This window comes from Lutra lutra, chromosome 4 (genome assembly GCF_902655055.1).
Source record: "Lutra lutra chromosome 4, mLutLut1.2, whole genome shotgun sequence".
NCBI classification, from domain to species: Eukaryota; Metazoa; Chordata; class Mammalia; order Carnivora; family Mustelidae; genus Lutra; species Lutra lutra.
This window is the reverse complement of record NC_062281.1, coordinates 14813546-14885634: the sequence shown is the minus strand read 5'-3', so window position 1 is coordinate 14885634 and position 72089 is coordinate 14813546. Positions and strand designations below refer to the sequence as shown.

General features: G+C 42.0%; 1 long non-coding RNA gene across 1 annotated transcript; it reads right to left on the bottom strand.

Moving 5' to 3' along the window:
- Window positions 1–26393: 26393 nt before the first annotated feature.
- LOC125096733 (uncharacterized) lies at window positions 26394–64666 on the bottom strand. The gene is made up of 4 exons (XR_007126369.1): window positions 64391–64666; window positions 60812–60873; window positions 40543–40680; window positions 26394–28368 (listed from the first exon to the last, which is right to left on the bottom strand). It is a non-coding gene; the product is annotated as an uncharacterized LOC125096733 (long non-coding RNA).
- Between the last annotated feature and the right edge of the window lie 7423 nt (window positions 64667–72089).

Sequence of the window (72089 nt, the reverse complement as noted above, 5' to 3'; positions counted from 1 at the left end):
CTGATAGAAATGCAAAGACAGTCATGGTTAATAAATACATAAGTAGGTCTGAGCCTCAACAGCAAGGCACAAAAAGAATCAGGGAGCATGAGATAAAGCTGCTTAGGATTCTGCTGACTGGTCTGAAGTAGAAATGGTGCTGGTGGATTGTACACTCTTTCTGTCAGAGTCTGAGAGGCTCAAAGGGATTGTTCTGGAAAATCCCAAAGCAGTTATAAATTTATGGTTGCAAGTATTCTGTTAATGTGCAATTCTAGCTGGGGTTTTAGAATTGAGTATTTCAATTCAATTTGAAAAAAAGACTATGAAACCCAAGAAGCACATCAATCCTTTATAGTATAACTACATACTCTTCTGTGGCTTTGTTCTAGGACTCTAAAGGGGATACATATACATGTATTTGTTCTGTGAATTTATATATTTATGTAAGCGTATCACACAATGTCATTTGCTAGAGGTTTCTTCCTCATAAATTGTCCTATGTAAAGTGTGCCTCTTTAAATATCAAAACTTCTTAAATATCAAAGGTTTTATATTTTAAAACTTTCTAAGCGGATTTTTTGAATTATTAAAAGAAGCTTCTGAAGAAAAAAATTAACCTTTTCTTAATTTTATCATGAACATAGATGGCTCTGGGATGAACTTGGGTTATTGAAGTATTTAGAGATAGTTGCCCTTACTTGTAATGGCCTGTCCATGCTTATAATTTCTTTGTTGCCATCAGCTATTTGACGTTTTAAAGATAAAATTTACACACAGTGAAATACACAGACCTTAGTGCTTAATTAAGTTCTGATAAGTATTACACCTGTGTTAGAGCCCAATCAAGACATAGGACATTTTTATCTGTATGGAGTCCCCTCGTGTCCACTTCCAGTTAAGCCCCACTCTCTCTGTAGGCAACCACTGTGCTGATTTTCATTCCACAAATTAACTTTGCCTGTTCTTGAATTTCATAAAAATAGAATCAACAGTATGTAGCCCTTTATGTCTGGCTTCTTTCACTCAACGTAACATTTTTGAGATTCATCCATGCTGTTGCATATATCTGTGGTTATTTTCTGTATTGCTGATTAGTATGCCATTGGTAGAATAATTGCAGTATGTTCTTCCATTTCTCTTATTGATGGATAGTTGCGTTATTTCCTTTTTCCTTATTATGAATAAGGCTATACTAGACGTTTTTATAAAAGTCTGGAATTCACATATGGGAAAAACACTTGGGCCCTAAATCACATGCAAAAATCAGTGTATCAATTATAAAATTAAATGTAGCAGCTAAAACCATAGGGCTTCTAGGGGAAAAAAGAAATATAGAATATCTTCATGACCTTGGAGCAGGCAAAGATTTCTTAGATACAACCTAAAAAGCACTCAACATCAAATAAAATTTGATAAATTATACCTTGTGAAAGGTATTTGTTGTGAAAATAAAAGCTCATCAAAACACACAGTTTACAAATTGAGAAGTTATCATCAATGTGTTAGAGGCACTGAAATGCACTGGCAATTCATTTGTCAAAGGAATTGTATCCTGAATAAATAAAGAGTTCTGCATATCAACAATAAGAAGACACACTAGTCAAAAGTTGACCGAAGATTAGAAAAAAAACACTTGAAAATAGAAGATATGTGAATGGTCAACAAATACACAAAAAAGGCTAGCGTCATTAGTTGCAAGGGAAAGACAAATCAAATAACAATGATGTATCATTTTATACCATGTGAATGCTAAAATTAAAAAGACTGGCAATACTAAATGCTGGTGAGAATGTGGAGAGGATGGAGGCATGAAATGATATCATCTCTTCAAAAGAATTCTTGGAGAAATTCCATCCCTAGTATTTACACAAGAAAAAGGAAAACCCATGAGCTACTGTTGTTTTTTAGATGACTTTATACAGGATGATTCAAAGAGCTCCCCTTTAAGGTGGAAGACAAACAGCAGAGTCAAGGGAACCCAACATTATCTGAACACTTGTTACATGACAGCCAATGTCAAGGCAAGTTATGCATTTTTTTCCTAAAGATTTTATTTATTTATTTGAGAGAGAGATAGAGAGAATAAATGAGAGATAGAGCATGAGAGGGTGGAGGCTTAGAGGGAGAAGCAGACTCCCTGCTGAGCAGGGAGTCCGATGAGGGACTCCATCTTGGGATTCCAGGATCATGACCTGAGCCGAAGGCAGTCACTTAACCAATTGAACCACCCAGGTGCCCAAGTTATGCATGTTATTACAGGACATATATGACTTTCCAAAGGTAGACAGATAAATAAATAACAGATTAGGCTTTTACAAATTATTTTATGCATTCATCAAATATTTAGTAAGTTTTTATTGGTGTTGGCCATCATTCTAGTGCTGAACATTTTGCATGAAAAAAAAAGTTAAAGTATTAGATTTGTGTCCTAATGGTACTTCAGTTTTAGTGGGGATTGAGGAACCATAAAATATCAAATCAGCATGTATTAACATATAAATAAAAGGAAGTTCTTGATAGTAAGAACTACTCTGAGGACACCGAAATAAGGTAATAGAACAGAGAGTGACAGCAGGGTGGAGGTACAATGGACAGGGTAACCGTGGAAATTGAGTCTGAGGAGATGATGTGTGTGGGATGATACTCTGATAACAAGAAAGCATCAGGCACATGAAGGTCTGGGAAGGAGTAATCCATATGGAAGGAACAATAAGAGCAAAGGTCCTGAGGTGAGAACTAGCTTGATGGGTTCAAGGAGTAAATAGAGCCATGTGACTGAAGAAGGAGGATGCTCAGGAAATGAGGGTGGAAAGGTAGGAAGGGGCCAGATTGTCCAGTGCCTTAGATGCTATGGTAAAAAGTTCAGATTTTATTTTAAACTCAATGGGATTCCATTAGGAGTTTTTAAGATCCACGCCAGGAATATTGTTAAGACTCACTTGATGGTTGGTAACTATAATTAGTACATTAGACTTGAGGGTTGATTATATTGCTTCTTTAATAAAGTCAATTATACATTTATTTATTAATTTATCTGCTCAAAAAAATATCACTTGAGCACTACTGTCAGCTGGATACTCTTCTCAACACAAACAATGCAATCACAAATTGCACAAGCAAAACTCCTTTGTTGCCCTTACAGAGTGTATTATCTATTTCTGTGTTTCTCTAACCTGGTTGCATAATGAGAGTCACCTGCAGGAAAACAAGCAAGAAGGAAACTAACAAAGCCTACTAATTTTTCACCTCTCTGGATTATTTTAATGTGAGCACACCACTCTTTTCTTAGACACATGGGGGCAGCATGAAGTAGATGTATAGGTTCCTAAAAAAAATTTTTTAGCCTTGTTTGCAAATAAAGACTATGAAGAAACTGAAGCCCAGATAAACTTTAAAGTGCAGCCCCTGTATTGGCCAGGAAGTAGCAGAGCTGAGATTTGAATCCATATCTTTCTGACTGCATAGAAATATTTCCTCCACATAGCAGCTACAGAGTGTTTTCTAAAAAAATAAAGAGTAATTCTTAAAATTACTAAATAGAAATTTTTTAATATCCCAATTCTTCAAGCTCTTACAAAAAGTTACAAGAAAAGATAATGTGTAATTATGAGTAGAATTTTATTCTTCTATTTCAACTCTGGCATTTATTATAGCAATGTCATGATTTGAAGAAACAGATGATGAAACCCAGAATAATATTCATGTCTGCGTAGAGTCTGGACATTAAGTTTGTTCAAGATTTGGCCCCTCCTTTATTCATCATAATAGGAGAATTAACGTAGGACGTTGCTTTTGTGGAGAGAACTGTTCCTGACACGCTCTGTAAGTCTGTGGGGGATAGCTCCATTTGGAAGAGAACATTGGCCTTATTTGAAACAAAAACAGAATTTAAAGTGAAGAGATTTTCATGATCTCCAAATCCACCTTTTTGCCTGACACCGATTTGCATAACACAGGTAACATGTCTAACTTGCTTTCAGAAACAAATAGAAAAAATCAAATTTTTCTTTCAACTCCAATAGCAATTTTATATTTTGCCAAACATCAGCTAATGTGAAACTTTAAGGAATAAGGAACAGCTGGAATTTAACCAGAGACTCCAGTGACTATTAAAATTCAATGTTAATATAAAATGTGGCCTCTAGAAAGACCTACTTTGTCAGTGCATATAATTAACTCACTTGTATTGGCACAAGTGTTTTTTTTTTTTTTAAAGATTTTATTTATTTATTTGACAGACAGTGATCACAAGTAGGCAGAAAGGCAGGCAGAGAGAGAGGGGGAAGCAGGCTCCCTGCTGAGCAGAGAGCCCGATGTGGGGCTCGATCCCAGGACCCTGGGATCATGACCTGAGCCGAAGGCAGAGGCTTAACCCACTGAGCCACCCAGGCGCCCCACAAGTGTTTTGCATGTGTATGAAGAGGTTGATAAACCTTCATTAACAATGAACAGCCCTTATGTCAGAAGATTCACAATGTTACTATAAGTTAGATCAACATAAGGGCTGTCAATAGTTGTGTTCTTGAATGAACATTCATTTTGCTGAATGAAACAGGTCTGAAGAATATCCAGTTCAGATCATGGTGTCTCTGGATGTTATTGCCACCCACTCCAGTCACGTGGGCAGCTCCTCATCTTGGCTCAAGTGCACTTTTCACTACGACTCAATACTTTTTCATTGCATATGTGTACCACACCCCCTTTCACCCAACTTGAGAACTATTAATAGGTGATATTTACATCATATACCATCTGAAAAATTAGTACTAATTAAAAGAATATCTGGTTCTTCCCTCACAGTGGCCCTCTCTGGTGACTAGCTGTCTTAGCACCCTTCTTTCCTTTCCCTTCTTCATTGCAGGAAGGATGCCATTGTTCTTAGCACTCATGCCCTTGCTCTGAGCTTCTAGAACTAGTGTAAATTAGACAAGGTACCACCTCTAGAGGACATAGATCCTGATCCAGCAGGAAAGCAGCTGGGCTAAAATGGACTTGCCCCCAGACAAGGCACCCCAGTGGCTCTGAGCATATCTCCTGGGATTAAGTAAACCTATCCTCCTTAGGATGAGGTTTAGTAACCTATTGTTAGTGAGCATGTTTTTTAAGGTCTCTCTCTCTCTACTCTAAATTTCTGATAAAAGAAGTCACAAAACAAGGGCAAGAAGGGAGGCAACAAGGACAACAACAATATTTTCTCCACATCCTAACTGTTAAAATAAGCCCCAATCCCAGGAAGACCCACATAGGAAGGAAGGGTTGCTTCCCACCCGGTGGTCACCTGAGTAGACAGAAGAAGGTTTTATTTAACCTTAAAGGTGAGACGATGAGTTTAGTGCTGAAAGTGGAAGAGAAGATACCAGCTGTCACACTTTTTGGCTTTTTTCCTAAGTCTTTGAAACATAATCCTGAGCTTACTTGTCTAGTTTCTTTCTAAATCAATTTTATTCTTAAAGAAACAACAAACCAGTAGTTATTACGAATAACTTTGACTACACCCCTAAAGATATTACTTTTTTTAAAAGATTTTCTTTATTTATTGGAGAGAAAGAGAGAGAGAGAGAGCCCAAGGGGAGGGGAGGGGCAGAGGGAAAGGAAGAAGCAGACTCCCCCCTGAGCAAAGAGCCTGATGCAGGGCTCAACCCCAGGACTTTGGGATCATGACCCGAACCAAAGGCAGATGCTTAACCAACTGAGCCACCCAGGCACCCTTGTAAACAGTATTATTAAAAGCTATATAGAGTAACAAAGGTATGTGTGGACTAGCCAAAGGATACTACCATTTCTATAAAAAAGCATCTCAAATTTGGATATATTGTGTATGTAGTAGTAAGGAAAGAAGTGAGAGAAGAATGATGGATGGAATCATCATTTCTTTTTTTTTTTTAAGATTTTATTTATTTATTTGACAGAGAGAGAGATCACAAGTAGACAGAGAGAGAGAGAGAGGGAAGCAGGCTCCCTGCCGAGCAGAGAGCCCGATGTGGGACTCGATCCCAGGACCCTGAGATCATGACCTGAGCCGAAGGCAGTGGCTTAACCCACTGAGCCACCGAGGTGCCCGGAATCATCATTTCTTGAATCCTAGAAGAGTTACTTTACCTCTATTCTCTCTAGGTTGCTGAAGTAAATATTCCCATGGGCTCACTTGGCTCTGCCCGGTTTGGGCCAGAAGAATTTGTCTCTGCCTTCAAGTGGGCAAGGGTATTTGGAAGTGGAAATCAGACAGCATGGCCAGTGATTCCTTACCTATTAACATGCCTAAAGTCTTTTTCTTTAGTGTTGACCAAATCCACTAATTTAACCAAGATGGACAGTTCTCTTGGAGAATGGGAAGAATTGGAAAGAATGTGTGGTTGCTCTGCGAGGTGTCTAATTGCAGATGTCCCTTCTAATCCCAACAGATGATAGGAACCAAGACCTTTGGCTCACCAGTAATTTTTTTTTTCCAGTAGAAACCGTTAGACATTGAAATGTCTAATTATATGTGTCCATAACATGAAGTAAAACCAGGTATGTATAGGTCCCTATTTGTTTCTGGCTAAAACCAAAGGGTAGACCTAGCTTACAACCCACCCAAAAGTCACAAGAAGTCCATGTGTTAGTCAGGGTTCTCCAGAGAAACAGAACCGATGGGAGATATTTGTGTTTCTAAATCTGTATTTGTATCTGTATCTATCTATCTATCTATCTATCTATCTATCTATCTATATCAATTTATTACGAGGAACTGGCTATGCCATTATGAGAAGTCCCACAGTCTACCATCTGTAGACTGGAGAGCCAGGAAAGCCAGAAGTGTAATTCAGTCTGAGTCTGAAGGCCTAAGAACCAGGAGAGCCGATGGTGTAAATCTCAATCTGAGGGCACAAGAAAATGAAATGATAAGAGATGATGTGCCCCAGCTCATACAGTGAGGCAGAGAAAAAAGGCAAATGCCTCCTGTCTCTGCCTTTTGCTATTCAGGCCCTCAACAGATTGAATAATGACCTGATGACCACCCACATTGGGGGGGGGGTCATCTACTTTACTAAGTCCACTGATTCAAAGGCTAATATCATCCAGAAACACCCTCATAGTCACACCCAGAAATAATGTTTAATCTGGACACCCCATAGTCCATTCATGTCCACAGATAAAATTAAGCATTGCATTCTGCCTTGGGTGTCAAAGGAGGCCAAGTGTAGAATTTGGACTTCTACCCCCAGTGGCAGTCACAGGATAGTACCCCTGCCTTTCCTTTGCCAGAATGGTATCCGAGGGAGTACATGAACCAGATGGTTGGAATAAGGTCCAGAGTCTCACAGCATAATATAAAAAATGTTCAGGTTTCAATTGCAAATCCCACATCATCCCAAGAACTAGGAAAATCTCCAATGGAATGAAAAAGATGATTAACAGATACCAATACCAAGATGACAGAAATATTGGAATAACCTGACAAAAGATTTTAAGGCAGTCCTCATAGAGAGGCTGCAGAGAGAACCACAAACTTGAGACAAATGGAGAAACAGAGTCTCAACAACAAAACAGAAAGTCTCCACAAATAAGCAGAAGCTAGAAATAAGAACCAAATGGGAATTTTAAAACTGAAAAAACACAATAGCTAGAATTTAAAAACCTCATTGGATGGGTTCAACAGGGAAGTGCAGGGCGGGGAGACAAAGACCCAGTGGATTTGAAGATAGAAAAATAGAAATCACTGAATCTGAACAGAGAGAAAACAAAACAAAACAAAAAAGGAACAGAACCTCAGGGACCTATGGGACCATCACAAAAGACCTCACATTTCTGTCATCAGCATCACACACAGAAAAGGTGTGTCTGAAAAACTTCCCAAACTTCCCCCAAAGACAGAAGCCTACAGATTTAAGGAGCTGAACGAACTCTTTACTAAATAGCCTGGCCCATCCCAAATCCACAAGAGACAGTATATCGGCCGAAAGCTAAAGACACAGAAAAGATCTTGAAAGCAATGAGAGAGAAAGAACGAAATGGCATTTTATCTCTAGGCAAATAGCCAGTTCAAATGATGCCAGGATTCTCATCATGAACTGTAGGGTCAAAGGAAGTGCGCAATTGAGCGCCCCCTACAGTAGATGCAAAATAAACATGTGAATGCTCTGAAAGGTGGGAGGGAAGAAGGCAGGCTGGCTAGAAACTACAAAACTGACCGAAAAGGAAATAGAGGAAATCTTCAGGATCAAGAGCCAGATAAAGAAAAGGAAAATTGGATGGGGTGCCTGGGTGGCTCAGTGTGTTAAAGCCTCTGCCTTTGGCTCAGGTCATGATCTCAGGGTTTTGGGATCGAGCCCCACATCGGGTTCTCTGCTCAGCAGGGAGCCTGCTTCTTCCTCTCTCTCTGCCTGCCTCTCTGCCTACTTGTGATCTCTCTCTCTGTCAAATAAATAAATAAAATCTTTAAAAAAAGGAAAATTGGTAAATAAAAAGAAAATTGGTAAATAAAATTTCATCAAACTTAGAATTTTTTTCTCTGTGATCAAACTTAGAATTTTTTTCTCTGTGAAGGACCACACACCTATCAGAATGTCTAAAATAAAATATGTGACCACACCAAATTGGACAGGATGCAGCCAAACTAAATCATTAATATACTTCTGGTAAATATGTAAAATGGTACAATCCCTTTGGAAAACAGTCAGGAACTTTCTTTAGAAACCAAACACACAACTACCATACAATCCAACAATTACATTTTGGGGCATTTATCCCAGAGAATGATGACTGCTGTTCATGCATAAACCTGCACACGCACATATAGCAGCTTTATTTGTAATAGCCCAAACCTAGAAATGACCCAGATGTCCATGAACAGCTGAATGGTTGAACAAGCTGTGGTACATCCATATTGTGGAATCCTATTCTGCAATAAGAACGAACCCACTCTTGATACAAATAAGAATCTGGATCTATCTCCAGAGAAATATGTGAGAAAAAACAATACCATAAGGTTGCATGCTGTGTATGCTGTGTAATCCCATGTGTATATTATTGAAGTGATATATTATTAGGTAAAGAAAGCAAATGGAGAAAAGCATGTGTGGTATATCACCATTTCTCTTAGAAAGGAGGAGGAGGGGATGCGCATATAATAGATTTCTTTCTTTTTTTTTTAAGATTTTATTTATTTATTTGACAGAGAGAGAGAGAGCGAGCATAAGTAGGGAGAGTGGCAGGCAGAGGGAGAGGGAGAAGCAGGCTCTGCGCTGAGCAGGGAGCCTGATGTTGACCCTGGGATCGTGACCTGAGCTGAAGGCAGATGCTTAACTGACTGAGTCACCCAGGCACCCCTCTTTCATTTTTTTTTTTAAGAAAAAAATTGTTTCTTAAATTCCACATATGAGTGAGATCATACGATAATTGTCTTTCTCTGATTGAGTTATTTTGCAAAACAGAGGACATAGGGGAAGAGAGGGGAAAACTAAAACAAGACAAAATCAGAGAGGGAGATAAAACCTTAAGAGACTCTTAATCATAGGAAACAAACTGAGAGGGTGGGGGAATGGGATACCTGGGCGATGGGCAGTAAGGAGGGCACTTATGTAATGAGCACTGGGTGTTATTTAAGACTCATGAATCACTGAACTCTGCCTCTGAAACTAATAATACATTATATGTTAATTAATTGAATTTAAATTAAAAAATGAAAAAAAAAAAGAAAAAGAAAAGTAAAGCAAAAGCTGAGCCACCCAGGAGCCCCTTAAAAAATTTTTAAGATAATAAAATTTGGGGGCACCTGAGTGGCTCAGTGGGCTAAACCTCTGCCTTCAGCTCAGGTCATGATCTCAGGGTCCTGGGATCAAGCCCCACTTCGGGTTCTCTGCTCAGCGGGGAGCCTGCTTCCCCGCTCTCTCTGCCTGCCTCTCTGCTTACTCGTGATCTCTCTGTCTCTCTCCATTAAATAAACCAATAAAATATTTTTTTTAAAAAAAGATAATAAAAATTGAACATCAGCTTGTTTTTTAATATAAAGAAAATTCCTTTGGTTTTAGTCTATATATAATAACGATACAGGATTTTATTTTTTATTTTTTTTAAAGATTTTATTTTTCTATTTGACAGAGAGAGAGATCACAAGTAGACAGAGAGGCGGCAGAGAGAGAGGGAGAAGCAGGCTCCTCGCTGCACAGAGAGCCCAATGCGGGGCTCGATCCCAGAACCCCAAGATCATGACCCAAGCCGAAGGCAGAGGCTTAACCAAGGAGCCACCCAGGCACCACAGAATTTTATTTTTAAAAAGAATCTTTTACCTTAAAGGAAAATATCTTAAAAATTATGAATAAAATAATATAATTGGGGTTTGTCTGAAAATAATTGGGGAGAGGACTGCATGAGGATACAGGTATCATAGGTTTAGTTGTAAATGGATATCTGGTAGAGTTGGGTGCTGGGTGTAAGGGAGTTTATTAAACTGGTCTCCCGAATTTGTATATGCTTGAAAATTTTCATAATAAAAGAATTTGTAGGGGCCCTTGGATGACTCAGTTGGTTAAGCATTTACCTTTGGCTCAGGTCATGATCTCAGGGTCCTGGGATCAAGCCCCGGATCAGGCTTCCTGTTCAGTGGGGTGTCTGCTTCTCCCTCTGCCTTCTCCCTTCCCCCAAGTTGCTGTGCACTCTATCTCAAATGAATAAATAAAAAATCTTAAATAAATAAATAAAATAAAAGTTTGTGCAGAGTCATTCAGGATGAGGATAGTGCCTGCTGTGTGTTTGAAGACTAAGGGACAAGCAACCCAAGATCACTGGAGTCAAAGGAGGAGGGCAGATTTTCAAGACAGTAGAAAAGCAATGGTCATTCTAAATAGTAATAAAATGAGTAACAATGAATGAAAAATAAAAATGAAGAAATAAAGTAAATAAAATAAAATAAAATAAAATAAAATAAAATAAACTTCAGAAACAGGTAATAACGTGAATGACCCTCACAGAGTAGTGAGTCAGACACCAAACAATACATACAATATGATTTCATTTAGGTAGAGCTCAAAAGAGGACCAATTAATCTATATCTTTTAGAATGTATATAAAAGTGGTAAAATTATTTAAAAAAAAAAAAAAAAAGCAAGGGATAGTATCATACCAAATGTCAGAACACTGGGCTCTGTCCATAGAGGAAGATGAGGGTCCATGACCGATAAGGGGTGCAGAGGTCTTCTTGGGTTCTGGCAACCATGTCATTCTTGGCCTGTGTGGTATGTCCTATGTGTTCACTATATAGTAATTATTTAAACTGTACATATATTTTCTGCACCTTTTAAACTATACAACATACCTTGCAATTTTAAAAAGAGGTTTAAAAGAAAAAAGCACAATGATCTGTGAGCAGCATCTGGGAGGGAGGAAGGCTCAGCTTTCCATGGGGTTAGACTCAAGCTAATCCTCAGATATTGCGTAGAGGTGAAGGAGGGGGGCTGCTTCTCTTACAGAGGGTCACAGAGTGACTGAGTGAGCAGCGTCCCACAGAAGAGCAGGTGGGGACATTCTGTGAAATATGGCAATGTGGAGAAGTATGTGCCTTTACAGTGATGAATCCAGAGGAAGTGACCTTAGTCCAGGAGGATGGACTGGGTTTTTGTCTGGGATATCAGCAAGGATTGGACAGAGGGAGTTGAGTCTAAGCAACACACCTCAAAATTCTGAATGGAACTCAGAAATAGTTATTCAGTGTCCAAAGTGGCACAGGACTCAGGTTCTGCTGGGTCGCGTTTCTACCAGCAGCTCCATCCTGCTCAGGTGGTGAGCTACCGGCTGAGGCCACGGTGTCTGTGCGGCCTGATGGGCACCAGTATACTCCCATCAGTTTTCATCTTTTTCCTCTATTTGCTATAAGACTGTGTCTGCTGGGAGCACTGTTATCTCCAGAGCCCAGCACAGTGCCTGGGAGACTGTGAAGCTCAACCCTTGCTGAATGAACGAAAGAATGAATGAAGTATTTGTAGAAGCTAACCCTAGAAGAGCTACAGAAAGGACCTGGAGCCCGCAATGGGAGAGATTGCTTAATAAGCAACATTCAATACTCAAAACAGTTTTCTGTGACCAGCTGGATCTTTCATTCCACGAGATCCTCTGCATTTTTGCAGAACCCAGATTTGGCCAGCCAGGGTTAAGACAGTGCGGGGAAGGGAGTGAAAAGCAGGCTCTCTTTCCTTTAGTAAGTGCTCATGCTACATTTTTTTTCCCTCCAGGTACAGCACTGTTTTGAGGTAATTCCTAAGTAAGAGCTCTGTGGGGAAGAAGAGCGAATGGTTGTTTAAGGCAGTTGCAGAGCTGCTGAGAGGGTGTGAAGGAAAAGCCACAGATTGAACTAGGTTGGAAAGCAGCAGAAACAGATCAATGAAGGAGCCTGGGCTGCCTCATATCTCAGACACCTGGAGTGGCACAGAAAGACAGAGCAGGCTTCCAGACAGCGAACACTGGAAAGGGAGAGGGAAGGGAGGCATGTGAGGGACAGCCAGCATGGTGATAGCTCGTTCTCATGACTAGCAGTGAGCACCCAAACCGGCTGCCACCTCCTCCCAACTGGTGTGCTTGCCTCTGGTTTCTCCCTGATCCCGCCAGTAAGCCCCGCCCTGCTGCCGGTTAGCATCAAAGTCAGGAGGCCTGTGTCCCCTCCAAGCTTTAGAGGAATGCTGTCCAGTGGAAACACGATGCAAGCCACATATGTTATTTTATATTTTATAATAGCCACACAAACATAGCAAAACAGAAACAGGTGATACTGGTTTTGATGATACATTTGCTTTAACCAAATGTATCCAAAATATTTTCATTTCCACATGTAGTCAATATAAAAGGTATCAATGAGATATTTATGTTCATACCGAGTCAATGAAATCCTCTGTGGATTTACATCGGCAGCACACTGCCAGCAGACGGGCCCCATGTCAAGTGCTTCATGGGCGCGAGAAGTGAGTGGTGACCGCATAAGACAAGGCAGGGCTACTGTGTGACCCTGAGCAAGTCACTTTACCTCTCGAGCCTCGGTTAGTTTCCTCTGTGAAGTGGGGGTTAGGTTAGAGGATTTTTTAAAAAGATTTTGTCTATCTATCTATTTAAGAGAGAGAGAGAAAGAGAGAGAGAGAGAGCACACGCACACAAGTGGGGGGGGATGGGGAGGAAGAGCAGAGGGAGAAGGACAAGCAGACTCCGCACTGAGGCGGAGCCCGATGTGGGTCTGCATCTCAAGCCCCTGAGCTCATGACCTGAGCCAAAATCAAGAGTCAGATGCTTGGGGCGCCTGGGTGGCTCAGTGGGTTAAGCCGCTGCCTTCGGCAGGTCATGGTCTCGGAGTCCTGGGATCGAGCCCCGCATCGGGCTCTTTGCTCTCTCGGGGAGCCTGCTTCCTCCTCTCTCTCTGCCTGCCTCTCTGCCTGCTTGTGATCTCTCTGTCAAATTAAAAAAAAAAAAAAAAAAGAGTCAGATGCTTAACTGACTGAGCCACTCAGGTGCCCCCAGGCACCTCCAGGCTTAGAGGATTTCTAAGCTATCTTTAATACATTAAGGATACATGTTCTGGCAAAGTAAAGCTCTATTTCATAGCAAGAGATCCGCCTCCCACTCTGGCCAGCTGGTTTGAAGATGGGCAGCGGAGGCCGAGAATCCCAAAGAGCCACACAGATCTATTTGGATGACAAGGCAGTAGGCACAGGGGACAGCCCCTGCAACATAGTCATTGTCTCACTATTGACCAGCACGCATAAATGCGAATCTGGTGCTAGACATGTCAAGTTTGTGACCGCACATCCCTAAGGGTTCTTTTGTGGTGTCCTCTATCTGCAGAGTTGAGGAAAGGGACATTAACTTACACAGACCACTCAACTGCCAGAAACAATGAGGACATCAAAGGCAGAACTTTTATAAGCAGGAAGACTAAAGACCTCAAGGTGTCAATTGCTTGAAGAAATTTCTTAAGGGAATTTAACTAGTACTATCTTTTGGAATGTATACTGCTAGAGGTCACACATCGGCTGCCCAAGTGACAAAGGAGAGAGTTCTGCCTTCTAGTGAAACTGTTCCCCAGAAGATTTTCTCCACTGCCAAATTCTGCAAAGATAAATGCATGTTATAGTCATGTAGCCAGGTTATTATGGAATTCTCTGGAAGCTGTCCAAGTTGGAGAGAATCCTGCCTCATCTATACTCTGACTCTAGCTAACCTCCCTGAGTACATCACCCCCTAGCCTCTTACCTGCCTGACTTGGAACCTGTTCCCTGCACACAGCCACCACACACAAGGGCAGCACTGAATTGAATGCTCCCCTGTCGTTCCCCACATGGCAGAACCATCTCAATACTCAGCTCACAGACCACATAGTATTTTCTCCTTGAAGTGTGTTCTCAGTCTACCAGGCAGAGTAAGCATGCTTCCACAGCTATTTGCAGGACGTCGGTGATGCACCAAATTCTCCCAGGTATGGAAATGAACAGACCTGAGTTCAGATCCTGCCTCTGCCATTTACAAGCTTTGTTCCCTTGAGCCAGTTACTTTCCTTTTTGTAGATTCCTTATAAATAAGATGGGAAGCGAGGTAGCTACCTAAGAACACTGTCAGGTTCTTTTAGTTCATCATCACAGGATGCCACTAGATAGTGTTTATTAAAACTAACAACACTGGAAGCACCAGATGTTTATGCATTAGCCCATTCAAAAGACATTTCCTGGGCATCCCTTAAGCGCAGGCACTATTCTGGATTCAGAGGAGAAAGTCAGGTAAACAAATGACTCAGTCCCTGCCCAGAACAGCTTATTATCTCAATAAACAAAGCCTGAGTCTTTGATGCTGCAAGATAAGGTCTGTTCCCCTTGTTCTACTCTGGAAGGCGAGCTGGCTGCCACCAGTGACTGCCTTTGTTAACTGGATACCTGCTGTCTGGCTGAAAACAGGAGACTGTTGGGAAGTAAACAAGTCAGAGCTATTTTCAGTACAACAGGCCTCCATGGGAGTCCACCCAGGACCAACAAAAGTTTAACACCATCTAAAAGATGCCCTGCCCCACCTTCCTTAGAGGCACTGCCCATTTCAGAGAAGGCTTTGGCCCATCTAGTGACTGGGAGCAGGGCCAGCAGCTGGGTGAAGGATGATCGTGACAGAACCCAGCTCTCCCATAGGTCCGGTCGTCTGTTAACAGAGGGAGAGAGGGTGCAGGGTTCATTCTGACTTGGCCATGTCTCTCTCAGGAAGACTTAGATTTGGGAAGACAAAACTAATTTGTTTCTTCTCCAAGAAAGGTGGTGTCATGGAGAGCAGAGTGGCTATCCCTCTGGTGTGCAAGGTGTCTGGGGACACCCAGAGGGCTGAGGAGGGGTTGGCAAGGGCTGAGCCAGGGGTTGGGTCTGGGGGCAAAGAGGTGACAGCGAGGTGGATATAGGCCAGGCCAGTGGCTCCAGGATCAGCAAATTCCTCCGTGACCTCAGGCTCAGGTCAGCAAAAGTCCTCCAGAACCCCCTTACTGTAGAGAGGGGACTGCTTCTGCAGTGCCAAGTGAGAAGCGGCTCAGGAAGTCATGACACCTGCAGAGGACAAGACCGGAAGGCATAGATAGTGCTGAGAGCAGGTGGCTAATATAGCAAAGCAAATCCAAGGCCGCAAAACAGAGTCCTGGGTTGTGGTGTGGCGGGGCTGCTCTCAAACTCCTGCCCAGAGCTTGGGAATCCCCTGGGGCCTTCTCCTCTTGGGGGACTCCATCTGCCTGGGGAGCGGGGTATGTGCGTGGGGGTGACAGCTACTCTCTAGTGCTTAAGTAAGCGGCTGATCTGGTCACAGTGCAAGAGGAGAGGAGTGCTTCCTAAGCAAGTTACAGATTGGGATTGGGAGAGCTCAGTGATCCTTGCTACCTTCATTATTGCTAAGACGTTTTCTCTTGTTGGGAAAGATACCTAGGTGCATACATGGGCATTGAAGAAAGAGAAGATGAGAGAGGGAGAGTCAGAGAGAAGAAATATCTGGAAGCTCTAATTCGAAACAAAATAAAACAAGTCATTTACACAAGGACACAAGCCTCCATTAGCTGCGCAACTGCCCTAAACAGAATAACATGGGGTGACAGGTAGTGGCATTTATGCAGATGAATGGGAGACAGAAGTACCCACCAGCATTCTGAGGAACACGTCATTTAAAAACATAGGGAGAAAATGCAGCTGCTTCTGCACAAACCCAGTGAAAATCCAAAACAGGGAATGAGCAGTGGAATGGGTGAGTAGGAGTGGCCCACAGCCCTTGCAGTTTCCTCTGTCAAGGTCACCCTGAGAACTCAGGGAGCTGCCACTCCACCACACCTCTGGGGAGACAGGAAAGAAACTGGACTATGAATTAGAAGCTCAGTGGGCAGATCTCAGACCTGCCCGCAGGGGTGGTCTCAGGAGGTCTTTAACACCTTGTTTGCCAGAACGTGAAGTGTTCTTTCTCTTCTGAGCCTGGATAGTCTGGCTCTACTTTTGCATTCTGCTTTTCATCTGTGATTCTCTCTTCCAAACCCTGAGATCCTCCTCAGGTAAGAGCTTTGTTTTATTCAGCTCAATTTCTTCCTCCCAGAGCCTGCTTGGTACAGAATAAATGGGAGGAAGGATGGGGCGAGTGAGGGAAGAGGAAGTCTGCTGAGAGAGGCAGCAGGGGATACTGGAAACAACTCTTTCTTTAAATTAAATTAGGGATCAGGTGCCCTGAGCTCTCAATTTAGACTGCACAGTGGTAATTCCTGGCCAGACTAGCTGTGTGGCCTTTAGCAAGTTTCTCGTCTTCTGTGTGCCTCAGTTTCCTTGTGAATAAATAAGGGATTGTAATTGCATCCATTTGCTAGGGCTGTCACAAGCTCTAAATGACACTATGCACATAAATAGCTAATTGCAGTGCCTGGCACTTACAGCTACACACCAAATATTAGCAATGATTGCTATGTATAAAGAAGTCATTAAAATAAAGCTGGTGTGGTTAAATCAAGCTGGGAGACACACAGCCCCATATGCTCTACCTTCCTCCCTTGTCACATGATGCTAGAGAGAGCCCCTGTGCTCCCTTTGGCTATTAGAGATCTGTGGAAAGCAGTGAGTGTCACCACAGAAAGGACTCAAGCATGGACATCAGACCCAGGTTCTAAGCCCAGATTCCTGATTTGGAAGAAAGGAAAGTTACTGCATTTCTCTGGGTTGCAGTCCTCAGCTGTAGTTTAGGGATGAGATCTGCCTACCTGACAGCCGTGAGGAAGAAATGAGAGAAAGAATGCGGAGCATTTAGAGCAGTTCTGGACTTGTAAGGGCTCCAGGAATTCACCTCCCTCCCCGCTAAACACTCCCTCTACGGGTGTGCGGTAGTTCATAATTATTTTCCAAGTGAGCAAAGAAAGCCCCTTACTTACACAGCCACAGAGGAATTTGACAACATCCTGCACCATTTGGACATATGAAGTGGTCCTTTCCCGTGTTTGATGGACAGTAGTAAGTACCCGGGATCTCCTGTAGCCAGACCTGTCAGCCCACTGCCAACACTGGGGACAGATTACAGCCTGACCAAACTGCCCCTTCCAGAGGACACATCTTCAGCAGACAGCAAGAAAAGGAAAATAAAAGAAAAAAATGCAAATCAGGAAATAGATGGCTTTTGAAATGACTTTATCAGTTGTCAGACTAGGGTCTCCCAGACAGCTGGTAACTCTGAGCAAATATGAACAAAGGAAAAACCCACAAATTCCCCCCACAAGTTCCATAAGTGACTCAACAATGACAGCTATCTCATTTCAAGTAAGATAGCAACCTGTTGCATAAAGAAAGAAAATTTCCAAACATATGTGGCAGTGCAATTTTTGGCTCCAAGAGGGAAGGAAGAAAAGAGCATTCCTTACACAGGAAACCAAAGATTCCTGACTACTCTGTCCTCCCACTTTCCTCCTTCCTTCCAAAATCAGAGCTTGAAGCTAGATTTTAAAAAGGAAATACAGAAATAGAGGAATTAAGGGAATGGAGAATATTATCTTTAATTCGCTGATTCCTTCAACAGACTGTTTTCCTCCTTTTTGCTAATTAACTTTGTAACATGGAAAATTTCTAACATGTATAAAAATAAAATAGCCCAATGAATTTATCAACCACTTTCAACAATTATCCAATCTTATTCTAGTTCTTCTTCCATTCACTTCCCTGTCTCCTATATTATTTTTAAGAAAAATCTCAGACATCATATCATTAAATCCATAATATTTCAATCCAGCTATATAGTGAGCACCTTCTAGGTATGCTTACCCTGGCCGGGCAAAGACAGATAAGGAAGACTCCTTGCCCTCACAAAGCTAGAAGGCGGGGACGCGGGTCTTCGGAAACATGCGAAGTTGAGGCATTTATTTGTATAACAAGTGTTGTAGAGTATGACAAATGCCAGCATAGTTCTCAATGCTTTATGGTATTAATTTATTTAAATGTAGTCCTCCAAACTCCCCAGCGAGGTAGGTGATATCATCTTTCTCATTGTACCAGTGAGAAAGCTGAGGCACAGAGTGGTTAAGTATTTCTGTCCGAGGTCAAACAGCTAGTAAATGGTGGAGCTGAGGAGCACAAATTGCTCAGAAAGCATAGTGAAGGTGACACAGCATTCTCTCTGGGGCCACTGAGGAGTGAGCAGAAGCTCCCCATGCACACATGCGAAGGGCAGAGCATGAGCAAAGGTGCAGAAGGGCTCCACACCCAGGAAACAAGGAGTTTTGGAATGGCTGGAAGTGGACCTAGAACGGCACGTGAGGACCTAGAATGGCACGGGAGGGATTGTGGGCACCATGCTGAGCGGTGTGGACAAGCAGTGGGCTCCAGACAGCCAGCAAAGAATACGTGGGTGAAGGATGAGATCAAATCATATTAGAAAGATAACTCTGGGGGCACCTGGGTGGCTCAGTGGGTTAAAGCCTCTGCCTTCAGCTCAGGTCATGATCCCAGGGTCCTGGGATCGAGGCCCACATTGGGCTCTCTGCTCCACGGGGAGCCTGCTTTCTCCTCTCTCTCTGCCTGACTCTCTGCCTACTTGTGATCTCTGTCAAATAAATAAATAAAATATTAAAAAAGAAAGAAAGAAAGATAACTCTGGAAATGGCACAGAGGACTGAATGTAAGGGGGAGAAATGGAACCCTAGACATGTCCAGGTAAGCCGGGAGGTGATCAAGCCTGAACCAGAGCCGTGCAAGTGGGAATGGAATGGAGAATACAGAAATAGGAGACAAGGAATATGATGATAACTGGGACTTCCATTTCTCAGAATGTTGGCAGAAGCCCAAAGGCCAGAACAATAAGAGCAAAGACCACAAATGCTAAAATTGGTGCTGGGCACATCAACAGAGAAGCTGAGAAGGGGCCAGATACCTTCCTGAGCCTTTTAGCCTTTCCCTAGCTCTACTCTCTGGATAAGAGCAGCCTAAAGATTCCTCCAGGAGAGATTTCTTTGCAGAACACTGTTGCCAGTGTAGGGGAGGAGGGGTCTCTCCTCTCAGGCCAAGAGAGGGAACTCGGCAGTCCTCAGGATCAACGAGGGACCAGAGTAGTGGACAAATTCTTGGGAGGACATGACAATCCTCCCAAGAGTTGGGCGGGACAGAATAAGGTGCCTGGCTCACTCCGGTTGGGGGGTGTTGTGGGAGCTGCCCGCAGAGTCAGATGCTGCAGCAGGAAAGGCCTGGAACTTCTGAGTTCATAGGCAAAGGTGTCATATGTGTGTCCATGGGTAAGAGACAGGCTGCCTGGGCTGCTACTTCCCAGCAGGAAGAGGCTGGTCTCCTGCGGCTGGCAGCTGCTTGAAAGGTAGAGCTGTAGCATATCCTGAGAGGTGGTGAGAGAGGGGCCACAGCTTGAAAGCACCTGGGAAGGGATGAGGAATGGGCACAGCAGACCCAACCATCCTCTGATGAAAGTGCGGCTTGTGAAGTTGGCCCTGTCTGGCATTGGCTGGTGTCTGGGAACGCAGAGCATCGCCCCATTCCCGGGAGTGATGACAGTCTGGCTCTCCAGGCCTACACTGATTGTGTAAACAGCATGGTTGATGCCAAACACTTGCTTTCCTTCTGGGAGTCTGGAATTTTGCTATGTACCAGGGAGAGGGACCTACGGATCAGCCCCCAGTACATACTCTGGGCACATGGTGTCCAGTGAGCTCGTTGTCGCAACTCCTTGTTGGAGAATTAAGCATGTCCTGTGTGACTCCACCGGCAAGGACCTTTGGAAACTCACCCCCAGTTTGCCTGTCTTAGCTCCATGTGCCTTTTCCCTTTGCCGATCTTGTTCTGTATACTTCCGCTATAATAAATTATCGCTAAGAGTACTACTATATGCTGAGTCTGTTGAGTCTTCCTAGTGATTCCTCCGACCTAGCCGTGCTGCCAAAGAACCCACCATCACTCCCAAGAGAAGCAATGCCAGCATTTGGGTGTCTGCCAGACAAGAGGGCGCAGATGTCAGATAGGATAACACGGATCATGTAAACCATTTTTAGATTCTAATTTCTCATTTTTCTCCTTGAGCACATCCTGGGGAGAGCAGAAGCAGTGAGGGGTGTGTGGGAGGAGGGGAGAAAGAGCAAATGACAAAAAGAGAAGCAAATGAGCAAGTAGGATGAAAAGAGCACACCCCCTCCCACTTTGCAGAGTCTGACCTGAGGGGAGTAGGGAGGAGAGCTGACAGCAGGACGGGGGCTTGGAAGTGATGGAGTAGGAAAAGGTACTGAACAGAGCTAGAGATTAAATTGTGATTTTTTTTAATATCAAGCATAACTACAAGTAACTAGGAAGAGGTTAGAATGGCCATGTGATCTCCCTGAAATGTTGCCAAGGATGGGAATGAAGATCCAGAGTATGTGTCTGAGGACAGTGTGGGAGCAGAATCAATCTATTTCTGGATTGGATTTTATCAAGTCCAGACCTCTCAATAATACTGAAACCCACTTTCTAAACACAAGCAAAACCATAAAACAATACAAGGCATACAGGTAAGCGTGTTCATCTACAGTTAAAAGAACACTGGCTTTAAATTCTAGCTCTGTTTTTTTTTTAATATTTTATTTATTTATTTGACACAGAGAGAGACAGCGAGAGAGGGAACACAAACAGGGCAGTGGGAGAGGGGGAAGCAGGCTCCCTCTGAGCAAGGAGCCCGATGTGGGGCTTGATCCCAGGACCCTGAGATCATGACCTGAGCTGAAGGCAGATGTTTAACTGACTGAGCTACCCAGGTGCCTCAAGCCCTGCTCTTTCTACCTATGTGGTTCTGGGGGAAGTTCCTAATCTCTCTGATTCTCGATTTTTATCAACCTTACACGTGGGTCACTAGGAGAAGAAATGAGAGAAGACATACCGAGCGCCTGGTAGCTTGGGGACACACAACAATAGGACGTTACTCCTACGGGCCAGCCACCCTCTTCCACCTTCTTTGGAGTATCATGAAATGTTTGGAAGAAGAGTGACTTTGTGGGGTTGGGTTTTTATGATCTTTATTTGCAGAAGTGAGCATCTGCCCAAGTCTGCCTCATGTGTAGTTGGTGAAGCTGGGATGTGGACCCGGAAGGCCTGATTCCTCTACTACCTCTCACAAGTGGGCCCGACACCGCCCTGGGCTGCTGTTTACACCCCCACTATGAATGTCACTCACTGTCTCTGCCATCACATATCACTGGCCCATCACATTGTTCAAAGGGGATTTGGCTGTATTTCCTTCCCTACTAACATCACTCTGATGATGGGTTGAATTTTATTTTCTCCATAAGAATAGTCATCTCCACATCTTTCCAAAATGCAGCCTGATCCGTGCCCTGGACAGTACAGATATGTCTGACGTTCAAAGCCTGGAAAATACTGGAGTTAAATAAAGCAAGTAGATGAAGTTTTTCCTCAAGTGAAGGTAGCAATGCAACCAGCCACTATAGCTAGAGGATGCCTCTGGGAACCAGAGGACCCACAGGCCATCTATTCAGCTGTGAACTCAAGAGAGCCTGCTTCCGCTAGAAACTGCTAGCTGGTCCTTCTGCCAATGATGGCTTAAAACCGTCCCAGTGCACAGTTTTTGGGTTTCCCGCTTACCTTTCCCTGCATATTTAGTCTTGATGGGAGAGAGAATGTGGAAGGGGTAGAAATATGCATATTTTGCAAATACGTTTTAAAGCAAACCTTATGCCTCTCTGACTTTCATTTTCCTTTTCTGAGGATGAGGAAGACAGACGAGATGGGTGGTTCTCAACCTCACCACAACTGGGATCATCTGGGAACTTCTTAAAAATACAGATGCCCAGGGGCACCTGCATGACTCAGGGGGTTAAGCCTCTGCCTTTGGCTCAGGTCATGATCTCAGGGTCCTGGGATTGAGCCCCACATGGGGCTCTCTGCTCAGTGGGGAGCCTGCTTCTCCCTCTCCCTCTGCCTGCCTCTCTGCCTACTTAATATGATCTCTCTCTCTTTGTCAAATAAATAAATAAAATCTTTAAAAAAAATACAGATGTCCAGGCTGTCTCCTCACCAATTAAATCAGAATGTCTGGAGGTGGGGCCGGGGTATGGGTGTTCTCCAGACGCTCCCCAGGTAATTAGGATCGGAAGCTCCCACTGGGCTACATGACGCTTGTTTTTCCCACCTCTAGTATTCCTTTGATGATCCCTTAATTAAATAAAGTGTGGCCATAAAGCAGTGGGATGGCTTCCCAAACCTCTCATGAAAAGCCATCTGAATGCCAATCTTTCTCTTTGTGTAGTTGATGGAATCCAGGGCAGCTGTGGACAGACCAATTTGCAGCATGGTTTTAGAATCTTCCAGTGCTACACATCTGGGAGATAATGATGAAATCTTAGACCAAAGGAGTGTTGAAGTCAAATTCTTATGCGGCCAGGCAAGGAATGTAAATGTGTGACTGGTGCCTGGGAGGCTCAGTGGGTTAGAGCCTCTGCCTTCGGCTCAGGTCATGATCCCAGGGTCCTGGGAATGAGTCCCCCTATCTCCGGCTCTCTGCTCAGCAGGGAGCCTGCTTCCTCCTCTCTCTCTGCCTGCCTCTCTGTCTACTTGTGATCTCTGTCTGTCAAATAAATAAATAAAATCTAAATAAATAAATAAATAAATGTGTGACTGAGGCCAGGTATAACAATAGGGAGGGGCGGGGTTTGTGGAACTAAATGCATGTGTCCTGCCTACAGGCATTCAAACAATCTTCTTCTCTCTCTTCCTTCCTTCCTTCCTTTCTTTCTACACTCCTCCCTCCCTTCCTTTCCTCTCCCTTCCCTTCCTCCCTTCTTTTCCACTTTCCTCCCTTCCTTCGTTTCTTGAATATCATCTTGGCAGAATGCACGTTAACTTGTGTGCTTGCTTCACCTGTGCATCGCCCGTTTGAGACCCTACTCAAGACATTATGATACATTAGAAAAATAAATAATGAAAATATCATAAAAACTACTGCCTCCTTACTAGGGCTCCCAAAAGATATGTCTCCTACATTCCACATTGCACTAGACAATGACACTGAGAGAGAAACAAGAGGACCTACTGCCAAACGCTGCTCAGACCTACCCAACCTCCCTTTCTTCACACATCTCCATGGTTCTACAAATTTGGTTCCTTAATCTTAAATCAAATATATGCTTCCTGTTCTTTGGGTTCTGTGCACCACTCTGATTTCCCTCTTGGGCTTACTGTACCATCTTCCCACATGGAATTCTGAGCAGAAGCTCCTCTCAAGAAAACATACTCTACAGCATCAGGGAGGAGAGCCTCTTCAATCCCCCCAACCCTGGAGGGCCTCCCAACCAGCCATCTCCTAACTCAGGATTTCTCGGTCTCAGTATTTTTGACATTTTGGGCCAGATAATTCCTTTGTGGGGCACTAGCCTATACCTTGTAAATGGTTAGCAGCATCTCTGACTCCTACCCACTAGATGCCAGCAGCAACCCCTTCCACAGTAATGACAATCAAAAATGTCTCCAGACATTTCCCAGTGTCCCCTGAGGAGTGGAGACCCCCTGCTCTTAGTGCACACAGTGTTCTGGTGCCTGCGAGGAAAATGGTACAGTAAGCTCCATCAGTTTGGGACATTGCCAACATAATATCTAAGCTTCCAAAAGAAAGGCCCCAGCTGAAAAGGGAACAAGCTTCAGTATGATCAGCTGTGTCAGTTCTATTTAATTGTAAATTTGGACAGGCTCTGCTGACTGAAGTACAGAATGTTTTTCGCCTTGGGCACTGATATTATATTAGAATAAAAGCAACCTGAGAGGCATTTGTTTTTGTGGAAAGTGCGTGCATGGGCAAATCTCTGCTCATCAGATTGTTTTGAATTAATGTGGAAGCTATAAATAAAGTGCTCTCTCTTTTGGGGGCTGGCTTTGATCTATTGTTATCGCCTCCTTTTTAGAATCCTTTAAAGGCAATTTTCATTCAGATTCTTCGTCAGCGAAGCAAGCTGACTTCAATAATTCCACTCAAAAGCCTCTGTCGCTTTCTGCACACAAACCCCATGTCAATCAGCCAGGCAGCCCTCTCCCTTAGATGACTGTCCCCCTAATACCCTAGAGAATGGAGGGTGGATAGGCTAGGTTGAGATAACTCAGACAGGCGTGTAATGTGAAGAGAACACGTTTGACTGACATTTTCCTCTTATGTTAAGTTTATTGAATAACCATGGGAGAATTACTGCAGTCACAATTCCTTTTTTTTTTAAGATTTTATTTATTTATTTGATAGAGAGAGATCACAAGTAGACAGAGAGGCAGGCAGAGAGAGAGAGAGGGAAGCAGGCTCCCTGCCGAGCAGAGAGCCCGATGCGGCACTCGATCCCAGGACCCTGAGATCATGACCCGAGCCGAAGGCAGCGGCTTAACTCACTGAGCCACCCAGGCGCCCCCTGCAGTCATAATTCTTATGTACCCTGGAGGAAGGGGCAAAAAAGAGATGATTGGGGTTATGGGCATGATTCAGAATTCTTATGCCTGGTTGAGTCATTAATAAGTAAATTTCTAAAGCAGCCAGCATTTCTGTAATTGCTGAAATCCACATGTGAAAGATGACATGAGCTTCCATTGTCGCAAGGCAGAAGTGAGTCCAGAGTAATCTAGCATTAGTGTTCCAGATGGGTCTGGGAGGAGTGTGGTAGGAAGAAGAGAACGACCCCTCCTCTGAAAGAGTCCCAGGCCTGCCTCATACTTGTCTTGTAGTGTGAATTCCTCTGAGACTCCAGTTCCCTTGTATTTAAAATAAGGGCAATCCTATTTTCTTCATAAGGCCATTAGAAGTTCTAGAAATCTACTACGGCAAGTGCCTGGCATAATGCGTGGTCCATGGAATGTGGTCCTCATCATCATTGCCATCACCATCATCATTCTCTTCCTCTTCATTGTCATCATCACTGTCATCACTGTCATCATCATAACTGACACCATCATTTCTTCTTAGAGAGGTGAATGGGTCAGTGGGTATGTGTTATAGTCTCCTTTTTGTCAATGAAGATGGGTTATTCTTTCCCTGGGCAGGTGGGAGAGAACTTTTTCAGTCTCTTATTTCTACAGAAAAGTGGAAAACTCCCCAGAAGTCTGGTCATTGTAGACATTCCATAACCAAGTGGATAATAGGAATATTCACAAAGACTTAGTTCAAAATTCCAGATGGCTACAGAAGGGCTTGTGCAAATTGAATGTATGCTTTCCTGCCTTTCTTTCCCTTGAAGAGTGTGGGCTGTGACTTCATAGAAAGTGAAGACCCACTTGTCAGCAAATATCCTCTCCACTCCAACTTGCATGCCAGGGTTGGTTAGTGAAACAGTGTGGATTAATGGGTAGGCCTTGGATAAAGAAGTCAAGTGCATAGGGGACTTTAACACTCCCCTCACTGAAATGGACAGATCATCCAAGCAAAAGATCAACAAGGAAATAAAGGCCTTAAATGACACACTGGACCAGATGGACATCACAGATATATTCAGAACATTTCATCCCAAAGCAACAGAATACACATTCTTCCCTAGTGCACATGGAACATTCTCCAGAATAGACCACATCCTGGGTAATAAATCAGGTCTCAACCAGTATCAAAAGATTGGTATCATTCCCTGCATATTTTCAGACCACAATGCTCTGAAGCTAGAACTCAAGCACAAGAGGAAATTTGGAAAGAACCCAAATACATGGAGATTGGGAGGGAGACAAACCATAAGTGACTCTTAATCTCACAAAACAAACTGAGGGTTGATGGGGGGAGGGGGTTTGGGGGGGTGGGGTTATGGACATTGGGGAGGGTATGTGCTATGGTGAGTGCTGTGAAGTGTGTAAACCTGGCGATTCACAGACCTGTACCCCTGGGGATAAAAATATATTATAGGTTTATAAAAAAATTAAAAAAATTAATAATAATAATAAATAAATAAAGAAAGAAGTCAAGTGCACATGGAATCAAATACCAATTCTTCCATGTAATGGTTGTGGGACCCTTACTCTCTCTAGGCTTCAATGTCTTATCCTGAAAAGATGGGTAAAATAATTACCTTACAGAGGATTATTCTGGTGCAGTTTCTGCTAGGATGTGAGATGAACTAGAGGGGAGGATTGTGTTCAGTGACAGAAGCGCATCAAACAAAAATGCTCTGAAAACTAAGGGCTGTAAGATGCTGAGGCCAAGGCAACTGTTTTGTCCTAAGTCAGAGTTGAATACCAATAAGAGAGGAGAATTTCCTTCTCCTCCACCCAAGGTACTGGCCACACTGTGTAAGGCTGGAGGAAGAGTAGAGGGGAGGCTCTTTTACATCTGTGATCTAAGATGCAGCTGGTCTCAGACACAAAGGATCAGAGAGCCACAGGCAAAATATCAGGAGCATCGGAAATGTTTCCTTAAGAGGAGAGTCAAAGTCATCTGTGGGCTCACAAAAGACAATCCAAGAGATCTGTGGGCCAGAAAGGGAAGATTAGGAAGGAGCTGAGTCTCATAAATTATGTTGTTTAGGATGAAGTCGGAAACTGTTGCTTGTTTATTGTGACCCTGGTGTGTCTTGGGAAGCAATGGTGACATGTGGATTTACAAACTGCTCATCCTTGCAGCAAACAACAAATGCAATGTTAGGTTTTTTTGGAAAGGCAGAATTCTGTCCCAAAGTGCCTTACTAGTAATTAGGATGCCAGTTCCTAGACCCAGCTCTGCCCTCCCTGTGCTGCTGTGGATCATAAACTAGATTTTGCTGATTTGACAGTCATCTATAAAATCAATTGTTGAATTTGCTGGAGAATCTTCATCTGGAAGGTCAAGTTATTGAATTTGGTAGTAATTCTGTGGTTGTTCTATCTGAACCTTCAGGAACCTACGTCCAAGGTTCTCAGGATGTGTTTCAGTGAACAAAGAAAGACTTCAATCTTCAGTCCTCCTAGAACAGAGGACAATCTCTCTACACCAAACCTAGCTATTAGTCCCAAACACTCAAGGAATCAATTTTATTCTGTTAGACAATTTAGAACTCTGTCCTTTCAGCAAAACGTGGCTAGCACATAGGTCTTCCCTAAGGAAAGAAAAAATACCCTGGAGAGAAATCCCATTTTAACCAAAATATGACATGTGCACCTCAGAATGGCATCATCCCCCTACAACAAGATGTCTCACCTGTCCTATTATACAGACCTGAATTGCTCACCAAAGGCTCTCAGTAGCCCATGGGGAAATAAAAGCAAAAACAACTTTGCTTTTCAGAGACTTTAGAGACTTTTCCTTATTTGGAGTGTGTGAGGAAATGAATTTTAAGCACAAATCTGTGCTTACTGAGCTTGAAGCAAATTGGAATCTTGACCACAAGGAATGAAGGTGGCTAATCTAATTTGAAGAGTGCATGCAAGCAAATGAGTGCCTGTGAGCTTCCTGGGACCTATGGCCTTCTATTGCCAAATACTCGAGAGAGAGAGAGTGAGAGGAATAATGCATTCATCTTCTAGGCAGGATAGGTCCTCAAGAAATGCTGAGAGCTTGCTTCCAGCTTTAAAACAGTTTGACTGCATGGGTCTGACCTTCTGATCCTTAAAAATTACCTGATGAACATAGAAATACACAATAGGTTCACAAATACTAGTAATGGAAGTTATCCAAGCTACTTTTAGCAAACACCTACCATATGCCAAGAAATATTAAACAAATCTCTCTTTCTCTCTCTTTCTCTCTATATTCTCCCTTCATAGACAGATATAAATACAGTTTCTCACCAAGAACCCTAGGATTAGCACTACTATAGCTATTTTAAGATGAAGAGATTGAAGTTCAAAGAGGTTACAGAACTTGACACTGATAACCAGCTAGAAGATGGAAGAGTCCACCCTTAAACTCTGATCAGTCTGACTCTATGTCAGACTCTAAAGTATCTTCTACCATTTCATCCTTCACAGCCATGTATTGGATATAGCATATCTACAGAAACATAAAGTAAAAAACAGTCCTAGTCATAGTGGTTTAATCAGTATAGTTTGGTTTAACTATATATAACTAATATATACATTAGCTAGAAATATCCCCTAAAGAAAAGAAAATGGATGGCAGTTTCCTGTGATGATTCAAAATAATAGGACAGGATTTTACACTAAAGTATGAGGTGTCACATTTGGAGGGCATTTCCTCCCATGAGTCATTTAGGGTCTTGCTACACAAAATATGGCCCATGGACTAATGGCATTGACAGTCACCTGAGAGCTTGTAAGAATCTCAAGCTTAGTTCTATCGCTACCAGATCAGAATCTGCCTCTTAACTCCAGGAGTGATCCTTATTGGCATTAAAAGTTTGGGAAGTATTGATTTATGGACACCAAAGAATAATATGGATTGTTCATAAAACCATGGATACCCACAGATCTAGGCTTCTGGAGGGATGTGAATTATGAAGATTTTAAAATCTTTTACAGGGGCACCTGAGTGGCTCAGTGGGTTAAGCCTCTCTGCCTTTGGCTCAGGTCATGATCTCAGGGTCCTGGGATCAAGTCCCGCATTGGGCTCTCTGCTCAGCAGGGAGCCTGCTTCCCCCACCTCTCTCTGCCTGCCTCTCTGCCTACTTGTGATCTCTGTCAAATAAATAAATAAAATCTTTAAAAAAAATAAAAATAAATTTAAAAAAAGAGAACAGTATATGATAAAATGACAACATATATTGAACACTAACTCTATCTCAGGCACAGTATTAAGCACTTTGCATTTATTGTTTTATTTAATTCTTATAATAGCTCAAAAAAGTGGCCAATCAGAGGCATCTGGGTAGCTCAATTGGTTAAGCATCTGACTCTTGATTTCACTATAGGTCATGATCTCAAAGTTGTGAGATCAAGCCCCGAGCACTCAATGGAGAGTCTGCTTGTCCCTCTCCCTCTCCTTGCTTGTGCTTTCATTCTCTCTCTCTCTCTCTCTCTCTCTCTCTCTCAAAAATTAAAGATGGCCAGTCATTATCCTCATTTTGTAGAGTAGGCACTGAAGTTTATAGATATCAATGAACATGTTCAAAGTCACTGAGCTAGTAAGAGGTGGTTCTGGGATTTGAACCCAGACAGTGTGATATTAGGGCTTCCACTTTGAGTTGATTAGTGTACTATGCTGCCTCTCCAGCCCAAATAAGGGAACATTCATGTGAGTCAGATGGAGCACTGTGCTTCATGGAGGTTAGCTAGCATTTCAGTTTTCAACAAGAGCTTCACTACACCTGGGTACAACCTCCCCATCAGTTGCCAGTTCTACAGAAGGAAATTTATTAGCAATTAAATGTATTAAATTAAATTTATTACTAATTAATTAAATGGAGATTAATTAAAAAGTAAATTAAGCACAGTGATCAAGCAGTATCAATAATAATGGTGAGAATGGACATGATCTGCCTCCTGGTATGACACACTGACATAAGCCCAACCTCACCATATACCTGCTTGCCAAAAGATATTTAACCTGGGCGCACCTGGGTGGCTCAGTGGGTTAAGCCTCTGCCTCGGCTCAGGTCATTATCTCAGGGTCCTGGGATTGACTCCTGCATCAGGCTCTCTGCTTGGCAAGGAGCCTGCTTCCTCCTCTCTCTCTCTGCCTGCCTCTCTGCTTACTTGTGATCTCTCTCTGTCAAATAAATAAATAAAATCTTAAAAAAAAAAGGGGGGGGGCGCCTGGGTGGCTCAGTGGGTTAAGCCGCTGCCTTCGGCTCGGGTCATGATCTCAGGGTCCTGGGATCGAGCCCCACGTCGGGCTCTCAGCTCAGCAGGGAGCCTGCTTCCTCCTCTCTCTCTGCCTGCCTCTCTGCCTACTTGTGATTTCTCTCTGTCAGATAAATAAATAAAATCTTAAAAAAAAAAAAAAAGATGTTTAACCTGGATCAGATCAGAAGGGTGACAAACCCAGAGCGCTGTTATAGATTACAGAAGACTGAATAGACAAGCCAACCCAATGCTCTGGGTAACTCCTGTCTGAATCCTGAAAGGGGTGATGGTGGCAGAGATACCTATAAGTGGTTATGGACACAGTTCAGGATATATGATTAGGAACAGTCTGTATCTTAAGTAATAGAATTTTAATGGTGTTGAATTAATTGAGTGTGACCATTGTATTCTAATTGTGCAGAATGAGTCCTTGTTCTTGGGCTATAGATGGTGAAGGATTTTGGGTTTGAGAATGATTTATATATGTTTCTTCTTACATGATTCAAAAATAGAGGAGCAAGATAAATCAGATGTGGCAAAATGTTAATCTGTGACTCCAGATGAAATAAATATGGATGTTCGTTATACTATCTTTTGACTTTTCTATAGGTTTAAAAACCTCAAATTTAATATTTGGGAAAAAGTGAATTTGGGATGATTCAGTGTTATTTCAGTAAAATAACGTCACTGGAGTAAGAAAAAGGATAGTGTGTGGTGGGGAAGAGATGTAAGGATGAGGAGCTAGGGAGAGAGTCATGCTTTGGAAGACCATATATAACTACCCGCAACTTCATTGAGACAAAGGTAGGTCGCCTGCCACTGAATGTCATCTGTATGTATTTGGAAGTATAAAATTATAACCTACAGAGAGATCATTGATGACTTTGGTGTGGTTTGTCAGCCCTGCTCTGCTATCATTGGTGGGTAGTTAACACTAGAGTCCCAGGATTCCCCAAACACCGTTCATTTTGAACCAATATCCCCAAGCATCTTTTGCTTCAACCCAGAAATGTTTGAGGAAGTTCCTCATGACCCCCAACCCACTTTTTTTTTTTGAAGAGTTTGTCCTGGGCAGTCACATTTGTCCCACTTTACACTCACCCATAGCCACAGGGACTATATGATTAGACACCTAAACTGAGCTGGATCAGTCAGATTTCTCTCCCAGGAATCTGAAACACAGAGAAATGAATCTGTTCTGGAGAATCTGAGCTGAAAAGTAAGCCATGTAGGACTAGAGCAAATTATGGCCAAGAGTCGAGGAGTCAAGATGGCAGAGAAGTAGCAGGCTGAGACTACTTCAGGTAGCGGGAGATCAGCTAAATAGCTTCTCTAAAGATTGCAAACACCTACAAATCCAACGGGAGATTGAAAAGAAGAAGAACAGCAATTCTAGAAACAGAAAATCAACCACTATCTGAAAAGTAGGACTGGCGGAGAAGTGAAGCGACGGACCAAAGCGACGGAAAGATAAGACCGCGGGGGGAGGGGACGGCTCCCTGCGAGCGGCGGAGCAACGGAGCACAAAATCAGGACTTTTAAGTCTGTTCCGCTGAGGGACATCGATCCAGAGGCTTAATTGGGGTGAAGCCCAGGTGGGGTCAGCGCGGCCTCAGGTCCCGCAGGGTCGCAGAAGGATCGGGGGTGTCTGAGTGTCGCAGAGCTTACCGGTATTAGAACGGGGAAGCCGGCTACAGAGACAGAGCCGAGGAGTGACTCTCAGCTCGGGGTTGCCTTGAACCAGGCGCAGGCTCGGTCAACTCAGAGCGCGGCCGGAGGCAGGGTGACGGGAGTCATTGGGCGCTGTTCTCTGAGGGCGCACTGAGGAGTGGGGCCCCGGGCTCTCGGCTCCTACCGGCCGGACACTGGGAGGCCGCCATCTTCATTCCCGCCCTCAGGAACTCTACGGAAAGCGCTCAGGGAACAAAAGCTCCCGAAAGCAAACCCAGCAAACCCGAGCGGATTACTCAGCGCTGCCCCGGGTAAGGGCGGTGCAACTCCGCCTGGGGCAAAGACGCTTGAGAATCACTACAACAGGCCCCTCCCCCAGAAGATCAATGGGAAACCCAGCCAGGACCAAGTTCACCTACCAAGGAGTGCAGTTTCAAAACCAAGTAGAGCAGCGGAATTCCAGAGGAGAAGAAAACAGAGCATGGAACTCATGGCTTTATCCCCACGATTCTTTAGCCTTGCAGTTAATTTAATTTTTTTTTCTCTTTTTCAATTTTTTTTTCTCTTCTTCTGCAAAATTTTTTTAACTTTTACCCTTTTCTTTTTTTAAGGTTTTTTAAATAGTTTATCTAATATATATATATTTTTTCCTTTTTATATTTTCTATTGGCTTTCTTTTTTTAATAGTTTCTTTTTTTTTTTTTTTCTTCTTCTGAACCCTTTTTATCCCCTTTCTCCCCCTCACGATTTGGGATCTCTTCCGATTTGGCTAAAGCATATTTTCCTGGGGTTGTTGCCACCCTTTAAGTATTTTACTTCCTCCTTCATATACTCTTATCTGGACAAAATGACAAGGTGGAAAAATTCACAACAAAAAAAAAGAACAAGAAGCAGTACCAAAGGCTAGGGACCTAATCAATACAGACATTGGTAATGTGTCAGATATAGAGTTCAGAATGATGATTCTCAAGGTTCTAGCCGGGCTTGAAAAAGGCATGGAAGATATTAAAGCAACCCTCTCGGGAGATATAAAAGCCCTTTCTGGAGAAATAAAAGAACTAAAATCTAACCAAGTTGAAATAAAAAAAGCTATTAATGAGGTGCAATCAAAAATAGAGGCTCTCACTGCTAGGATAAATGAGGCAGAAGAAAGAATTAGCGATATAGAAGACCAAATGACAGAGAATAAAGAAGCTGAGCAAAAGAGGAACAAACAGCTACTGGACCATGAGGGGAGAATTAGAGAGATAAGTGACACCATAAGACGAAACAATATTAGAATAATTGGGATTCCAGAAGAAGAGGAAACGGAGAGGGGAGCAGAAGGTATGTTGGAGAGAATTATTGGAGAGAATTTCCCCAATATGGCAAAGGGAACAAGCATCAAAATCCAGGAGGTTCAGAGAACCCCCCTCAAAATCAATAAGAATAGGTCCACACCCCATCACCTAATAGTAAAATTTACAAGTCTTAGTGACAAAGAGAAGATCCTGAAAGCAGCCAGGGAAAAGAAGTCTGTAACGCACAATGGTAAAAATATTAGATTGGCAGCAGACTTATCCGCAGAGACCTGGCAGGCCAGAAAGAGCTGGCATGATATATTCAGAGTACTAAATGAGAAAAACATGCAGCCAAGAATATTATATCCAGCTAGGCTATCATTGAAAATAGACGGAGAGATTAAAAGCTTCCAGGACAAACAAAAACTGAAAGAATTTGCAAACACCAAACCAGCTCTACAGGAAATATTGAAAGGGGTCCTCTAAGCAAAGAGAGACCCTAAAAGTAGTAGATCAGAAAGGAACAGAGACAATATACAATAACAGTGACCTTACAGGCAATACAATGGCACTAAATTCATATCTCTCAATACTTACCCTGAATGTTAATGGGCTAAATGCCCCAATCAAAAGACACAGGTTATCAGAATGGATAAAAAAAACAAAACCCATCTATATGTTGCCTACAAGAAACTCATCTTAAACCCGAAGACACCTCCAATTTAAGGTGAGGGGGTGGAAAAGAATTTACCATGCTAATGGACATCAGAAGAAAGGAGGAGTGGCAATCCTTATATCAGATCAATTAGATTTTAAGCCAAAGTCTATAATAAGAGATGAGGAAGGAACTATATCATACTCAAAGGATATGTCCAACAAGAAGATCTAACAATTTAAAATATCTATGCCCCTAACGTGGGAGCAGCCAACTATATAAACCAGTTAATAACAAAATCAAAGAAACACATCAACAATAATACAATAATAGTAAGGAACTTTAACACTCCCCTCACTGAAATGGACAGATCATCCAAGCAAAAGATCTACAAGGAAATCAAGGCCTTAAATGACACACTGGACCAGATGGACATCACAGATCTATTCAGAACATTTCATCCCAAAGCAACAGAATACACATTCTTCTCTATTGCACATGGAACATTCTCCGGAATAGATCATATTCTAGGTCCTAAGTCAAGTCTCAACCGGTATCAAAAGATTGGGATCATTCCCTGCATATTTTCAGACCACAATGCTCTGAAGCTAGAATTCAATCACAAGAGGAAATTTGGAAAGAACCCAAATACATGGAGACTAAACAGCATCCTTCTAAAGAATGAATGGGTCAATCAGGAAATTAAAGAAGAATTGAAAAAATTTATGGAAACAAACGATAATGAAAACACAACGTTCAGAATCTGTGGGACACTACAAAGGCAGTTTTGAGAGGAAAATATATAGCGGTACAAGCCTTTCTCAAGAAACAAGAAAGGGGGCGCCTGGGTGGCTCAGTGGGTTAAGCTGCTGCCTTTGGCTCAGGTCATGATCTCAGGGTCCTGGGATCGAGTCCCGCATCGGGCTCTCTGCTCAGCAGGAAGCCTGCTCCCCTCTCTCTCTGCCTGCCTCTCTGTCTACTCGTGATCTCTCTCTATCAAATAAATAAATTAAAAAAAAAAAAAAAGAAACAAGAAAGGTCTCAGGTACACAACCTAACCCTACACCTAAAGGAGCTGGAGAAAGAACAAGAAAGAAACCCTAAACCCAGCAGGAGAAGAGAAATCATAAAGATCAGAGCAGAAATCAATGAAATAGAAACCAAAAAAAAAAAAAATTAGAGCAAATCAAAGAAACTAGCAGCTGGTTCTTTGAAAGAATTAATAAGATTGATAAACCCCTGGCCAGACTTATCAGAAAGAAAAGAGAAAGGACCCAAATAAATAAAATCATGAATGAAAGAGGAGAGATCACAACGAACACCAAAGAAATACAGAGAAGTATAAGAACATACTGAGCAACTCTACGCCAACAAATTTGACAATCTGGAAGAAATGGTTGCATTCCTAGAGACATATAAACTACCACAACTGAACCAGGAAGAAATGGAAAGCCTGAACAGACCCATAACCAGTAAGGAGATTGAAACAGTCATCAAAAATCTCCAAACAAACAAAAGCCCAGGGCCAGATGGCTTCCCGGGGGAATTCTACCAAACATTTAAAGAAGAACTAATTCCTATTCTCCTGAAACTGTTCCAAAAAATAGAAATAGAAGGGAAACTTCCAAACTCATTTTATGAGGACAGCATCACCTTGATCCCAAAACCAGACAAGGATCCCATCAAAAAAGAGAACTACAGACCAATATCCTTGATGAACACAGATGTAAAAATTCTCGCCAAAATACTAGCCAATAGGATTCAACAGTACATTAAAAGGATTATTCACCACGACCAAGTGGGATTTATTCCAGGGCTGCAAGGTTGGTTCAACATCCGCAAATCAATCAATGTGATACAACTCATTAATAAAAGAAATAACAAGAACCATATGATACTCTCCATAGATTCTGAAAAAGCATTTGACAAAGTACAGCATCCCTTCCTGATCAAAACTCTTCAAAGTGTAGGGATAGACGGCACATACCTCAATATTATCAAAGTCATCTATGAAAAACCCACCACAAATATCATTCTCAATGGAGAAAAACTGAAAGCTTTTTCGCTAAGGTCAGGAACACGGCAGGGATGTCCGTTATCACCACTGCTATTCAACATAGTACTAGAAGTCCTAGCCTCAGCAATCAGACAACAAAAGGAAATTAAAGGCATCCAAATCGGCAAAGAAGAAGTCAAACTATCACTCTTCGCAGATGATATGATACTCTATGTGGAAAGCCCAAAAGACTCCACTCCAAAACTGCTAGAACTGGTACAGGAATTCAGTAAAGTGTCAGGATATAAAATCAATGCACAGAAATCAGTTGCATTTCTCTACACCAACAACAAGACAGAAGAAAGAGAAATTAAGGAGTCCATCCCATTTACAATTGCACCCAAAACTATAAGATACCTAGGAATAAACCTAACCAAAGAGACTAAGAATCTATACTCAGAAAACTCTAAAGTACTCATGAAAGAAATTGAGGAAGACACAAAGAAATGGAAAAATGTTCCATGCTCCTGGATTGGAAGAATAAATATTGTGAAAATGTCTATGCTACCTAAAGCAATCTACACATTTAATTCAATTCCTATCAAAGTACCATCCATTTTTTTCAAAGAAATGGAACAAATAATCCTAAAATTCATATGGAACCAGAAAAGACCTCGAATAGCCAAAGGAATATTGAAAAAGAAAGCCAAAGTTGGTGGCATCACAATTCCGGACTTCAAGCTCTATTACAAAGCTGTCATCATCAAGACAGCATGGTACTGGCACAAAAACAGACACATAGATCCATGGAACAGAATAGAGAGCCCAGAAATAGACCCTCAACTCTATGGTCAACTCATCTTCGACAAAGCAGGAAAGAATGTCCAATGGAAAAAAGACAGCCTCTTCAATAAATGGTGTTGGGAAAATTGGACAGCCACATGCAGAAAAATGAAATTGGATCATTTCCTTATACCACACACGAAAATAGACTCAAAATGGATGAAGGACCTCAATGTGAGAAAGGAATCCATCCAAATCCTTGAGGAGAACACAGGCAGCAACCTCTTCGACCTCAGCCGCAGCAACATCTTCCTAGGAACATCACCAAAGGCAAGGGAAACAAGGGCAAAAATGAACTATTGGGATTTTATCAAGATCAAAAGCTTTTTCACAGCAAAGGAAACAGTGAACAAAACCTAAAGACAACTGACAGAATGGGAGAAGATATTTGCAAATGACATATCAGATAAAGGGCTAGTGTCTAAAATCTATAAAGAACTTAGCAAACTCAACACCCAAAGAACCAATAATCCAATCAAGAAATGGGCAGAGGACATGAATAGACATTTCTGCAAAGAAGACATCCAGATGGCCAACAGACACATGAAATAGTGCTCCATATCACTCGTCATCAGGGAAATACAAATCAAAACCACCATGAGATATCACCTCACACCTGTCAGAATGGCTAAAATTAACAAGTCAGGAAATGACAGATGCTGGCGAGGATGCGGAGAAAGGGGAACCCTCCTACACTGTTGGTGGGAATGCAAGCTGGTGCAACCACTCTGGAAAACAGCATGGAGGTTCCTCAAAATGTTGAAAATAGAACTACCCTATGACCCAGCAATTGCACTGCTGGGTATTTACCCTAAAGATACAAACGTAGTGATCTGAAGGGGCACGTGCACCCGAATGTTTATAGCAGCAATGTCTACAATAGCCAAACTATGGAAAGAACCTAGATGTCCATCAACAGACGAATGGATAAAGAAGAAGTGGTATATATACACAATGGAATACTATGCAGCCATCAAAAGAAATGAAATCTTGCCATTTGCGATGACGTGGATGGAACTAGAGGGTATCATGCTTAGCGAAATAAGTCAATCGGAGAAAGACAACTATCATATGATCTCCCTGATATGAGGGAGAGGAGATGCAACATGGGGGGTTGAGGGGGTAGGAGAAGAGTAAATGAAACAAGATGGGATTGGGAGGGAGACAAACCATAAGTGACTCTTAATCTCACAAAACAAACTGAGGGTTGATGGGGGGAGGGGGGTTGGAAGGGGGGGTGGGATTATGGATATTGGGGAGGGTATGTGCTATGGTGAGTGCTGTGAAGTGTGTAAACCTGGCGATTCGCAGACCTGTACCCCTGGGGATAAAAATATATGTTTATTAAAAATAAAATTAAAAAAAAATTATGGCCAAGAGGATGCTGAAGCTATAAGGAAACAGAAACCATAAATGCACAGAGAAAGGTAGTCATCGGCAGAAAGGAGAATGGACAAGTTGTGTGGAAAAATACAGGTGAGAGACTTAAGTCCCCAGAGAATCAGAAACAACATATCTTTTGCATCATCCGAAGGATTCTTTTTTTTTTTTTTTTTCATACAAAGGCTTCTTAACTCCTACCTCCATTGCCCATTAGCCTTCACTTCCTCCTCACCCACCCCCTGGGAATCCTCTCTTCCTCCCTTCTCTGAACTAATAATTAGGTAAGTTTCTTTCCTCTAGCAGGCAACATTCCCAAGCCCCAAAATATTCATCCCACCCTCTCCATCCCTTCATTCAATCCCTATCTCTGAGCCAGCCCTACACCTGGGCTCACTTGAATAGCAACATGATTTATTTTACTGTTTCCTTCGTTAATGTATAGATTGGTGGGATATTTGTTCTATTTCCAGTATACTGATTGCCTTAGGGATTCTAGGGGGCCAGGGACAGGAGCTGCACTACTTATGTTTTTATTATAAAAGTAATACATGTTGATAATAGAATTCTTGGGGAGAAATAGAAAAGGTGAAAGAAGAAAAAGAAAAATCATTTATAATTCTATCATCCAGAGATAAGTCCTATTAATATTGGGGCTTATTTCTTTCAAGTCTTTTTAGACTTAACAGTATAATTCAGATTACATAGCACATACAATTTTGAACCCTCATTTCTATTACATAGAAAGCATTTACTTATATATATATATTTTTTAAGATTTTATTTATGTATTTATTTGAAAGAGAGAAAGAGACAGTGCACAAGAAGGGGGGTGGAGGATCAGAGGGGGAGCGAGAGGAAAAGAATGCCAAGCAGACCCAGCACTAAGCACAGAGTCTGATGCGGGGCTAAATCTCGTGACCCTGAGACTATGACCTGAACCAAAATCAAGAACCTCAACTTACCAAGCCACTCAGATGCCCCACTTATATTTTTAAATTCTGTTAAAGTATTCTAAAATCAGCATTATGTTCAATTTGATATAAAAAATGTAAAACATATAAATATATGGAATAGTCTATTTACACCCCTATTACTGTACATGTTGGTTGTTTTCATTGCTTGTTAACATAAATAACTCTGGGATCAATATCTGTGTGTGTTTTAGATTCTTAATGCAAATGGACAAACCAGTTTCACAAAAGGTTTCACTATTCGCTTTCTCCTCTGGTATAAAACTTTCTTGCATAGCATTGCTGCCATTGTTTCAATGTTTACAGATTTAATAAAAAAAATGGTAGCTCATATTTGTTTGCATTTTTTAAATTTTTATTTAAATTCCAGTTAACATACAGTGTAATATTAGCTTCGGGTGTACAATGTAGTGACTCAACACCTCCATACAACACCCAGTGCTCATCCCAACGAGTGCCCTCGTTAATCCCCATCATCTGTTTCCCCCACCCCCCCTCAACCAACTCCCCTCTGGTCACCATCAGTTTGTTCTCTAGAGTTAAGGGTCTGTTTTCGATTCTCTTCTCTCTCTCTCTTACTTTTTTTTCCCCTTTGCTCATTTGTTTTGTTTCCTAAATTACACATATGAGTGAAATCATATAGTATTTATGTTTCTCTGATTTATTTCACTTAGCATAATACTCTGTAGCTCCATCCATGTCGTTGTAAACGGTGAGACTTGTTGAACTGATCCTAATATTTTTTTATGGCTGAGTAATATTAATATATATTAATATCTACTTTTCCTCCCAGGTCTAGGTCAGAATCACTATTCCTGAGTTCCCAAGAAAAGGAACGGAGGTAAGGGAAAGTCTAGTGACTCATTTAAGTTATGCTAAGATTTAGAGGGAGACGGAGAACTTGATGAATGGTCCAAAGGTGCAAACTTCCAATTACAAGATAAAGAAGTACCAGGGATGTGAGTACAACATGATAGCTATGATTAACACTGCTCTAGGGTAGATTTGAAAGTTGTTGAGATAGCAGCTTCCAAGAGTTCTCATCCCAGAGAAAAAAAGCATTTTTCCTCTTTTTCCTTTGATCTTTCTATATGAGATGATGGCTATTAACTCACTATGGTCATCATTTTGCAATATATGTAACTCACATCATTATGCTGTACACCTTAAAGTTATACTGTACTGTATGTCAGTTATATCTAAAAAAAAAAATTAAAAAAGGACTTAAAGACTTTTTTAAATCCTCTTAAAAATGCCAGAGAATCTCACTGTTCTACTGACCCTAAACTTATTTTATATGGGAAGAAGCTACTGAAAATGCAATTTAGTCTTCCTTTGTTCCGAATCTCCAGACTTGTCACAGGATGTTCACATTTCATTTTGTAATTGTAATAGCAGAAGTCATTTTATATGTCTGCAATTTTACCTCCCATAGAAGCTAGAGATGGCTCATACCAGATCAGGAAAGCTGATTGTTAAATCTTTAGGAATTTCATGAGCCCATGGTTAAATACAGCTCTTTTAAATTACATCAGCTTAAAAATCTAATAAATTATAATAAAAAACAACAGTTTAATAAATATTCCAAACATCATTTTCTAATTATTTTGCTATACTTTATTACCATCTGTATTCTTGAGTTTATTTGCATCTACTGCATCTGTGATGGATACTCTATACAATGGTGCATATCTCTTCCCAGCTTTGCATTCTGTGATGTCACATCTGTGGCTTGAAATTTGCCACGGTAGTATGTACTCTGCTGAAATTGGAAAACACCACAAATCAGGGCTTTCCCCCTCTCTCCCACAACCATAGTCCACTCTGCAAAGGCGACAGCCATTTTTGAATTCACCAGCCCACCAATGCAAGGAGAGTGTATTCGTTGGTGGACAGATTCAGGATTTATGGCAAAAGCTTGAGTTCCAAAGTCAGATAAACTTTTTTTTTTTAATTTTTTTATTTTTTCAGCATAACAGTATTCATTATTTTTGCACCACACCCAGTGCTCCATGCAATCCGTGCCCTCTACAATACCCACCACCTGGTGCCCCCAACCTCCCACCCCCCCCCCTTCAAAATTCTCAGATCGTTTTTCAGAGTCCATAGTCTCTCATGGTTCACCTCCCCTTCCAATTTCCCTCAACTCCCTTCTCCTCTCCATCTCCCCTTGTCCTCCATGCTATTTGTTATGCTCCACAAATAAGTGAAACCATATGATAATTGCAAAGTCAGATAAACTTTTAAGCTCTCCTTCCGCTTCTGTCATTTACCAACACTGTGACTTTGGGCACATTATACAACTTCTCTGAACCTCACATTTCTCATTTATAGACTGAGAAGAATATCTGTCAAGATGATTTTATTTTGAGATATTGACAACCTAAATTTGCTAGGTATTCTTCAAAGTGTATTGTCATATCAAAGAGATTCAATAAATGCCATTATTATTTTTACTACTATAATTATTGCTCATTTGACATAGAAACATAAAATTAACTCTAAGAGTTATCATGTCAGAAAAGACAGGAAAAAATAAATCTCCCATTTCTATAGCAGAAGTAACTACGTTAGGGCTGAGAATAATCCAGTGCTACATAAATAAAGAGGAAGGAAATGTTGGGGGGTGGGTAGAGAAACAGAGGCAGGAGACAAAGGTGTTCCAGTGGCACAATTGGTTAGCATGCATGGTTTTTCTACAGAAGGAGGAGATGAGGTTGCAGAGGGAAACAGGGACAACGTGTGCAAAGCCTGTGTGCCCCACTAAAAAACTGTACCCAGATTCTCAGGCCAATTAGCAGCTGTTGAATGGATCCAAGCAAAGACTGTTACAATCAAATTTTTGTTTTAGGTAGATCATTCTGGCATCTGCATGGAAATGAAATGTAGAGAGTAAAGCTGATGAGAAAAATGAATTGGGAAGCTACTTTGGTCTAAGCAAGAGAGAACAAGGGTTTAAATTAAGGTACAACAGTGAAACCGAGAGCAAGAGCTGGTAAGGAAGACACTAAGGACCTGGCTGCCTACAGAAAGGTCTTGCCATACTCCCGCCCTTCCTGCAGAGATAAACAGTACTAGACCAAATGCTTGTAACATTCCAATTTATCATGAACTGGAAAGATAAATTCATGCCTTCCTCTCACTGCATTCTTGATTAAAATGATCATCACTGAGCAGCACTGAAAGATAATGGTATTAAACACTTTTTATTGAGTAAAAATTATCTAAGAATAAAATGACAAATTGATATGCTACCTGGAACTCTCTAGCTCAGGAGTTGGGAAAAGTTTTCTGTAAATGACCTGACAGTAAATACTTACAAATTCAAGAGCCAAACAGTACTGTCGCACTGACTCCATTTTGGGGTTATAGCATGAAAGGTGACATTGACACCTATTGAATGAACAAGCATGGCTGTGTTTTCCCACTCTAGACTCGGCACTCAAGAGCACATGTTGGGAGGAGAGTCTCTGCCACTTTCAAATCCTGACATGTCATTATTCAGTGCTCAGTGGAAAGTCAAATGGAAGCTTGATCAGATGAAATCCCACACCTTGAGAAAGAGCCTTCACAAGTGTTTTCATTTCTCTTTGTATCCCTTAATGTGCAGTGGACACCCCCATATAACCCTGTTTCCCCAGCTTGACCCAGTGATGACTTGCCAGTAGCCTGGCAGGCTGATGCCTGGAGGTGGACTGCCAATGACCTCTCTTCTTTAAGATCCTGAAGCCTTCTGTACTTCTGAGATAAGCACTGACTTGGAGCGAAAAGACCAGGTCTTGAGGTACATCTTTAAGACTTTCCCACCATATGACCTTCAGCAGTCATGCTGTTCATCATTAAAGTGCTACTTCATAGGTAGAGGTTGTAAGAATCAAGTGAGATAGTGAGCTTTGTTGACTGAAATTTTGAGAGATTATAACACTGTTTTATTACTATTCCCAAAGCAGCTTTTAAAAAGTGAAACCATTTATACTCAGTCTTCTGTCCTTCTTAAATGCCATAGAAGTTTGTGTGATCTATGCACACATCACACCACTCCTTCCAACAACCTCCCTTAGTGGTTGTTGTGGACACGACTTAAGAAATAAGTGAAGGGAAGGAGAGAAGTATAGTGAAAAGAGCCAGAAGGCCAGAGGTCTGCTCCTCACTCCATCGTCTTTGTGACTTTGGGAAGATAGCATGCCATCTTAAGACCTCACATCTATACAGTGATGGGGTTGGAATACATCACTGCAGAAATGCTCAGACTAAATTTCATTTCTAGGTCCACCTTGGGGCTACATCCTCCTTCATTTTTACCTTCCCCCACTTCCACTTCACAATAAGTCCTCCCTTCTGAGTCAGTGTTTTTAAGGATGTGATCCAGGGCCACCCAATCACAATCAGCTGGGAAGCTTGTTAGAAATTCAGATGCCCAGGGGCACCTGGGTAGCTCAGTCGGTTGAGCCTCCAACTCCTGATTTCAGCTCAGGGCATGATCTCAGGGTTGTGAGATCAAGCTCTACATCAGGCTCTGACGCTCAGCAGAGAGAGTGCTTGAGATTCTCTCTTTCCCTTTGCCCCTCCCCCTTGAGTGCACATGCCCACTCTCTCTCTCTCTGAAATAAGTAAATACATATTAAAAAAAAAGAGAGAAAGAAAGAAATGGAGATGCCCAGATTTAAGTGATGAGGGAAAAAAAAATGGGGGAGGAGGGCGTGAGACTTTGGTATCTTTATTTTAACAAGCCCTCCAAGTGATTTATACTTATGAGAATTGACAAATTTCTACTCTAAGTTTCCTGCCTTTAATCCTCAAGGACAGGGAGCACATCTGTTTTGTTTACAACTGTATTCCAAGCACTTAGTACAGTGTCTGGCACTCAGATGACATGCAATGAGCTTTTTGAATCGGTCAGTTAATGAGTCAATTGAAAGAACTCTTGAGTTCTAGAGATTTGGTCCCACCCTTCATTGAAAATGTTCACCCTACTGGCTGCTGAGAACCTAATCAATATAGCCAATGGTTATTATTGGAGCTGCTAAAAGCACCAAAATGTGAATCTGTTTCTCCCACATGAGAGAGGCTCTGTGGACCTTTTCCTCCTGCAAGTGCTGGGTGGGGAAGGATTTTTGGACAGGAGACGAATTTGGTGTCCCTCAGTGTCAAATCACCTAAGAAATCTATCTGTCATAATTCCCAGTGTGAAACCTCCAACTGTCTATGCCTAGAGCCTGGTAGCTTCAGAGCTGGGGTCAGTAAAGTCAAGAGGTCCCTAGTAGCACTCACTGGTCCTGCCAAGGCTTGCTTCGGGGTCACTCTGCACCCTAGTCACAGCTCTTTGGCTATGCTAAGGATGAATATGAATTTTGGAGGTCTTCCAGTGTCTTTGACTGATTTAATCCCTTATCACTCAGATCCAGCATCCTCATGTTATCACCAAATTGCTCAAATATTATTGATTTATTCACTTAAAATTTACCCAAGACTATTAAACATCTACCAGAAGCTGACACTGTGTTGTATGCAGACCAAAATAAATAAATAAATAAATAAATAAATAAGTAGAAAGATAATGAATAAATAAATAAATAAATAAGACAAAATTGCTACATTTAAGGAACTCACATGATAAAGGGTTGTTTTATCAGAACAAGGAAGGTTAAGATATATAATAGCAAATCAAAGCAGAGTGATATTCTTAACCTTAGGGGGTGACGTGGAGAGTTGGTAATACAAACAAAGAATATTTGTTTTATACATTAATGCTTTCCACAGACATTTATGGAGCACCTACCAAGCACCAACAACAGTCTGGATTTTCTGGGAATACACCTTTGAACATTCGAGAGCTTGAGTGAGTTCACTAAGTGCTCAAAAATGAAGGAAATCAAAGGCAATGGGAGAGGCCATCATAAAGGAATGGAGCCAACCATCCACAGGACTTTCAGGTATTTCTTTTTAAACCTTCCGTTTTTTGTTTTAAAATTTGCCAGTTCCTGTTCCTGTGGTGCACCATAGGATACAAGACAAACTATTTGGTAACTTGCTGATATACACTTCCACCAAGACGCTCATGTCCCTAAGGTTTTAAATAATTCCATAAATGAAATTAAGGGCATTTAAGGTAGCTCAGGAGGGAAGATGGATGTGTGTGAAGAGACTGTGTGCTGACCACCAGTCCCCACTTCTAGGCCTTCTTTTATTAGTGATAAGGCTGCCTCTGCAGAGAGCTGCGGGGTTCCTTCATGAAGACTTGATGACTGAAAGGTCCAAGGTTGTAGAGATAGCATCCTCTCTCCCTAGACCCTAGTAGAGCTTGTGGAACAGGCCAAGTAATTGTGGCCAAATGGGGTTCACTTTTTCAGATACTCAAAATAAATGAACTTTCTGGTACTCAGAAGTGGCCCTTGCTGTTAGAAGCTTCCAGAAGAGAGGGGGTGGGTGATGGGAGAAAACTGTTAGTAGCAGAACAGATTGGCCAAGCTTTTTAAAAAAATTTTCCAGCTTCATGTGAATGATTTAGACACTGCAGAGCCACTATGTCACATTGGAATATGTGCTTTTCACCCCTCCTGTCTAGAGCAAAACTCTTTTCCTCTTTCTTCAACCCCTTCTGACAATTTGTAGTTGGCATCGAGCATTTTGAATGTGGCGTTTTGATTTGGATGATGACAAGATATTTCTTGAAACTGATTTATCTTATGCCGAATATGAAATTGGATTTGTGATGGTTGGAGCAGATGGAAAACCATGAAAAAAATACCAGAGAGACCACATTGCAGGCCCAGGGGCTGTGAAATCAGCCTGCAATCATATGAGGAGAGGTGGTGCCCTAGGGTCCTAGCTCAGGACAGAATGGAAGAAAAAAACCCAAGCCACGTGAGTTCCCTCAGGTAGATCCTCCCTCTTGCCTTCCTCCCAGGTCTCCACTGTCCTCTGGCTGCACAGATACACATGCAGCCCTTCTCTCCCTCCACTCCCCCTCCATCTCTGACCCTTGATTTATTTCCCTCACTCTCCCGGCTTCTTCCTTCCAACCTTCTTCTCCTGCACCCACCCACTTCTTTCTCCTTTCCCATCTTATTCTGCCGCTTTGATGTGCAGCTTCTAGGACTCTGTTCAAGTTCATTTTTCTGTTATTAACAAGGAAACAAATTAATGACAATTATCAGAAACAGGACAGAAAGCTCTCCTTCCACTCCCTCTGTAAGCATGGAGCATGCACTTCACATAGCAGATGGGTGGGGAAGAGGAGCCATGAGTGCAAAACCCACAGACCTCGCTGTGGAGATTCTGCAGACCCCTCAGATGGGGGAGTCTGTGCCTCCACAGCTCAAAAGAACCCCCCAGGATCTTCAGATTAAACAGAAGTCTGCTGGTTCCTGCTTCTCTCCACTTGGACCCCTGCCTGCTTTGGATCAAGGCCTCTAACAACACTAGCAAAGAAAGATGAAGGCTACTCTTAGTCCAGGGCAAACATTCTCTTGAAACCTAATATAATTTCACAACCTCTTCCTGCTCCCATTTGCAACAACCCAACCTGCTAAGTAGATTCCATGCAAAATATGTGAAAGTTCCCTGGTCTTCTCACCTTTTGGACAAAGCCCAAGTTCCTTGCTGTGGCTCACAGGAACCCCCATCCTCTGCTATATTTCTGTTCTGAGGCCACTCCTCTGACTGTCTCATATCCCCATCTCTTTATAATCTAGTCATGATAATGTATACATCTATCCCTGGTCATTGGTGGAATCCTAGTTCTCTTGGTGGGAGCATTCTCTCCACCCTTTTTGCCAGTCCACCTGCCTAACTCTAATTGTCCTTTCCCTTGAAGCTTCAACATCAACTCTGCCAAGAAACCTTCTTGATTTCCCTACCACATACACCTATAACCTGCATCAACATGCATGCCCTATTCCCTGCACACATGTAAGTATACATTCCATCTGTACAACCCACACTCCCCAACACATAACACACTCATCTACACAGAAATCCATATACCCACGCTTATGCCACTGACACTTATGTCCACCCATATACATCAGATCAAACCACATGAAATTTCTAATATTAGATTTTTTTTTTTTGGTTTCCTTATATTCTCAACCTATGTATTCTCCCACTTTTATCCATAAATACACACCTATTCCCAAATGCACATTCTCTTGCTCAATATAAAACCTCCTAATTGCCCCTTCTACTAAGTATGGTGTAGATAAATTGTGTGGTCTTCTCATCTCTCTCATGCTCAACATTTTGGTGACACCACACATTTCTGGTTGTAAGTTGGGTATTAATACCTCAGTATATACTTTAGGAAGATGATCTTGCTCTTCCAGTGCCCCAGAAGTCTAGGATGATTGATGCAAGGACACCTGGAATGAAGTCCCCCCAGTATTTCAATAATTCTATCACATTATAGAGTAGAAAAAATCCTTATATCAATCTGTAGAGACTTCTGAATGATAGCAAAGCATTAAAAACAATGCAGAAGGTTTAACATGGAAGAGGATATAAAGAAAACAATCTAGCTCCTTAAATATTAAAAACCCACTATTTGCCAGTGTTATGGACTGAATTGTTTTTCCCCCATTCAGATACCAAAGCTAACCTTCAGTGTGACTGTACTTGGAAATAGGGCCTATAATGAGATAATAAAGGTTAAGTGAGGTCATAAGTATGGAGTCTTAATCCAAAGGGTTTGGTGTCCTTCTAAGAAGAGAAGGAGAAGCCAGACATCACTCAATCTCTCCCCCTGTCTACACACACGAAGAAATGCCATGTGAGGACATACCCAGAAAGTGGCTGTCTGCAAATCAGGAAGAGGGTTTCTACCAGACATCAACCCTAACCTGACAGCATATTTATCTTGGATTTCTAGCCTCCAAAACTATGATAAAATACATGTTTATTGTTTAAACCACCCAGTCTGTGATATTTTGTTATGGAAGTCTAGCAGACTACTATAGGCAGGCATACTTTTCCAAGCATGAGCAATAGGGCAGTAAGCAAAAAAATGAGGTCTCCAGACTCATGGAGCTTACATGCTCGTGGGGAGGAGACAAACAAATACATTAAGTAACCTAATTAACACTAAGAAGACAAAAACAGCAAGGAAAGGAAAACAGAGAAGGATTCAATTGACAAGACCCTGTAAGGACTTGAAAGCTATTATCAAACCTGGAATTTAATTCTATGAAATGGGGGCCCATTGCAAGGTTTTGTGCAGAGTGGTAACCTTAATACAGGTTAATAAGGCAGTTCAATAATAAGCCTTAACACTTAGACGAGGTCACTGTGGTGGAGGACAAATTAGGTGGAAGCTCCAGGGGGCCGTGCATGACCACCATGACCCTGGTGACACTGTCTTCCATGCACTGTGTAGAGATGAGGAAACCATGGGTGGGGAGGAGGCACAGCTCAGGCCAATGGCGGGGGCAGGATTCCCCCTGGCACACACAGAATAAATCCATTCAGCAATCAGTGGCCAAACTCAGCCCCTTGCTACCTTGTTGAAATTTAAGATATTGTTTGATCTGTCTACCCTTCGCTAATTTTATTTGTAAAACAGTGTTTGAAATAGTATTTCCTTTTGCAGTTGTGATGAGGAATAAAGGTGATTACTCCAGAGGACGCAGATAATTTATAATTAGTGCCACTTTGGATTCTTCTTACGTTTTTCTCCTAACACTGTTCTCTGAGCTTTTTATATATTTATGCAATCAATGCTCGTAACAACCCTCGAGTTAGGTAGTTGAGGTTGCTCCTTGTCTCTTTGGAGCTTGTGTATAAAGCAGTAAAAGCCTTCCTTTATTTTACTCCCATCTGTTGGAAAATTGTCATAATAAACTATTCTGTTAGAAGAAGACATTCTGTTGGCATCTGCTGGGAAACCTGGGGAATAAATATACCAGTCTCATGCTGATGAGATGAACGGTGTTTCCTTAGATCAGGTGTCTTCTCCGCCCTGTACCACGCACATGCTGTAGTATGCAGCAGGCCTTCAGATATAACTTCTATCCCCATTTGAGAGGTGAGAAAACTGAGACTCGTGGAGTTTAAGTAACTTGGTTGACATTCGACCAAGAGGTGTCACTGTGCTCTGAGCCAAGGCAAAAGTGCCAGGTACAAAGTAGGTTCTCTCTAAAGTCCAGGTGTGGTTTTTGTCATTATTAGAACTGACTCAAATAGGCAAAGTGGCATCCATTACAGGCTTTTGCCTTAAAAGAGAGATTATTCTAATGACAGCAAAATGGACAAATTAGAGGGGGAGATAATTGTATCTCATGTTGGAATTTGCCCAGCGTTATTAACTGGTGGTATTGCATAGTTTAGTATTTGCTGTTGTCACACAGCCTTTTTATGTGTGTTTAAAGCTTTGTTAATTATTAAAACACCTCTCATCTGACATTCTTCATCTTCTTCAAAGGATTTCTACATTTACTCCTGGCAGTAACCTTAGCTCAGAAAGGGCACATGGCACCTTCCAGAGTTCACAGATGTGAAAAGGAGACTCTGTGTCCAGCATGCTCGCTTGTTTATATATTAAAGGACTGGATGAGTAAACCTTAAATCTGCTCGGCACCAATGATAAATCCTTGAAGGAACTGGCCCTTAAGCCCAGGTCTCATGTTGAACTTCTTCCTCTGCCATTGGGTAGAATCCCCAGAAGCACCTAACCAAGACAGCTCACATGTCCCAGCTGCACAGCAGCATCATTCTGGACAGAAAGTACTGAAATAGGCACACTCAAAGGGACAGGGCAACAGAATGTCCAAAGCCTCATGTAAATCTGGGACACAATAACACAGAAAAGGTTGTTTGAGGATGAAATGAACTTATATATGTAAGCATTTACACATTTACACATAGTCCCATTTAAGTCACACACACACACACACACACACACACACACACACACACACACACACGCACCTTACTCAGCTGCTAGAGGCAAAAGTACTCAGTTCTTCGGGGTCTACTAGGAATAAGAAGTTTCAGAGAGTAGGGAACTGTCCTGTGTATTTTCCCCAAAAGATTTAACAAATTCCTTGAAAGAAGAAACCAGTGCACCCACCACAATTCAACTCCTGGCCAGCAGTTTTTGAAGTATGGGGCAATCCCCATAAGTAAATGAAAACTTGCCAAATGCTAATTTTAAGGATATTTTCAAAAACAACAAAAAAACCCATAAAAACAAAAAAAAAACCCCACAAAACAAAAAAAGCAAAAAAACCTTCCTCCGGATTTTAAACTGAGAATACAAGATGTAACATGACCTTTCCTTGATGCCTCAAGATCAGCCTTTTGCTGTTGGTGATCTTTTCTCCTGGCACCTCAGAGCCATTTCTAACTCTACACAGAACCGTCCATGGATGGGTCTGAGAGGGGCATCTCATGTCTAGTAAGTGAAATGACCAGGTGGTGGTACAGCCCTTTGCTCCTTGCCAGCTTGTTATATCAACTTTCCACAGCCATGTTCAATGCAGAAATTTGACTTCCAGAGATATGCAAATTCCAGATGCTTCCTTCACTTCCCCTATGGGACCTGGATATGCACTGGGCTGAGCACACATGGAACTTGGCAATTCTAAGACTCCCTGGACTGTAAGACACATCATTAGTTATTATCACTAAAAAAAGAAGGTGCTACCAAACAATGCCCTAAATGCCAAGGATGCAAAGATACAGGCCAAAGATGCTTCATCAACAGTGAAACCACATCAGTTATAAACAAACACCCCTCAGAGATGGAAGCAGTTAGTTAAGGGGTGGGGGAGGGGCTGCAGACAAGGGCTGTGCTCTGTGTAAAGAGTAGGGTAGGAGTGAATTCAGGGTAATGCTGCCAGCATGCATTGGTTGCTATGGTCAAAAATGTATTTGTAGGTGGTAAGGGTGTTTAAAGCAAAATTTCCCACTGACTTATAAAATTTGGGTTCTGGGACATGGACAAGTGGGCAATTCACATCAGAAACACCCAGAAGCTCACCTCATGGACACATTTCAGACTTCCAGAGTCAAAGTGTTTCCTTTTTTAGTACTCGGAGCCTTTCTGGGAATGTCAGGCCTACTCCTCTCCCATCTACGGGAATGAATGCAGAGAAACCTTCTTATCAGGAGTGCCTATCCGGAGAGTCTATCTCTCCTTCCCTCTTTGCTGCTTTTGACTGGGGCTTCTGACATTTCTGAATAAAAGACATCACCCCTTCTCCATGGGTCTTGCTATTCGAAAAGACTTTTTGAAAAAATTTTGCGCTAGAGCCATCAAACTTTACAGTGACTAATCCTGACAATGGTAGATGTTTATTAAACAGTAGGTGCTCATTAGATGAATGCTCAGTAGACATATGACCAACTCAGTGGCCGAGTCCTGCTACTGGAAGGTTTTAGAGGAGTTACTTAGCCTCTCTCATTTTTCCTTTCCTCATATCAGGAGGTGGAAATTGTCAGCAGGGTGCCTGGTACACAGTAAGCCTTCAGTTAACAGCAGCTGAGAAACAGTCATTCACTCTTTCATCAGATTTGCTGAAACCCACGGACATCAAGATGAAGACCGCAGAGCCTGCTCCAGAGGAGCTCAAGGCTCAGTGTGGGAGGATAGGATAGAAGGTACAGATTGTGCTCTGGTGCAATGGGGCTTTGGCAGAGAGAGCTCACGGGGTCTGTCATGGCCCCTCTGCACCTAAGCAGGCAATCCTGGAGCTGAACAAGCATCTGCCAGGCAGACACATGGGAAAAGAGAAATCTAGGAAGAATATGATCCATGCCAGTGGGGTGGAGGCTGAGCATATAGTGCCCTAGTTCTGGGGGCAGGAGGCATAGGGAGGTGGTGAGCTAAACAAATGGACAGGGAGCCTGACACAAAGGTTTTATGTGTAGGCGTAAGGACTTGACTTTTGCCCCATAAGAAGCAGGGAGACAATGAGTAGGAGCCGTACACATAAAGCTCTGTCTTCATGTTCACTGTGATATGACAGATGGGCTGCCATGTGTGCATGTGCTGGGGGCCTGGGGAGAGACCAGGTAGGGAGGTGATTTCATTACTGCCTCCCCAACTCTAATCCCATAGACACACTCCACCGTTCACAGACCAATTCATTGTAATGAGTTTACAAATTCTCACCCACTCCAGAGTTGAACATCCATGCAGGAAGCCCAGATTTTGAAAAGTAGATTATTTTTTTGTCATTATTTTGGGTGTATGCTCAATCCTGACCCTTAAATCATCCTCTGCTATCCTCTGCACTAGAATGCTGTTCGCACATAAAACTGACAGACAGCAACCCAGGCTCAGAGTAGTAATCCATCTGTCTCCTCTTCATCTTAATAACAGCTGCCACTTAGTCATCCAAAAATAGAAGCAGAATGCCTACCACATATCCACCCCAAAATTTAAGGTGGGAATAATAGGGTGGATAATAGAATCAGAGTGCCCACCCTCAAGGAATTTTTAGATTGATAGAGAAGTTTCTGCTGACTGGATGCATTTTTCTCATGTGCTGCTCCCAACAATGCTAGAAGATGCAGGTATCATTATCCTTATTCTGGAGATTAGAAGACAGGTTTTGGGAGCTGAAGTGACTTGTCCAAACACATATATAGAATTCCTCTTTTGTTCTTAATGTCTTTTCTCTTATTCTTAATCATTACTTTGTCAAGAAGGGAACCCCTTTCCCATTGCTGATATCTCCTTTCTGTAGATAGAACTCCACTAGCAAAACATGACCAACCCCTCTACTACTTCTAGACACAGAAGAATGACTTGAGGTGACTAGAAATTTGGAAGGAAGTTGAAACTGCATAGGTAGTCCTTTTCTTTCTTTTCTTCCTGAGACTTGACCTAGTCTCCAAGCACACCTGCTGTCCTCCTCCATGGCCTCCTTGGCCCCCCACCACATCACCAGCAAAACCACTGCCACTGAACAGTTAAGTGACCTGTTCATGGTTACCTATAGGTTTGAAGCTAGATAGGTTCATCCCAGGGTCTCTATCCTTGAGTGCTACATTGGTGTCCTAGGGCTACCATAACAAAACACCAGAGACTGGTTGGCTTAAAGAACAGAAATATATTTCCTCACAGTTCTGGAAGCTATAAGTCTGAGATCAAGGTATTGGCAGGGTTGGTTTCTTCTAAGTCCTCTCTCCTTGGCTCATAGATGACCATCTTCTCCCTGTGTCCTCACAGTCTTCCCTCTGTATGTGTGTGTCCTATAAATTCCTCTTCTTATAATGACATCAGTCATGTTTGATTAAGGCCTATCTGATGGACCTAATTTTACCTTAACCATCTTTTTAGAGACCTCATCTCTAAATATCCTCACTTTCTGAGGTATAGGGGATTAGGACTTCAATGTATGAATTTTGGGAGAACACATTCACCCTATAAATATCCAGTAGCTAGACTCTTTCATGGCTAGACAAAATTGATACAAAAATAATGGGAATGCAAGGAAAGAAGCTATGTAAGCTCTCAGGAATGGATAAACAAATTAATGTGGGAGTTGAAAGGAGGAAGGAATTACCTCCAGCTCCTGGAATTGGGCAGGGCTGTGAAGAAGCTAAAGGAGTGTCCATCAGAGTTCTTGGCTGTGGGCAAAAGAGACCAACTCTGGCTTCCACAAGTGGATAGATGGTTCACAGAATGCAAGAAAAGGGTGAAGAAGCTGGCATGAGAAAAGCATAAAATAAAATAAAATAAAATAAAATAAAATAAAATAAAGAAGTTATCCTAAGGGATCTGGGTAGCAGAAAGCCATGGAGAGCTTACTCTAAATGCCCTTTCCAAAATGAATTCACTCTACTTCTTCCCTTATAATACTCCCTTTGAGAGTCAGATTCCCAGGTTGGGGTACAAGGAAGCTGGCTTGAAGCATGTGTCCACTCCTTGGCTTAAGGAGTCCAGGATGCCTGGAGCAAGGCTGCATCCAGTAAGGGTGGATGGGTAGTGCCTTGGGGACAGATGAGGGGCTATCACCAGGGAGGGTGAGCAAATGCTGAGTAGGCAAAAACAGCACCACAGTGGAATATGTCATTGTGATATTATAACTAGAGAAACTGAGTCTTAGCTGCTTTCAGTATAGCTAGTAATTTTAGAGACCTGAGATTTATAAGAAGTTCTGCTAATTCTAAATGATGTGCTCTTTCTAGCTACCCCATAGTGCATCAGGTCGCCCAATTCCAGGGTGAGTAAATGAATATATGAGAAAATATATAAATAAATAAGCAAGCAAACAAGTACATGACAAGGCAAGAATTCCGGAATTTTAATCCACTAATAAATACAAACTCTCCCTTCACTTCTAAACTGAAGTGAAGGCTGAAGTATGCTTAATAAGAGAGCTTTCTTTGTTTGGTTATTAATATTCAAGAGAGGATTTGAATCCACATAATCTACCTTTTGCAAAAGAACAAGTTCTTGTTTTCCCTCCTATCAATTCATCTGGGCCATCATGAGCGAAGGAATCTTTGCACGCAGCTCAAGTCCTGCAGGTGACCTCTGCTTTCCTGCCATTTGGATTATTAAGCCTTCCAGACAGGGGTCAAGTTCAACTCTGTGTTTGTAGTAGCACGTGATATATTGGTGGATCTCAAAAAACACAAATTAACATTGGCAATGTGGATAGGTTTGTCATGTATATGTGAGTGGGAAGGCTGAGGTTCCATGTTTAGAGAAAGATAATTGAGATGGGATGGGGGGGTCAGCAGATCCCGCATCAGTCAATTTATTGGGTACTTACTGAGCCCCCCACTTATACGTTCAGTGTTATGCAAGCCCCCCCAAAAGAGAGGCAAATGAGTAAGCCAACAGCAGAGTCTCGGGAATGTTTTATCTTTATAGCTACAAGTTTTATAACTAAAACTTGAGCTCTGGAGTCTGAGTTTAAAGGCCAGCTCACAAGGACATGTCACTTCCACAGTATTCTTTCCAAAACCTAGCATACTAATTATGAGAAAAACATCAGTTAAACCTAGACATTCTCCAGGAGAGCCTGGCCAGTACTTTTCAAGAAGATTTTCATGGTCATGAAAAACTAAGAAACTGCAATAGACCAGAGGATAATAAGGGGACATAATAGCTAAATATAATGTGGTACCCTCAACAGATGCTGCAACAGGAAGGGAATAGTACTGGATTGAATAGTGCACACCCATGTCCTCCAGAATCTATGTTTACCCAGTACCTGAGAATTTAACCTTCTTTGGGGATAGGTTCTTTGCAGAGGTAATCAAGTTATGATGCAGTCACATTTTTTTTTAAAGATTTATTTCTTTATTTGAGAGATAGAGCCAGCGGGGAGGGCCTGGGGGGGGCCACAGGGGTAGAGGGAGAGTGAAAATCTCAAGCAGACTCCATGCCCAGCATAGAGCCCAATGCAGGGCTTAATCTCACGACACAGATCATGACTTGAGCCAAAAGCAAGAACTGGATGCTTAACCAACTGCACCACCCAGGAGCCCCAAGATGCAGTCATATTTTATTAGAATGACTATAAAACCAGTATGACTCGTGTCCTTATAAAAGGAGGGAGAGGCTATACACAGAGACACAGACCAGAAGGGAGAGGGCCACGTAAAAACAGAGGCAGAGGTTGAAGTGATATGTCTACAGACCAAGTGTCTGAGTCCATTGGGGTTGCTCTAATGAAGCACCACAGACTGGGTGGCTTACAGGCAACAGAACAATTGCTTACAGGCAATTTCTCACAGTTCTGGAGGCTGGAAGCCCAAGATCCAGGTGCCAGCATGGGCAGGTGAGGGCCCCCTTCTGGGTCGCAGACTTCTTGCCAAAGTCTTACATGATGGAAGGAACAAGAGTGCTCTCATGGGCGTCTTTTATAAGGACATTGATTTCCAAAGGCCCCACCTCCTAAAACCATCACGTTGTGCTTTAGGATTTCAACATACACATTTAGAAGGGATACAAACATTCAGACCACAGCACCAAGGAACTCTGCAGATTGCCAACAGTCACCAGATGCTAGAAGAGGCAAAGAAGCTTTCTTCTCTAGAGTGTTTAGAGAGAGCATCACTCTCTGAACCCTTTGCTTTCGGACTTCGGCCTTCCAGAATAGTGAGAGAATAAATTCCCATTGCTTTAAGCCACCTAGTTCATAGTACTTTAATGGTAGCCCTGGGAACCTAATATAAGAACATTAATGGGAAAAAAATGCTGAAATCACAGTAAAGGCTGGATTTTAATTTAATAATAATAAACTGATATTCTTAATTCAACAAATGTACCACCATAATATAAGATATTGGCAGGGGTGCCTGGGTGGCTCAGTGGGTTAGGCCTCTGCCTTCAGCTCAGGTCATGATCTCAGGGTCCTGGGATCCAGCCCCGCATCGGGCTCTCTGCTCAGCAGGGAGCCTGCTTCCTCCTCTCTCTGCCTGCCTCTCTGCCAACTTGTGATTTCTCTCTCTCTCTCTCTCTCTCTCTGTCAAATAAATAAAATCTTTAAAAATAAAGATATTGACAGTAAGGTATATATCTGGATGCTGGGTGCTCTATTTGCACACTTTCTATAAATACATAATCATTCCAAATTAGAAAATTTAGTTTGGGGGAAAAAATCCACTTACAGGCTGTATCATCTTTGGATGGTCACTTCTGTAGACTTAGGTCTGCTCATTAATAAAATGGAGATAAGGGCAGCTCTACTGAGGGTTGTGTTTAAAAATGTGATCATGTATATCAGTACTTAACAGGCACATCATTTTTCATTATGATTCTGTCACTTGGTTGATTTGACAGTCCTTCCAAATTCACATCAGAATGAATTTGCCCCATTCATACCCTCATCCATGCCATTACTTAAAACCTTGTTGAAGAAAGGGACAAAACCTTTCAGGCTTCTGTTGGATTGAGAAGCAGTATTCCCACTGAACAGGGGCACTCTTCAACCTGCTTCAAATCCAGGCGAATCATGTATTCTACCTCAGGCGAAACCTAGTCACCCTATGAATCAACATCCTCCACATGTCCACTAGTTGCATAACCTTAGCAAAAAATAAATGAGGTTAGTTTGGGGTAGATATGATGTGTTCCTATCTTTTATAGGGGACCATGTAATGTCATGGCTAGGTAGAGTCAGATTCACGGGGTTTAAACCTTAGCTTGTGCCACTTACTAGCAGTGTGCTATTGGGTAAGTTGGTAACTCTTAGATTCACTGCACCTGTCTGCAGAATGAGGACAAGAATACCTTCCTCATAGAATTATTATAAAGGCTACAGTAAAGTGCTAAGCCATAGTTCTTTGCACACAATAAGCATTGGAACTTAGTGCATGTATACACCCGTGTGTGTATGTGTGTTTTCAGTGCCTGGTACAGTGACTGACATATTAGAAGCACAAAAATTGTATGTTTCAAGAAAAAGGCCTAGATAAGTGAAGCTGTTGCGGATTGAAGACAGATAGCGACTTGAGCAGCATCACAGTGGCAGACAATGACCGGTAGATTACCCGTAGAGCACAGGACTCCAAGAGCATTGACACTGTAAAGATCTGGGGAATAATCTGATGGGTTTTATTTTGTAGATATGGAAACAGAATCACAAATAGTCAAGGGGACTTGTCTGGGCACAACAATTCATTAGTGGTAAATACTATACCTCCAGCTTATGTGTTCTAACTCCTAGTATAGGCTTTTCTCTCCATCCTCTGGATGCTCCTCACAGCACCTAGCAAAATCTATGCAGAGGGCATCCAGCTCAAAGGGTTGACTGTTGTTATGCAGCATCTTGGAAATCAAGCGCTGCTCGGAGAGTTACCAGACCTTTGAGCTAGGGCACTGAGGATGGGGACAGTCAAGCCAGGGCAGCTTTGATTAAAACATAGTGCTTTGCTGAAAGACCTGTGGCTATATCTTAACGTAAATACTGAAAAAGGCACAGTAATCCCAGAGGCTTCAGCAACGTACATCAGAGCTAAGTAGTATTTTGGCAACTCAGGGAAGAACCCCAACTGTTCCAGCTCTGTCTGAATTGTGAGCAAATCATTTCTTCTAGCTGTACCGCAGTTAATAATAGAAATGATGGTGCCAGAGAATTTCAAGATACTTCATGGTTTTCGAAAAGGTGTTTTGGATCTTAGCCATGGTCTCATCTGTCCCTCTCGAGAAGCTTCAGATTATTGTTATTATTATATTACAGCTCCTATATTTCAGATAAGAAGACAGGTTCAGTGAGATGGAGTGGTGGTGTGTGCGTGTGTGTGTGTGTGTGTGTGTGTGTGTGTGTGTATAAAACCAACAATGAAAATAAGGAAAATAGCAGTTGTTCCTATTTCCTGAGCATATACCACTATCCCAAGTACTTTTTAAGATTTTATTTATTTATTTGAGAGCGACAGAGAGAGAGAGAGAGAGAGAACGTGTGCATGAATGGGGGGAGGGACAGAGGGAAAAGCAGACTCCCTGCTGAGCGAGAAGCCCCACAATAGGCTAAATCCCAAGACTGCAGGATCATAACCTGAGCCCAAGGCGACACTTAACTACTGAGCCACCCAGGCACCGCTGTCCCAAGCATTTTAAGAATATTTGTCATTTAATTTTCACATAACTCTGTGAGGTTGTTAATATTGTTATCCAGTTTTATTCCAAGTCACAGAGACATTAAGCAATTTGCTTGAGCTCACACAGTAGTAAGTGGAGGAGTCAGGATGTGAACCCAAGCAGTCTGGCTCCAGAGCCCATGCGGAACAGTGAGCTGGTGAGGCACAGATACACCCTTCTCCTTAAAGAGGTCACACCCTAGTTTGAGAAAACTGACATGTAAATTAGATCATTAAAATTTAGGAAGATAAAAAAGTATGAGGCTCACTGTCATGGCAATGACAGAGGGTGACTAAAAATCAATATAGTGGAGATTGGATTAAAACCCAGACTTCCTGACTGCATAATCAATATCCATTCATTCCATCATTCAATAAACACTTAATATTAAGTGTTAGAGATTGGAAATAATAATGACAGTAATAAAAAGACATTGTTCTTCTCCTAAAGAACCAGTTACAGTCCAGAGATAACACTTTCCTAACCACTTCGAGCCTGTAGTCTTTGTTCCAACATGAATGCACCCAGAGTCCAGGGGTCACCAGCTGATGTGAGGACTCTTTAGCTCTCCAGTGCTGTCCCCTCCCTCCTCTCCTCCTGGTGCTGTCCCCTCTCCCCCCAACCATGATGAGGCACCTAGGGCCATTCCATGCCAGTCGCATTAGCAGTGGTGGCCTGATTTAATATAACCTCAAGCTCAATTGCCTTCACTAATGCAAACTTAATGGGGGCCCCTTTAATCCCCTTAGAGATTTCTTCTCAGTAAGTGGGTGTTGGCTCTTCCCTAAGAACTGTGCTCTCTGGGGGAGGGTCTGCAGCAGCCTTTGGTCAGCACATTCTACCCGTATCAACTAGAGTTTTGGAGTCATCCTCACAAGGATGTCTATGAAGGATGCAGTCAGATATTCCACACCTACTCCCTAGGGGGTCAGAATTATCTCAGAACACTTTCCCTGATGTTTTGAGGATAGAACACATGAGATTACAATTCAAAAATGCTAAAGATGGAGTTTTATACCCAAAATAGTTCTTAAAATTCAGCTATAAATTTCACTACCAAGCTCAGAGTGTGTGAGGTAAAACTATAAAATATGCCTGCTTCAACAACGTGACTTCCAAATATGGTTCTAGTTCTTTCATCTTTTTCCAAGTAATTACCAGAATACCCACTTGGCCCATAAGCAGAAGGTCAAAAGTTGATGGGTCCCAAAGAATTGCTGTAGGAGTCCATCATCATATTTATTCTATCTAAAGAGGGAGGAAGGGGAGGGTGTTGATTCTGTTTCTAAATAACAAGAGGGGAGAGAACGCATATCTCTTCTGTCAACCATCATTTCTTCTCACAGCCACACTGTACTATCAGACTGGTTCTGCATAACTGGACACTTGAGACATGTCACTGCTGCTAAGATGACCTTGTTGGTCTAGGTCATTGGCCAGAGTGCACAAAGAATCCTCAGGTTAGACAAGCTTGGCCATGTGGCCCCATTGCTTAACCAGGGTGCCTGGGTCCAGCTTAGCCACCTACTTTGCTGAAGCCAGCTGTGCCTTATCCCTCTCCACCTGGAGTATTTGCATGAGTCTGGAGCAGCTACCTAGGCTGCCTCTCTTGGAGAGCTTTTTGATCTCCTTCATTGGGCTTCAGATGGACCATCCTGGTCCATTGTGGTGCATCTTCTAAGCTTCCTATTTTCCTGGCTTTTTTCTGTCCTTGGGCTACTGATGCAAACTGGACCCCTGTTTCCTCCTCGGAGACCAGTGTTGCATACCCAGGGCCTCAGTGATGGACAGCCCTTCACCCAGGCTGTGCCCTCTCAACCACCACTTCCTCTTTTGGATGTCTGTCATTCTTTAATAATGCAATTGAAGATGTCATTAAAGCCTCTCCTTTGAACAGAGGTCTCCTGCAGGACTTTGTCACGACATCTAGTTTGAGAGGGACGGTTTGCTTTTCATCAGAGCACAGTGGGTTTGTCATCCTCAGCGTCACCCAAGTGGCGTGGACTCCACATTGGGCAAACTGGTTGGGGCACAGAGGAAAAGCCACAAGAGCAGAGTGATTCTAGATGACCTCATCCATTTTTCTCTCCTCTGGCCTGGAAGCCAGGCAATGAGGGGCAAACCTACCTGTGCTGATCAGCAGACCTGCAGAAGGGGACCTCAGGGAGGAGACACCAAAGAAAGGCTCCAGGACAGAATTTCTATGCCAGCATCACTCACGGCCAGATCGAGCTGGTAGTCCTCAAACGTGAACCCTCAAGCCTGTGTGGCTGGTGAGGCTGCTGCTGTGAATTCAGAGTGCACATTTGCACAGGCAAACCTCGCCGTGGTGCTGAGAGCCATGGGCCCTTACCTGTGTTTGTTCCAGAAGCCCAGGCAGCTGTCTTCACCTGCTTGTCTTTTTCCACAGTCCTCCTGGTCAGATAAATCAATTAAAAACATCAACTGCTAGAAGAACACAAATACAGGCAGCAGGAGAGGGCCTGGAGGGCCAAGTTCTGTTTAGTTACTCCGGGTTTCTAAGCACGTTCCAAAAATATAACCCCCACCGCCGTGGCAAATCTACTTTTGATGAAACACAATGTACAATCTCTAATGTTGACACAGAACAGATGGGACTTTGATTTTTTTTTTTTTAATCTGTTGATAGAAGAGAAATTGGCACAATGGATTTTTTTTTTGATTTGGAGTTGTTTTCTTTTTTCTTCTTTTTTTCTTTATCACATGCACACCTAACACTGAGTGTCCTTTGGTTCTCTCTCCTTGTTTGTAGTTGATCCCTTCTATAGCTGGGAGTCTCTGGTGGACTGTGCCTTGCTTTTCTCATCAACCAGAAAGGATGAAGGTTACTGCCCCCTGTGTCCCTTCCATCTGGCTCAACAGAGTGGTTGTAGGAGCTGCACACCAAGAGGGTCCTCCGACTTACAGACAGTGAGATCCTGGCTTGTCATCAATGATCTACAAAGCGATGGCCGAACGAGGGTCATGAAGGGCAGTTGGCCTCACCTACCCCAGATATTGCTATACTCCAAGTGAAACAGTGGGCATTGCCATGAAAAATTGCTTCAAGACAAGTCTCAACAGATTGAAGCTCCCAAGCCCCTCCTAACCAAGTCTTTCGGAGCCGACCCAGGTCACAAAATGTCCTCTTTAGCCTTCCCTGGGACTGCCAACAGAGATCCTTTGAGCATGGGCTAGGCACAGAATGTTCTTTGGTGGGGGGATGTCCACCCCCATATGATTCCATTCCCATAGCAACAGCTGTTATAGGGCAGAACACATCAGATGCCATGAGACGGGTTCCACCCTACTATATAACTCCAAATTGTTTGATTAGATGATAACAGGTACAACTGGATAGCTGCTAAAGCCCCATTTCAAATTTAATTTACTCTTGGACTTTAATTTCCTCCCACCAAAAAACATCCTTCAAGAAAAAAATAAATAAATAAAAGAAAGAGGGAAGAACAGAACAAGGGACTATACCACTTGGGGTAGTGGATGTTCTTTCCTATGCTGAGAGTCGCCTCACCTTTAGTCTCAATTGGACAGGCTGCCCAGGTCATTGGGTTGATTCAAAGAAACAAAGGTATTATGATGCGGAGTGGGAGTGCAGGTTTCCCTGGTCTTCCCAAGTCCTGCTCACTGTCTCACCACCCTCAAGGGGTTGCTAGGGTGGCAAGAGGGCTGGAGAGGGTTACTGGTTTATGAAACTGGTAGGATTCTAGTCTTAGTCTCTCATCTTATGGTCACCCAGGTTCCAGTCTCTCCTGCACAAATTAAATTGCCTTCACCATTTTTCTGAAAAACAAAACAACAACAACAAAAAAAACCTGGAAATAGGAATATATCTCCAAAAACCAGTCTTGCAAAGAAAAGGACAAGATCACACAGAATTTTTTTTTTTTTTACAAAAACAAAACAACAACAACAACAACAACAAAACAAATCCAAACCGAAATCACTCTCTTAAAGAGATATCTCGGGGCGCCTGGGTGGCTCAGTGGGTTAAAGCCTCTGCCTTCAGCTCAGGTCATGATCCCAGGGTCCTGGGATCGAGCCCCGCATTGGGCTCTCTGCTCAGCGGGGAGCCTGCTTCCTCCTCTCTTTCTGCCTGCTTCTCTGTGATCTCTGTTTGTCAAAGAAGTAAAATCTTTAAAAAAAAAAAAAAAGATATCTCACCTCCATGTTCACTGCAGCATTATTCATAATAGCCAAGACATGGAAACAACCTAAGTAGCCATTGCTGGGTGAAAGGATGAAGAAAATGTGATAGGCAGACTGTGTTGTGTATTATCCAGCCACAGAAAAGGAAATTGTGCCATTCGTGACAACAGAGGTGCACCTTCAGAGCATTAAGCTTAGTGAAATAAATCTGACAGAGAATGACAAATATGGTAGGATCACTTATCTGTAGAATCAAAAACAAGCTGGAACTCATAGAAACAGAGAACAGATTGGTGATTGCCAGAGGTAAGATGGGGGATGGGATGGGAATGGGGAAAATGGCTGAAGGTGATGAAAAGGTACAAACTTCCAGTTATAAGATAAATAAGCTTGAGAGTCCATTATAGAGCATGGTGACTACAGATAACAGCACTGCATTGAATATTTGAAAGTTCTTAAGAGAGTAGATTTTAAGAGTTCTCATCACAGGAAAAAAAAAATTAGCTATGTTATAATTCTCATGATGAGAAAGTTACAATTTGGGGGCACCTGGGTGGCTTAGTTGGTTAGGTATCCAGCTCTTAATTTCAGCTCAGGTCATGATCCCAGGGTCGTGATTTCGAGCCCTGTCTCAGGCTCCACGCTGGGCATGGAGCCTGCTTAAGATTCTCTCTCTCTCTCTTTCTCCCTTTGCCCCTCACCCCCTTAAAAATGTTACAATTTTTCACCTTTAAAAATTATAATCTCTCATCACAAGGAAAAATTTGGACTATGTTGCAATTATTACATTGTGTAGATGTTATGAATGTTAACTAAACTTATTGTGCCAATCATTTCCCAAGAGAGACATATAGGAAATCATTATTTTGTACACATTTAACTAATACAATTTCATATGTCAATTATAGTTCAATAGAGCCAGACAAAAACTTACAGAGGGACAGAAAAGATTGCTGGGTTGTCTTATTTTGTGAGTTAACTCCAGAAAATGAAGTCTATTTCTACTTTTTATATATTTCACAGGCTTTGGAAGCATGTCCTCTTGGTGGCTCTATTTCCCAGACTCCATAACTGTGTATGTAAACAAGAGGACACTTGTCATTTTGTTTGCTATGTTGGACAGCAAGTGCCATGGCACATAAAAGATTCTCAATAAATGATCTGACTTTTAAAAACATGATTTAATTTTTTACTTAAGGAGTTAATGAGCATTTAGTAAATAAGCAGCAGCAGGAGGAAGAGAATGATGACAGCAATGACAGTAAACTTGAAACAATGAAGAGAAAAGCAAGATAGATAAATGACCTATGTGGGGTGACCTAGGGTTTTCTGATGAGTAAGAGTAAGTAAAATGGAAGTGCCAGGGCCTGGATTCAAAGCCCACTCTTACACTTAGGATAGTTATTCTGCAAATCGCATGCCCCATGCTCACTTTCTTCCTCTTTAACACAAGAGATGATGATTCTTCACAAACTGTGAAAATCAAATGAGAAAAATATACGTGAAAGCACTTCGTGAAAGGGTTTGTACAAATATAAGGAGGCAATTTTATTAACAATCATAAACAACTACATAAGTTATTCAACACCCACTCAAGTGTTAACCATACCTCATAACCACAAACTAGCTATAAAAATGCAGAATGACCAAGAATGATATATTCTTTTTTTATTGCTGTGTAAAAAAGACTACAAACTTAGCTACTTAAAACAACACTCATTTATAATATTATAGTACTGAAGGTCAAAAGTCCAGACAGACTCACCTGGGTTCTTTGTGTGGGGTCTCACAAAGCTGATGTCAAAGCCGTCATCTAGACTAGGTTCCAGCTACTATGGTAGCTCTTGGGAAGAATGGGTCCAGAGCTCATTTATGTTTTGTCCAAATTCTGTTCCTTAGGTAGTAGGACAGAGGTCCCCATTTTCTTGCTGACTATCAGTAAGGTACCACTCTCAGCATCTTGAGGCTCCTCTTAGGACCTAGCCCCCTGACCCTCTCCATCTCAACAACCTTCCTTATATCATACTCTCTCCCTCTGCCTTTCTCTGCTTCCTTTCAGTGAAAGAAAACTCTGCTTTTAAAGTGATTGGATTAGGTCCAGCAGGACAATTATTTTGAGTTGAATGTCAACTCATTAGTAAGTTTAACTCCACCTGAAAAATCCCTTTTGCAAAGAAATGTTCCATAATCATGAGTGTCATGTCTCATCATATTCACATTTTTGGGGATTAGGGATGGACATCAGGGGAAAGGGGCATCTTAGAATTCTGTCTATCCCAGATTAGGAACCCCTTGGAGGAGAGCTTTGGAGCTGTATATTATGTGTCTCCTCATTAAGATGGGAGGATCCCGTTCATATACTCAGGTGCCTAGCACCATTCCTTACACACAGCAAGTGTTTGATACAGGTTTGTTAAATAGAGACATGAGACCTCTTTAGGGAAATTTTCCTTGAAATTTCAGCTTTCAAAAGGAAAATAAGGACAAAAAGTATTTTTTTTAATTTTATTTTTTATAAACATATAATATATTTTTATCCCCAGGGGTACAGGTCTGTGAATCGCCAGGTTTACACATTTCACAGCACTCACCATAGCACATACCCTCCCCAATGTCCATAAGCCCACACCCCCTCTCCCAAACCCCCTCCACCCATCAACCCTCAGTTTGTTTTGTGAGATTAAGAGTCACTTATGATTTGTCTCCGTCCCAATCCCATCTTGTTTCATTTACTCTTCTCCTACTCCCTTAGCCCCCCATGTTGCATCTCCTCTCCCTCATATCGGGGAGATCATATGATAGTTGTCTTTCTCTGATTGACTTATTTTACTAAGCATGATACTCTCTAGTTCCATCCACGTCATCACAAAAGGCAAAATTTCAATTCTTTTGATGGCTGCATAGTATTCCATTGTGTATATATACCACATCTTCTTTATCCATTCATCTGTTGATGGACATCTAGGTTCTTTCCATGCTTTGGCTATTGTAGACATTGCTGCTATAAACATTCGGGTGCATGTGCCCCTTCGGATCACTACGTTTGTATCTTTAGGGTAAATACCCAGCAGTGCAATTGCTGGGTCATAGGGTAGTTCTATTTTCAACATTTTGAGGAACTTCCATGCTGTTTTCCAGAGTGGTTGCACCAGCTTGCATTCCCACCAACAGTGTAGTAGGGTTCCCCTTTCTCCGCATCCTTGCCAGCATCTGTCATTTCCTGACTTGTTAATTTTAGCCATTCTGACTGGTGAGAGGTGATATCTCATTGTGGTTTTGATTTGTATTTCTCTGATGCCCAGTGATGTGGAGCACTTTTTCATGTGTCTGTTGGCCATCTGGATGTCTTCTTTGTCTATTCATGTCTGTTCACGTCTTCTGCCCATTTCTTTTTTTTTTTTTAAAGATTTTATTTATTTATTTGACAGAGAGAGATCACAAGTAGACAGAGAGGAAGGCAGAGAGAGAGAGAGAGAGGGAAGCAGGCTTCTTGCTGAGCAGAGAGCCCGATGTGGGACTCGATCCCAGGACCCTGAGATCATGACCTGAGCCGAAGGCAGCGGCTTAACCCACTGAGCCACCCAGGCGCCCCCTCTGCCCATTTCTTGATTGGATTATTTGTTCTTTGGGTGTTAAGTTTGCTAAGTTCTTTATAGATTTGGGACACTAGCCCTTTATCTGATATGTCATTTGCAAATATCTTCTCCCATTCTGTCAGTTGTCTTTTGGTTTTGTTCACTGTTTCCTTTGCTGTGCAAAAGCTTTTGATCTTGATAAAATCCCAATAGTTCATTTTTGCCCTTGCTTCCCTTGCCTTTGGTGATGTTCCTAGGAAGATGTTGCTGCGGCTGAGGTCGAAGAGGTTGCTGCCTGTGTTCTCCTCAAGGATTTTGATGGATTCCTTTCTCACATTGAGATCCTCCATCCATTTTGAGTCTATTTTCGTGTGTGGTGTAAGGAAATGATCCAATTTCATTTTTCTGCATGTGGCTGTTCAATTTTCCCAACACCATTTATTGAAGAGGCTGTCTTTTTTCCATTGGACATTCTTTCCTGCTTTGTCGAAGATGAGTTGACCATAGAGTCGAGGGTCCATTTCTGGGCTCTCTATTCTGTTCCATTGATCTATGTGTCTGTTTTTGTGCCAGTACCATGCTGTCTTGATGATGACAGCTTTGTAATAGAGCTTGAAGTCCGGAATTGTGATGCCACCAACTTTGGCTTTCTTTTTCAATATTCCTTTGGCTATTCGAGGTCTTTTCTGGTTCCATATGAACTTTAGATTTATTTGTTCCATTTCTTTGAAAAAAATGGATGTTACTTTGATAGGAATTGCATTAAATGTGTAGATTGCTTTAGGTAGCACAGACATTTTCACAATATTTATTCTTCCAATCCAGGAGCATGGAACATTTTTCCATTTCTTTGTGTCTTCCTCAATTTCTTTCATGAGTACTTTATAGTTTTCTGAGTATAGATTCTTAGTCTCTTTGGATAGGTTTATTCCTAGGTATCTTATAGTTTTGGGTGCAATTGTAAATGGGATGGACTCCTTAATTTCTCTTTCTTCTGTCTTGTTGTTGGTGTAGAGAAATGCAACTGATTTCTGTGCATTGATTTTATATCCTGACACTTTACTGAATTCCTGTACAAGTTCTAGCAGTTTTGGAGTGGAGTCTTTTGGGTTTTCCACATATAGTATCGTATCATCTGCAAAGAGTGATAGTTTGACTTCTTCTTGGCCAATTTGGATGCCTTTAATTTCCTTTTGTTTTCTGATTGCTGAGGCTAAGACTTCTAGTACTATGTTGAATAGCAGTGGTGATAACGGACATCCCTGCCGTGTTCCTGACTTTAGCGGAAAAGCTTTCAGTTTTTCTCCATTGAGAATGATATTTGCGGTGGGTTTTTCATACATGGCTTTGATAATATTGAGGTATGTGCCGTCTATCCCTACACTTTGAAGAGTTTTGGTCAGGAAGGGATGCTGTACTTTGACAAATGCTTTTTCAGCATCTATGGAGAGTATCATATGGTTCTTGTTCTTTCTTTTATTAATGTGTTGTATCACATTGATTGATTTGCGGATGTTGAACCAGCCTTGCAGCCCTGGAATAAATCCCACTTGGTCGTGGTGAATAATCCTTTTAATGTACTGTTGAATCCTATTGGCTAGTATTTTGGTGAGAATTTTTGCATCTGTGTTCATCAAGGATATTGGTCTGTAGTTCTCTTTTTTGATGGGATCCTTGTTTGGTTTGGGGATCAAGGTGATTCTGGCCTCATAAAATGAGTTTGGAAGTTTTCCTTCCATTTCTATTTTTTGGAACAGTTTCAGGAGAATAGGAATTAGTTCTTCTTTAAATGTTTGGAAGAATTCCCCTGGGAAGCCATCTGGCCCTGGGCTTTTGTTTGTTTGGAGATTTTTGATGACTGTTTCAATCTCCTGACTGGTTATGGGTCTGTTCAGGGTTTCTATTTCTTCCTGGTTCAGTTGTGGTAGTTTATATGTCTCTAGGAATCTATCCATTTCTTCCAGATTGTCAAATTTGTTGGTGTAGAGTTGCTCATAGTATGTTCTTATAATTGTCAGTATTTCTTTGGTGTTCATTGTGATCTCTCCTCTTTCATTCATGATTTTATTTATTTGGGTCCTTTCTCTTTTCTTTCTGATAAGTCTGGCCAGGGGTTTATCAATCTTATTAATTCTTTCAAAGAACCAGCTCCTAGTTTCTTTGATTTGCTCTATTTTTTTTTTGTTTCTATTTCATTGATTTCTGCTCTGATCTTTATGATTTCTCTTCTCCTGCTGGGTTTAGGGTTTCTTTCTTGTTCTTTCTCCAGCTCCTTTAGGTGTAGGGTTAGGTTGTGTACCTGAGACCTTTCTTGTTTCTTGAGAAAGGCTTGTACCGCTATATATTTTCCTCTCAGGACTGCCTTTGTTGTGTCCCACAGATTCTGAACTGTTGTGTTTTCATTATCATTTGTTTCCATAAATTTTTTCAATTCTTCTTTGATTTCCTGGTTGACCCATTCATTCTTTAGAAGGATGCTGTTTAGTCTCCATGTATTTGGGTTCTTTCCAAATTTCCTCTTGTTATTGAGTTCTAGCTTTAGAGCATTGTGGTCTGAAAATATGCAGGGAATGATCCCAATCTTTTGATACCGGTTGAGACTTGATTTAGGACCGAGAATGTGATCTATTCTGGAGAATGTTCCATGTGCACTAGAGAAGAATGTGTATTCTGTTGCTTTGGGATGAAATGTTCTGAATATATCTGTGACGTCCATCTGGTCCAGTGTGTCATTTAAGGCCTTTATTTCCTTGTTGATCTTTTGCTTGGATGATCTGTCCATTTCAGTGAGGGGAGTGTTAAAATCCCCTACTATTATTGTATTATTGTTGATGTGTTTCTTTGATTTGGTTATTAACTGGTTTATATAGTTGGCTGCTCCCACGTTATGGGCATAGATATTTTAAATTGTTAGATCTTCTTGTTGGACAGTTCCTTTAGTATGATATAGTGTCCTTCCTCATCTCTTATTATAGACTTTGGCTTAAAATCTAATTGATCTGATATAAGGATTGCCACTCCTCCTTTCTTCTGATGTCCATTAGCATGGTAAATTCTTTTCCACCCCCTCACCTTAAATCTGGAGGTGTCTTCGGGTTTAAGATGAGTTTCTTGTAGGCAACATATAGATGGGTTTTGTTTTTTTATCCATTCAAATACCCTGTGTCTTTTGATTGGGGCATTTAGCCCATTAACATTCAGGGTAAGTATTGAGAGATATGAATTTAGTGCCATTGTATTGCCTGTAAGGTCACTGTTATTGTATATTGTCTCTGTTCCTTTCTGATCTACTACTTTGAGGGTCTCTCTTTGCTTAGAGGACCCCTTTCAATATTTCCCGTAGAGCTGGTTTGGTATTTGCAAATTCTTTCAGTTTTTGTTTGTCCTGGAAGCTTTTAATCTCTCCTTCTATTTTCAATGATAGCCTAGCTGGATATAGTATTCTTGGCTGCATGTTTTTCTCATTTAGTACTCTGAATATATCATGACAGATCTTTCTGGCCTGCCAGGTCTCTGTGGATAAGTCTGTTGCCAATTGAATATTTTACAATTGTATGTTACAGACTTCTTTTCCCGGGCTGCTTTCAGGATTTTCTCTTTGTCACTAAGACTGTAAGTTTTACTATTAGGTGACGGGGTGTGGACCTATTCTTATTGATTTTGAGGGGGGTTCTCTGAACCTCCTGTATTTTGATGCTTCTTCCCTTTGCCATATTGGGGAAATTCTCTCCAATAATTCTGCTCCCCTCTCTGTTTCCTCTTCTTCTGGAATCCCAATTATTCTAATGTTGTTTCATCTTATGGTGTCACTTATCTCTCGAATTCTCCCCTCGTGGTCCAGTAGCTGTTTGTCCCTCTTTTGCTCAGCTTCTTTATTCTCTGTCATTTGGTCTTCTATATCGCTAATTCTTTCTTCTGCCTCATTTATCCTAGCAGTGAGAGCCTCCATTTTTGATTGCACCTCATTAATAGCTTTTTTGATTTCAACTTGGTTAGATTTTAGTTCTTTTATTTCTCCAGAAAGGGCTTTTATGTCTCCCGAGAGGGTTTATCTAATATCTTCCATGCCTTTTTCGAGCCCAGCTAGAACTTTGAGAATCGTCATTCTGAACTCTAGATCTGACATATTACCAATGTCTGTATTGATTAGGTCCCTAGCCTTTGGTACTGCTTCTTGTTCTTTTTTTTGTGGTGAATTTTTCCGCCTTGTCATTTTGTCCAAATAAGAGTATATGAAGGAGCAAGTAAAATACTAAAAGGGTGGCACCAACCCCAGGAATATATGCTTTAACCAAATCAGAAGAGATCCCAAATCGTGAGGGGGGAGAAAGGGGATAAAAAGAGGTTCAGAAAGTAAAAAAAAAAAAAAAAAAAAAAAAAACAATTAAAGGAAGAATACGAATAAAGAAAAAAAAAATATATATATATATGCATATATATATATTAGATAAACTAGTTAAAAAATGTTAAAAAAGAGGGGGAGGAGTCAAGATGGCGGAGAAGTAGCAGGCTGAGACTACTTCGGGTAGTGGGAGATCAGCTAAATAGCTTATCTAAAGATTGCAAACACCTACAAATCCAACGGGAGATTGAAGAGAAGAAGAACAGCAATTCCAGAAACAGAAAATCAACCACTTTCTGCAAGGTAGGACTGGCGGAGAAGTGAATCCAAAGCGACGGGAAGATAGACCGCGGGGGGAGGGGCCGGCTCCCGGCGAGCGGTAGAGCAATGGAGCAAAATCAGGACATTTAAAAGTCTGTTCCGCTGAGGGACATCGCTCCAGAGGCTTAACTGCGGTGAAGCCCAGGCGGGGTAAGCGCGGCCTCAGGTCCCGCAGGGTCGCAGAAGGATCGGGGGTGTCTCAGTGTCGCAGAGCTTACCGGTATTAGAACGGGGAAGCCGGCTGCAGAGACAGAGCCGAAGAGTGACTCTCAGCTCAAGGTTGCCTTGAACCGGTCGCAGGCTCGGTCAGCTCGGAGCGCGGCCGGAGGCCAGGGTGACGGGAGTCATTTGGCGCTGTTCTCTGAGGGCGCACTGAGGAGTGGGGCCCCGGGCTCTCGGCTCCTCCAGGCCAGAGACCGGGAGGCCGCCATCTTTATTCCCGTCCTCCGGACTCTACGGAAAGCGCTCAGGGAACAAAAGCTCCCGAAAGCGAACCCGAGCGGATGACTCAGCACGTCCCCTGGTAAGGGCGGTGCAACTCCGCCTGGGGCAAAGACGCTTGAGAATCACTACAACGGGCCCCTCCCCCAGAAGATCTATGGGAAACCCAGCCAGGACCAAGTTCACCTACCAAGGAGAATGGCGGAATTCCAGAGGAGAAGAAAGCAAAGCACGGAACTCATGGCTTTCTCCCCATGATTTTTTAGCCTTGCAGTTAATTTAATTTTTTTTTCTTTTTCAGTTTTTTTTTTCTTTTTCTCTTCTTCTGCTAAATTTTTTTAACTTCTACCGTTTTCTTTTTTAACATTTTTTAAATAGTTTATCTAATATATATATATATTTTTTACTCTTTTTATATTTTTTCTTTATCGGCTTTCTTTTTTTTAATAGTTTTTTTTTTTCTTTCTTTCTGAACACCTTTTTATCCCCTTTCTCCCCCCTCACAATTCAGGATCTCTTCTGATTTGGCTAAAGCATATTTTCCTGGGGTTGTTGCCACCCTTTTAGTATTTTACTTGCTCCTTCATAAACTCTTATTTGGACAAAATGACAAGGCGGAAAAATTCACAACAAAAAAAAGAACAAGAGGCAATACCAAAGGCTAGGGACCTAATCAATACAGACATTGGTAATATGTCAGATATAGAGTTCAGAATGATGATTCTCAAGGTTCTAGCCGGGCTTGAAAAAGGCATGGAAGATATTAAAGCAACCCTCTCGGGAGA